This window comes from Acinonyx jubatus, chromosome A3, assembly GCF_027475565.1.
Source record: "Acinonyx jubatus isolate Ajub_Pintada_27869175 chromosome A3, VMU_Ajub_asm_v1.0, whole genome shotgun sequence".
Classification (NCBI taxonomy): domain Eukaryota; kingdom Metazoa; phylum Chordata; class Mammalia; order Carnivora; family Felidae; genus Acinonyx; species Acinonyx jubatus.
Window position 1 is genome coordinate 19,336,661 of NC_069388.1, and position 72,089 is coordinate 19,408,749.

A 72,089-nucleotide genomic window follows, 5' to 3' on the forward strand; every position below is an offset into this window, starting at 1 on the left:
TTGCCTTATTCTAGAAACAGCACACTGCTATTGTAGGTAGACACCGTCAGGCCCTATTTACACCTCAGTGGGTTGAAGACACGAAGAAGGCAAGTGTTGGAACCCAGGCTGTGAAGACAGAGCTTGGGGTTGGCTTTCCCAATTCTTAACCCAGGGCTCTCCATTCCCAGCCCTATCCTCTGTGAACTGATCATTGCTCCTAACGACAGCGACCTGGCTGGGACAGGAGGAAGAAAATCTCCCGGCCTAGAGGATACCATTTCCTGGCTCTTTCGATAGAAATGTCTAGTGGTGGGGTCTGGTTTTATTATTTTAAAAAGGCCCTTGAGCATGGTGCCAGTTTAAACTCATCAGGCCCATCAGAGAGAACATGTCAAATAGTTACCTAAGCTTCAGACACCAAGAGACCTGGGATCAGATCCCAAACCTGTCACAAAGGCATCGACGGGGAAACCTCCGCAAAATGGGGAGGATGCTACCTCGACCGAAATGTTGCAAAGAGTAGATAGGTAATTTTTGTTCAGTCTCTAGTCCGGCTCCTGGCCCGCGGTAACTAACATCAGCTTTCTGTTTCTGACGCCACGGTTCAAATGAACAGCCAGCCTGGTCCCAGCATTCAAGTACCCGGCGGGTGAAGGATCCCCCTTGCCCTCAGGTTCGGAGAGTGGGAGCATCAGGGCAGCTGTGTGTCTCAACCCCCGTGGGTAACACGGTGTGTGATGTATGCTGGGCTGAGCCTGCCGAGCGTGTGAGCTGGGAGCGCGACCAGGGAGGCCAGCTACAATTTTAGCTCCAGAGTGGAATTTCCTGGTTTTGGGGGGTCTGGAGTCCAAACCTTCTCTGGTGCTGGTGCTGCCTTTTTTGCTGCCAGAACCGGGTGGCAGACACAGCTTCTTTCCACCCGACCGCCCAGGGTGAGGCAGGCGCCCTCCTCCCGGGCCCTGTAGCACTTGGTGCCGGCCAGGGCCTCCTGGGCAAGTTCCAGCAGCTTCTTCCTGTGCGAGCGCACGTGGGCTCGCACAATCGCATCGCTCAGTCAGGCCCGGGTGGAGAGCTGTTTGTCTCTGCCCGGGGAGGAGGAGGCAGGGTTCACAGCTTCCCTAATAAAAGGTTAATTATCCTGCCCTTGGGTCCTGAGATCCAGTTAAAGAAATTGCGGCTTCCGTGCACCTCGATTTGTACGCGAACGGAAAAGGCCTCATGGCTCCGCGATGACTTATGGTCCCGAGGTCGCAAGAAATAGAATCCACATCAGGCTAATGGAAGCAAATACATTTTTTTTTTTTTTTGAAGTGTGGAGTGGATGGTTCAGAGAGGTAAAGAAATAGCTGAACTGCGAGGCTCTGAGAAGGGTAGAAAGCAGGAGAGCTTGAGGAATCTCAGCAGCAGGCACTCAGGGAAAGTCTCAAAAAAGTGCTTCTGGAAATACTCAGTAACAGTGATTTATAACTTTTTATGCATGGTTCCAGATTCAAATTCCCTCACAGAGGGAGTCCAATGGGTTAGAGTAAAGAAGCAACAGCCCCCCACCCCCCGACTTTGTGTGTCCTGAAATATGATTTGACTGGTTGTTGTTTTCCCGATGATCAAACTCTTGGGATCAACTCACAGTAGTCAAACTCATAAACCATAGATGTATAAACCAGATAGCATTGACTCAGTTTACACAGTCATCTCTACCTTCCAGGTGAACAGACAATTTCCGTTTATTATCAAGAATCTCTTCCTCTAGGTCTTTCCTGGTGTCGGCATTCATTCAAAGTGGAGTCAGGCAACAAAAAGTTGTTCAGTGAACTTGGGGGCTAGGTGATCTTAAGGAGTAATTGCATCGAGTCTGGGGGACAATTCTGACCGTGTTCCTTTTTTGTTCCATTTTTTCCTAAGCTCTATTCACAATCCTTCTCCTTGCTACCCCATCCCCTTGGCAGATATGATACAGATGGGTGTCTGCATGTCTAGTTTAAAGGGCTTACCAAGGCTGTCCCGATGGGATTCAGTTTACCAATTTCACCCTGAAAGAGTGGTTCTGCTACCGCCTCTAACTGGACTTTCTTTATTGTTTCTTGCTTTTCAGATTTATTATTATTATTATTGAGAGAGAGAGAATGAACAGGGGACGGGCAGAGGGACAGGGAGAGAGAAAATCTAAAGCAGACTCCCTGCCTACCACAGAGCCCAATTTGAGGCTCAATCTCACGACCATGAGAACATGACCTGAGCAAAAATGAAGAGTCAGACCTCTAACTGACTGAGCCACCCAGGACCTCTGGAAAATGCCTTCTCTGAAAACAGTTATTCTTCCCACAGCTAATGTGGATCGAGACATCTGTGTCCTTGCTGGAAGTCTTCAAGGCGGGTTGTAAAAATTTTTGTAGCCAATAGTTTACTGACAGAGAGTGGCGAATAATAGGACATAGCCCCAAAACAGAAAATGCACTATTGTTATGATATTTCACTGAATTATCTCAATAAATCACACTCCTTACCCCATCCTGTGTCAAAATAAAAATAAAAGCGAAGTGAGAAGGTCCCTTATGAGACCACGATCCTTAAATGCATGTGAAATACAACAGTTAAGAACGGGCATTCCTCAAAAGCCATAGCAGATACCCCGCTGGGCTAGTAGGAGTATTTTGAAATCGTACTTGGTTGTGTGAGCCAGTTGGGTCCTCCCCAAGCACAGCCGGCAGGGTTTTGCTTATTCAGATCAGACTGAGATGGTTTCACGAATTTGCAAGTCTACTAAGGACACATTGATAATACGCAGAAGAGACATGTGTGCAGGTTGTTAAGTTAAACAGGAAACATAAGGCCTTAGGCTGGTTCTGTGTGATGCCGGGAGAGTAGATATTCCCAAATATAGACAGATTGTGTGACACTTTAAATCATGTTGAATTAAATAATACCCCCTCTGTAAATCGGAGTTCAGACTTCCAGCCGTCCCAAGCATCTGGAGGAGCACACAGGTAAATAATTTAGGAAACAGGCACATCGATGATACAGACGGAAACACATCAGTGACAAGGCAGGGTGTCCGCACAGAGAAGACACTGAGGAGGATGGGGCCCATTAGAGAGGACTGTAGGGGGACACCTGGGTCCCAGGAACTAAACTCATCTCCTTGGGGAGTTCCCAAAAGCTTACCTGGGGAAGACTGGGGTGGCTGCTTCAGGTTCTGGACACCCTTTCCTCTACCCTGTTGGTCTTTTTGTTTTGTTTTAATGTTTATTTATTTTTGAGAGAGAGAGAGAGAGAGAGAGAGAGAGACAGAGCATAGTGGGGGAGGGGCAGAGAGAGAGAGAGGCATAGAATCCAAGGCAGGCTCCAGGCTCTGAGCTGTCAGCACAGACACGGGGCTTGAACCCACGAACCGTGAGATCATGACCTGAGCCGAAGTCGGCCGCTTCACCGACGGAGCCACCCAGGCACCCTCTGCCCTGTTGGTCTTAACGCTGTTCTGTTTTGTTGTCTGAGGCCTGAGGCAATGGTTCGCAGGCATGAAGCCACCAGTTCAAGGAGGCCTTTGTTGCTGTGTGATGTAGGAGGGTTGAGAATAAAGCTAAATCTTACATCTTGGAGGACTCCAACGTGCTGTGGGACGTCTTACTCGAAAGGGACACAAACCAGCCCGTGTGAGTCATCTCGGGATGGATAGTGGCAAGTTGAATCCTTAATCCTGTGGGAAAACACACCAACCTAATGCTGCACATCTGAGGCCCCGTGCATGTCTAACTGTTCCAGAGGAAGAAATCAGGGATGGGAAAGTCAAGTTTTCTCAAGCACAAGGGAAAATCGTTAGTTATGGAATTACCCGCAAAGACAAACCTTCGGGCGAAAGGACAATGACATGGTTCGTTGATGAGAGCTCCATAACTTTTCCTGGAGAGAATCTGCTATTAATTTGTTAGAAATGTTATTCTTGACAAAAAGGTGGCAGTGAGAATAATATTGCAGCAGCATCCTTGGACGTGTGTGTAGATGGTGGGCAATGAAGCAGCTCCCTGGTCCCCGCACACAGAGGAAGCCCAGGGGGGCACTGGCCTATGCCTGAAGGAAGCACCAGAACTAAAGAGAATACTCAAAGCAACTGTGGGGGGTCGAGTCAAGGGTATACCAGAGACAATAACGGGCGAACTTGAACAGGGTAAAGGCAAAATTAGGAGAAAATGCAAACTCACAGCTGAAACGTTGGAGGGAGATGAATTCGAAGGGAACAAATACCTAGAGGAGAGTCGATCCAAAACACATCCTGGCCGGGACGCCCGGGTGGCTCAGCTGGTTAAGCGTCTGACTCTTGGTTTTGGTTTCAGTCACGATCGATCTCACGGTTTGTGAGCTCGAGCCCCACGTCAGGTGCGGCACAGACAGGGCGGAGCCTGCTTGGGATTCTCTCTCCCCCTCTCTCTTTGCCCGTCCCCTGCTTGCTCTCTCTTTCTCTCAAAAGCAAATAAATAAACTTAAAAAGAAGTAAATCCTGGGGAGCAAACAGTAAGGTCAGCTTTTGTGGCAAGTGTAGGGTCTGGGCCTGCTTGCAATTTTCACCCTGTTGTTTAGAGACGTGGAACCACAGAGGGATGGGACCCTTAGTGTGCGAGTGACGGCTGCAGAAGCCCGGGATGTTGGGTGCACCTTCATGCAGCAGAATCTTCAGTTCTGGTGTGAGTGAGTGTTGAGTTACCCCAGACAGGCTAAGGTTCTGAATTCTCCGTGTGTGGGTGATAGAGGTTACCATCCTACCTCTCTTCCCTAACTGCAGGTGGCCAGCGGGCTGCTGTTGGGCAAATTTAAGTTACAATCTTATCGAACACAGGTTTGGGGTTATGGAGAAGACGCTGCCTTTGCCGATAAATAAGTCTAGTTTTGCAATTAGTAATATGAGAGATTGGACTTGACCCATTCTGGCTGCCATGTGTTTCCTTACGGGTGAAGGAACATGCATTATTCCTGGGGTGTCCAAAGACAGATTTTTCTGTAGTGTTCTGTTGCATTGTTGGACTATGAAGAAATGGTCTTCTCGCAGCCACAGATTTTAGACCAGAGATTTCTCCATTATCACTTGGCTCAAACTCTGGAACTGGTGAAAGATACTCCTCCTTACCCCACTGTTTCGTGATGTACAAATGAGACAGATGAATGGTAACTATGGACCAGAAGGGGGCACGTTCAACAACTTGAAGGACGCTATGCAAAGCAGGCGTTCCTCCAAAGGGCAGACTTCACAAAGGGCAGAAGAGAAGCTTCTCTGGCCTAAACAACGCATGGTCGATAAGACATAACCACGCTCCTGTGACTTCAGCTTTCTGAGATACAGAGGATAATGGGAAAGACATCACAAGAGCACGGGCCTTCTAAGAAAGCAAGGCAGAGAGGGTAAAAGGTTCGATCTCTCAGGGAAAATCTAACAGGCCCATCATTGCTATTTGGAAGATGTAAAGAGATAGACCAGTACTGTCTGGCACCGATGTGAGAATAAGGAAACGAGAAGGTTGTTAATGTTTTGCTACATGGCTTGGGTCCATTGGATCTGGAGATTCAGGCCTTAAGGAATGATTTCAGAAAAAGAGAGAGAAAGAAAGAAAGAAAGAAAGAGAAATAAAAGAGAGAAAGAAAGAAAAAGAAAGAAAGAGAAAGAGAGAGAAAAGAAAGAAAGAAAAGAAAGAGGAAGAAAAGAAAGAGAAAGAAAGAAAGAAAGAAAAAGAAAGAAGAGAGAAAGAAAGAAAAAGAAAGAAAAGAGAAAAAGGAAGGAAAGAAAGAAAAGACAGAGAAAGAAAGAAAAAGAGAGAAAAGAAAGGAAAGAAAGAGAAAGAAAGAAAGAAAGAAAAGAAAGAAAGATAAGAAAGAGAAAGGGAAAGAAGGAAAGAGAAAAGAAAGAAAAGAAAGACAGAGAAAGAGAAAGAAAAGAAGAAGGAAGGAAAGGGAAGGAAGAAGGAAGGAAGGGATGAAGGAAAGAAGGAAGGAAGGAAGAGGAAAGGGAAGGAAAAAAGGAGAGAAAAAAGATGTTTACACGTACTGAGGACCTGCCACGGTCTGGTCACGATGTCTCCCATGAGGTGAATGTTCTCTTTTTATAAAAGGATGGATCTCTTCATTTGAAGAAAACTAAATATGTTGGGTAAGACTGCAAATAGGGTGACTGGTCTTGGTATAATGACACGCAGATCTCCCACAGCTCTGGGGGCCGCCGGTCAGAGATCAGGGTGACGGGCTGGTTGGGTCCTGGTGAGGCCCCCTCGGGGTTGCAGACTTCTCGATGGGTCCTCAAGGGGTCGGGGAGCTCTGCGGGATCTCCCATCAGGACGCTGATCCCCTTCCCGAGGGATCCACCCTCAGGTCCTAAGCGCCTCCCAAAAGGCGCCTAATACGCTCTGCTCGGACGTTAGGATTTTGACACATGAATTCGGGGGAGACGCAAACATTTGGACCATAGCGTCTGCCTACCAGTTTTATACTTCTGGGACAGATTCTGGATGGAAGATGTGAAAGCTTACTTTTTCCATAAAAAATGCCTTGCTTTTTTTTTTTTTTTTTGAGTGGAAAGGCTCATCTGCTATTCCAGGGCAGAGGACTCGATGCCCGGAGGACGGTGATCTGACGTATCGTGTTGGGCAAACACCTCTACTCCACGGGGAGATTTCCACATTCCATCCCAATGCCGTGTGTGTTCACCACACGCTGAGAATCACCCTTAAGAAGTTCATCCGCTCCCTTCCTTCCTGTTTTCCCAACTTGCTCAGCATCAGTGCCAGGAAGGGACAGAGGGAGGCACTTGGGGTCAGAGGCACTTGGGGACGCCGCAGCCTGGTTCTGGTTGATCCCTGGCACCAAGGAGTGCCCGCCCCGGCTGTTTATTTCCGAGCCGTTTCTGCGGGTTAATGAAGACGTAAGCTCCCGGCCTCAGCCACACTATGTAAAAGAATCACTTATTGCCTGTTCCATCTCACTGACTTTTATGGTGATACTTAAACCAAAATGGTGAACTATTACACTTCATAGCCTGCAAATAAAAGCAGCATGTTAAAAAGTAGGGGCCGTAACCCCTGATCGGGCTGAAATGGCTTGTCATCTTGAGACGACTTTGTTCAGCTCCCCAGGGCCGGGGCCCGGGGCGCTGTGTCGGAGGCAGACAATGAATCCCGGGGCCACGGGCTGGGGGGCGCGCGCCTCCTTCAGCAAAGGGCATGGTGCGGAGCTCACAGCGGGGTGCAATCAACGATGGATGCCAGAGGGGGTGGGCACGGGGACCAGAGAAGCAAGTCACGTCACACTTTGGCAAGACGGGGTTCTGCCCCAGGCCTTGCTGGAGGCCCCCCGCCCAGCCCGGCTTTCCTTAGACTCAAAGGTGGCCCTCGGAAGACGTCTGTGTCCATTGGGAGAAGCCACGGGACGGCTCAGAGCCTCCTTCACGCAGGCCCGGTGTGTGCATTAGGGATAATGCTGCCCCCGTGCTGGTGCCTGAAAATAACGCACTCTTCCATGGCTTGATTAACTTGAACATAGCGGGGTTCTTCTTTTTTTTTTTTTAATTTTTTTTTTTAAGTTTATTTATTTTTGAGACAGAGAGAGACAGAGCATGAACAGGGGAGGGGCAGAGAGAGAGAGGGACACACAGAATCCCAAACAGCCTCCAGGCTCTGAGCTGTCAGCACAGAGCCCGACGCGGGGCTCAAACCCACAGACCATGGGATCATGACCTGAGTCGAAGCCGGATGCTTAACCGACAGCCACCCAGGCGCCCCTACATGTAAAGGTTTCTAATGTATCTTTTTTTGTGGAAATGCTCTCTCTCCTTCTATGTGTGTGTGAATCTGTGCGTGCGTGTGTGTATAATATTTTATATATAGTATATATACTATATATATAATGTCTCTCTATATATTTCTATAACTTGGTTTTCAAAAGCATACATAAGCACTTACGTCATTTTTTATGATAGTTACATAGTATTCCATAGAAAAGACATCCATAATTCTTTGTGATCTATTTTAATAAGCTAGAATGAAGCCAATGTATACAATGTACAATAAAATGTAATTTCACATGTTTATCTTTACAGATTTTCCAACTACATGGCAGTTAGGAGCGTAGTTACTGCTGTCAGCTAGATTGGATTGCTCACATGCATTTGCTACTTACGTTCTGTGTCACCCAGGGTAAGTCACAACGTTGTCTAAGCTTTATTCCTATCTGGGAGGAATCCAAATATACAGAGTACCTACCGAGAAGGTTTGTGGAGAGGATCAAATTAGATCACTTGTGAAAAAAAGCTCAGCATATCAGAAATGTTCCATAAACATTAGCTGTTAGTATTATAATCCCCAAACAGAAAAAAAAAAAAATTCCTTTGTCAGGCCATGTGTGTTAAAGAAAATAGAAGGACTCATTCATCATAATCGGAGACTGTGCTCGAGCTTTAAGAAGTGCTTGGTGGGGCTGTCCAGTTTCCCCAGCACCATTTATTGAAGAGACAGTGTTTTGACCTTTGTATATTCTTGCCTCGTATGTCAGCTATACTTTGATTAGAAAAAATATGTAAATAGGGGTCACTGGGTGGCTCAGTCGGGTAAGCGTCCAACTCTTGATTTTGCCTCAGGTCATGATCTCACGGTTCATGAGTTTGAGCCCTGCGTCGGGCTCTGTGCTGACAGCGTGGAGCCGGCTTGGGATTCTCTCTCTCCTTCTCTCTGCCCCTCCCCCCAACTCTCTTCTCTCTCTCTCATATGTGTGTGTGTGTGCTCTTTCTTTCTCTCTCTCTCAAAAATAAATAAATATTAAAAAAAGAAAAAAGACATAAAATTCCCAGAAAGAAAAAAGAAAATTCTGAAGACAGAATGATGAACAATGAGCATTTAAAGATGCAGAACTGTCAGATGAAAGCTAAGAAACAATTTATGTCGCTCACATGGTCTTTATTTAAGCACTGACTGATAGGCTAGCATTAGTACAGGTGTCGCCAGGTGCCTTGGGTCGGTTAATTGGTACAGAAGGTCCTTCTCTCCCCACTTGCAAGGTTCCTTGCATGGAGAGGTTGAGTCTGTTTCTCACTCTCTTGTATCTGGCTAGGGTGGCCCTAGCGACCTTTGTGACCAATAGAATGCAGTGGAAGCAATTTCCTGGACTCAGTGACCGTGTTATGAGAAACCTTAGAGCTTCCACTCACGGGTCCTTCGGAATGCTCACGCTGGGGGAAGCCAGCCATCACGCGAGACGTATTCCCAAGTATTCTGGGCCCCCATGCTGTAGGGAAGCCAAACTAGTCATGTAGGGAGGCTGTGGAGAGAGAGAGATTCTTGACCAGTCCCCCTCCCCTCAGCCACCCCACTGGTCCCAGACCGAGAATCACACATTCGAACAGAAAAGTGTTCGCATCTCTCCAGCCCCAGCCGCCTTTAATGGCACCTGCGCCAGCATTCCTAGGTAAGAACTGCTCAGCTGAGTTCAAACACCAAACCCTGCAAGGTAACAACAAAGTTCAGACCAGGACGTGCAAGATAGCAACAACATGGTAACCAAGTTTAAAGGCCAGACCCGGGCAAGATAATAATGAAGTTCAGAAGTGGTTTGTTACAGATCATCAGAAAGGAAGCATAGCTCAGCATGAAAAGAAGGCCACTCCAGGGCTCCCCTTTCCTATCCTCCGGCTCAGTGTTTCAATCTCAGTTCATTCATTCACTATGCAACGGGTTTTGATCCAAACTACAGAGTATCTGTCTCCCCTAATGCCAACTAGTAGCTTTACAAAATAATCGAACGTGTTGTTCCCGTACGTCAATGCAAACAATTTCAAATTCCACTACAGAAGAATTTTGTTTAGAAAAATTACATACAGGTTAAATATCTGTTATGTATGTCAGAGGCTGTAGCTGTGAGAGTTCTTATAATTCACGCATTTGTATTATTTTAGCCACTAAATCTTCTACCGAAGGAGATGCTTTCAAACGTCCATTTTCTTTTTTTTTTTATTTTTTTTTTTAACGTTTATTTTTGAGACAGAGAGAGACAGAGCATGAACGGGGGAGGGTCAGAGAGAGGGAGACACAGAATCTGAAACAGGCTCCAGGCTCTGAGCTGTCAGCACAGAGCCCAACGCGGGGCTCGAACTCACGGACCGCGAGATCATGACCTGAGCCGAAGTCGGCCGCTTAACCGACTGAGCCACCCAGGCGCCCCTCAAACGTCCATTTTCAAAACAGTCTCCCCCTAGTCTCTTCCACTCACCTAACGGACACTTTGTCCCCCATTTTAAAAACGTAGCCTTAACCTTGAAGTGACAGATTATAAGTATCAGTACTGCGAGCATGGTTGTTATTATTATTTAATAATCTGGTAGGTGAACTTACACTGAGAGGTTTTGCCCTGGTAAGGGGGAAAAAAAAAGTTCGGTAAACTTGGAGCACCTGTCATTTAAGACAGATAAATAATAACCTTGAATCTAGCGGCTCCTGTAAATCCTTTGCTGTATTCTAAAAATCACTTTTAATTGGCACACTCTCTCTCATTACAAAGGTAAGTATTATTTTGCATTTTAAAGATCTTTTTAGAGGCACCTGGGTAGCTCAGCAGGTTAAGCGTCTGACTTCAGCTCAGGTTATAATCTCACAGTTTGTGAGTTCATGATAGGTTTTCTGCTGTCAGAGCCTGCTTCATATCCTCTGTCCCGCCCCACCCCCCTCTGCCTTTCCCCCTCTCCCTCTCTCCCTTTCTCAAAAATGAATGAAAACATTAAAAAAACTTAAAGATCTTTTAAATTAGGCGTGCCAATGACAAACTATAAACAGTTTTGCGCACCCGTGACTTCAAGTTTTGTTTATTGGCTTTGCTAGTGTCATAACAATCCACTGTATGAATTTCATGTCTGTACCTATCTCTGTAAGTTTACTTGGGATTTTTAAAAAATAAATTCCAATCAATCAGTCACTCTACTAGTAACTTATAGTTATTCCAGAAAACATTGGTTTCACAGCGAAGTCATCTGTTGCTGAAATATTTTTTCTCCATTACATGTATTCTTGAGTGTTTTTCTAAAAAGTTCATTCTGTGTTTCATGTGGCAAATTCCATAAGGAAAAAATGTTAGAAGCATCTGTACTTTTACCCAACTGGATAGCAAAGCTCACACACCAAGTAATTTCTTTTAACACTTGACTTTTCAAATCTTCAGCGAGGTTTTCTCTGTATCTTCTAGCAGAATCTGCTGACAAAGGAATACATTTTTATTTGTCGCCATATTGTTTTCTGCATATTATTTCAGCTGTTTTTCTTGTGCTAGGGGAAGATGGGATATTTTCCCCAATGACTTTTTTGGGGGTGGGGGCTTTGCTAATAAGCAGTAAAACTCAACATAGGCTTCTAAACATTTCACAAGAAGTTTAGTGAAATTTTGTCAAGTACTTCTTTGGGTGTTGAATGATTTTAAACATGGCTGAAAATATATAGTCTTGTTTCCGTGTTCTGGATGCTTAGTTTCCAAATGCCTTGAAAATTGTGCCTAATGGTGCCAGCTTTATTGGCTATCTTGTAGGTGACAGATTAAAAGGGAAAGAACCCAAGGGTTACGGAGGCCGGGGTGGGGGAGGGGGTGCAATTACGATAATCTAAGCAGAGCTGATAAAATTAAAATTGAGTGAGAGTTTCCAGGATAAAATCTCCGACAGTTCTAGATATTTTTATGTAGAATATATGTGATTACAATAATAATTTCTATCATCCGGAAAAAGGCATTCCGAGATTATAAGAAACAGGTAAACGGAATTCAAATCTTCACTCACTCGAGGATTATGAAGAAGAAAACAGAGGCAAAAGACATTAATTTCGTAATGAGGTCACTGCAGAGCACTGACCGAGTGGGGCAAGGAGCAAAACATCCCGGGAAAGGTTTTAAAACTCTGTTCGCCTTTATCTAACCTTTTCAGTGGTTCCTGCATCCACGGCACTTTTCTTTCTGAACCCCTCAAAAAAGCAGACTTGTAATGTCGATGGCCCTTTACCCACAAGCGTCCTCCTGATCCTTTTTCCTTGGTCTACTTGTCATCTCTTCCCTGGATCTCCCTTGTCGCTTCAGTGTATATACCCTGCCGTCCTTCAGAGAATGTTCTTGGCCTCTGATCTTCAAAGAAGGACCCAGGAAGCATAGGGCAGGGGGTTGGGGAGCAGTGAAGGAAGAAGACAGCGTGAGAATTCTCCCTTGGAGCAGGGCAAGGGAAGAGGCTGGGTCCTGTGTCGTATTATTTTCATTTTCCTTTGCATTGTCCTAATAACACACATCCTTGGAGGTCGTAACCTTGATCCTTCTTAGAGAAGAAGCCTGTGATTTAAGCAGCTGTGGGAGAATGAGGGGCAAGCATAAAGAGGAGCGGGGTGGGGGTGGGGGTGGGGAACAGGATATAGGGGCAGAGCAAGTGAGATCACCTAAGAGTTTTATCAGGTAGGTCTTTGGGGGCTGAAAATAATGTTTGCCAAGCGACTATAACCAAAACTCTTCTCTCGTTCTCTCTCTCTGTCCAAACTTCCTCCCTCCCTCTGTCTCTCTGCCTCTCTCTCTTTCTTCCTCAAGGAAGAAGAGAATCATAATAGCCAGGGGAGCAGGGAGGGTCCAGAGAGCTCCAAAGCAATCCGTGGCTTCCCGTCCCACTGGTTCACAGCCAGAAGGAATAGTTCATTTCTTAACGATCCCGGCCCCCTTCCCGCACACCTCTCCCCCAGCCCACACAGGAAGGGACACCGAGCGTTTTCATTATTAGGTAGATTTAGAGTCTTGCCCAGCTCGCTTCTTATTTCTAACCCCCATTCCCTGCCTTCCTTCCCCTCTCTCCGTTTCTTTTCAGGTTAATTTATCTGATTATATGCAACACACTGCAGCCATGTTAACACACCAACTGAGTTTGCACTTGGAGGCTTGGAGGAAAGATTACCATTAAAACGTGACTTCCATCCACTCAGCTGAAATTACTATTGATTGCCAAAGAAAAATATTTGTGCTGTGGAGCTGGGAGCTATGATGTTGAACCATATTAACATAATGTTAGCATAGCTACGGGTGTTTAGTAGCACGCAATCAGATTTGAAATGAACGTTGATTATAGATGGAGATTAATGTTCACATATTCATAGGAACACAATGAGAAGAGCAATTTCCTTTCTACTACAGATCAATGGTTTCCCCATTCAATTATACAGCTGTAATAATTGCATTATGCTGAAATATTTCTTAATGGCTAATTTCTTTCCTTTTGTGTGTGTGTGTATGAGATCTTTTGTCAGTGATAGCTTCTGCAGCCTGAGGACAGCATAAGATGTTTTAATCACTGGTGTCGTTTTGCAAGCTTTGACCAAGCCAGTAATTTCCCCCCCGTCCCCCATCTTTGCTATCCTCTCTTATTATCACCCAGAATCACTTCCTGGATGATTGAAATATAGGGAGTTGCCTCAAGTCTTGTTTTGTTTTGTTTTGTTTTGTTCTTTCTTTCTTGTTTAGAGAGTGAAGACAAAACCCGGAAACCTATGGGGTCATGCTCGCTCCTTTCTGCACATTTGCTGGGGAGAAATTGACGAAGACACAAAAACATCGTGCATAGGATGCCTCCCACCCAAAGACTCTTGTTGTCTCTATATATAAATATAATTTTGGAGCCATTCAGTGATTAAAAAGCAAATGATAAAACTAGTGTCTTCTTCAATACTCACAGCGAATCTTTGAGGACTGATGCAGCATGGATATTTCTATTGTAAAGATAAAGCATCCATAAGACGGTGAGCCTGCCTTTTCTAACGATAATGATATCTTCCTGCTTACCCTGATATAGCTCAGAGGAAGCCTAGCTGGCACTTTCTTCCCTAAATGAGCGCTGTCTTATGGTAGACTCACGATGTCCCTGTCTTATGCCCTTCTCTGTTGTCCTGAGGGAGAAGGCTGGGCTTTCTCTGATCTGTTTTCTTGCATCCGTGAGCATGAAGCCTTGTTCAACCTTAGTTGAACTGAGTGTGATATAGTGGAAAGAAGTTCAGATATAAAGATCTGCCTATCAATGGTGGTCCGAAGGGCATTGTCCACTTTTGTGCCCTTTGGCAAGTCATTGACAATTCATGGCCTCAGTCTTTCCCCACTGGAGAGTAGAAAACGTAACACCTCACTCACAAGGTCCCCAATCTAAGGCAGTAAGTTTAAAGACTTAACTAAGGCTTTGGAGAAAGACCCACCTGGCGTAAATTCTCTTCCTATTACCAACCCCCCAGGTGATCTCACGCAAATGCCTTCCCATCCCCGAGCCTCTGTTTTCTCATCTGTAAAATGGGTATGATAATAGGTTCTGCCTCAAAGCATTATAAATACTAAGGGAGATCTAGCAAGGCACGCACTTACGTAATTTTATTTTCTCTCATTCTTATTTTTATTGAAAATGTCTAGAATGAGGTGGCAAACAGCTTCTCTTCTGCCTTTTATGCTTGAGGAAAAAAATAGATGTGGGAGCAATAAATATAATCAATATGGTTTTCTTTCCTGTATGCCATACTGTATTTTGCTGGCCTGCTCTGTACAAAGAAGCAATACGCAGATACAGATTTCATCATCAGGGATGTTTCCAAGTCTTGGCCATCGATTCTCTTTTCTAAAGCCTTTTGGAAAATTTTTAAGTTTATTTACTTATTTTGAGAGAGAGAGAGTGAGTGGGGGAGGGGCGGAAAGAGAGGGAGAGAGAGAATCCCCAGGCAGGCTCTCTGCTTTCAGCACAGAACCCAACGTGGGGCTCGAACTCATGAGCCGTGAGACCATGACCTGTGCCAAAATCCAGAGTCAGATGCTTGACTGACTGAGCCACCCAGGTGGCCCTCTAAAGCCTCTTTTAAGCACATTCCCCAGGGAAAGAGATGGTTTTTGCTCCCTGTGCCCTCCCAATGGGGTACAATCTGCACGGAAAAAAAATACTTCTGATACGCAGCAATGAACAGGATATTAGAATAGTATCTAGTCTGCATATTTTTCAAACACTTATTGTCAGGGAAAGCATATAAACCTAGGAAAACTGGTCCAGAGCAGGCAAACTGGGCCGGAGATAGTCTGGGGTTTGATGTGCTCTTCTAGGTAGTGGCAGGTGGTCCCCAGGAAAGTTGTTTCTTTTCCGTGGCCCCACCAAAGGCCAACACCACAATTTCAGTTTCTCATTCCATCACTCAAAAAAGAATTTATTGAGTGCCTACTGTATGCTAAGCAGTGTGCTCAGTGTTGCAGATGGAATCCTGAGCAAATAGGTACATTATCTATTCCTATGGTTCTTATGATCTAGAGAAGGACTACTGAGCAATCATAGAAGTAAAAATGAAATTGCAACTCCCATGAGAAGAAGTTTGTATAAGAGAAGGGAGAGATTCAGAAGCTAGGGAGACGCTAAAGGAGTGTCTTAGCTACATAAGCTAAGACTGGAAAGAAGACCAGGAGTTAACTTAGCGGGGCGACAGTGTGGGGGAGGGAGGAAGAGGTCTTTCCAGTTAGAAGGAAGGATGCACATCCTTTGTTATAGTCTATCTCTTTATCTCCTTCCTTTTTTCTTTATAACACTGTTTGCCGCCTTATACATTTTGTGTCTGTTCGCTATTTTTTTCTCTTTCTTGGCCCACCTCCACAAGAATTTAAAGTCCTTGAAGGGAGGGACTTTGTCCATGTTGACCATCTCTCTGACGCCAGTGTATGAATAAATGTGCAGAGGGCCTGGGTATTGAGGGAACACGGCCCACAGCGCACAAAGCAGGGCTCTCCCAAGCCTTACGTCCTTTCCCAGGGGGCCTTTGCTTTGAGGTGGTTGGATACTGGGTCCCTGTTCTCAACATTCAGTGTGGTCTTGTGGGCTCATGTACTTAGCAGAAGTGCCTTCTCTGGCATGGGACACAGATGTGCTACAGTGGGACACAAATGTGTCCATGGTTGCAGCGTGGTCATGCGGTTTACTCTCCGGGATGGATTCTATCTCCAAGAGTCTGTTTAAACCATAGAGGTCCCTTCCTCTTCACAGGGACTGATGTCCAAGTAGGTCTGTGATGGGTTTTTGCCAACACAAAGAGAGAACTGATGTGAGGTTCTAGAAGGACTTCCTAACCCTTAGGAAGAATGCATCGGAGTAGAAGGTCTTCCTTATCCTCTGAATGGTTTCATGTGTAGATGTATATTCTCGAACTGCCTGGCCTTGAGAGGCCATCTTGAGGGCAGAGTCCATAAGGGGAAGATGGCATAGCGGAAAAGTGGAAAGCACTCGAGTCTTTGGTGAAGTGACTCAACCTTTGAATCTACCAAATGTAGGGTAGGTCCACCTCTGGCTTATTTATTCGTCCCACGAGGTCTTCTCTTGCAACTGAAAGTGTCCTTGAAACTCACCACATCGGTTACTGACATTGGATACCATTTGGCCTCCGCCCTCCAATCCTTCCTTCCTTCCTTCCCTCCTCCCTTCCTTCTTTCCCGTTTGGATACAGATGTGATGTAGCACTACATTTCTACCATTGCTGTTGCTCGCTCCCTGAAGTGCACACGCTCCTACACCGTCTTTGTAGGAGATAAACAGACACACGCACACGCACACGCACACAGACACTAATCCTGGCTAGGCTTAGGCTGAGACTGCACTTAGTGTGCATTCACACCTCAGAGAATCTCTGTTCTAGGAGCTTAAAACCTTCAGACCGCCTTCCAGGTTACTCAGGTCAGCTGAGAGTCATCTTTTCAGCCCCACCGAAGGTGAGCAGCATGGCTTTGGGCAACTGATGGAGCCTTTCCTAGCCTCAGTTTTCTCATCGGGAAAATGGGGATAACAACCCCTCGCTCAAAGGGTTGATGTGCCATGTTAATTTATAGGAAGAATTTAGTGCAGAGCCATACACAGAATAAATGCTCAATAAATGATGCTCTTCCGGGGAAACTCAGGCAGCAGTGTTCTCATTTTGCCTCCTGCCTCAGCCCTTTGAATTGGTTCAAATGAATCCCTAGAGGTCATAACTCATGCTTTTATTCTCCTCTGTCAGAATCAAAATGAGATTTATGTATGTGTGAATTAACAACCCAGTTGTTCCCCCTCAATATCATCTAGTAGCAAAATCTTTGTGAAAGGGGCCCATTGTAAATAAGAATAAGAGAATTGTACATTTCTATACCAACTTGTGGACTGAACCAAACCATGAGATTCCTCCTGTGTGTGTGTGTGTGTATATATGTGATATGTGACATATCATATATTACATATATTACCTCGTGTGCGTTTCTTTCGGTTTCTGTTAGAGATTCTGTTAACAAGAATTGCATAGATTTTCTTCTTTATGAAACACCCATCAAACAACAGCTGGTATTCTGCAAAGGGGCATGGCCAGAAATTGCTAAGGGGAAGGAGTGAGAAGAGAAAAGAGGAGATGCAGCAAATGAACAGGGTAAATCTTCCAGATTAGCAAAATACGCACAATGACAAGTACCCCGTTAAAAATCTAAAAATCGGAAATAAATCTATGCAGTGTCCCAGATTGGCTTGCCGGCGGTTGACTTCTTTCAAGAGGAGGATGTAAACTAAATACAAACCAGCCTCGGCCTTGACTCTACCTGCTTTTATATCTCAGGCCGGGGATGGCGATTTCCGGGAACAAGGTTCCACAGGATGTAAAGAGTGGTATGGCAGAATGTACCCATTTCAATTGATTTAAAACTTGACTGGGGAATGGGGTAGACTGGAGTTATCTTTTAGACCCTGCCATGCCCTCCCTCTTATCCTTGACAAGTGACTCAAACTTTCTGAGCCTCAGTTTCCACATCTGCAAAACCCAGGGTGCTCATGGCGCCTATGTTGTTCCTTCTGTTTGTGAAAAGTGGGCGAGGAGGACTGCCCAGCTCAATGTCTAGCATACGGACAAGACCCGATAACAGCGCTCTGCACGATCATCTGATGGGGCACTTGTATTACTTCTGCTTTATAAAAGAGAAAACTGAGGCAAGGAAGTCAAGCCAGCCCGTCCAAGGTTATACATGATGTGAGGTGAAGCCTGGACTTGGAACCAGGCAGTCTGGCTCAAAGTTCATCTTCGTAACCACTAGGCTCTGCATTCAAGTATTAAAAGTAAGGGGTGGGCTTTTTTCCTTTCTTTTTCTTTTCCTTCTTACCTGTAAGTGTAAAGATGAAATAAGTATCATGTAAGCCAGCTAGAAATTGCGGGACTGCTTTGGTCTGGCATTTGAGGCCGTTAGTTCAACAGATTGTGCTTCATTCACCCAACAGTTGCAATCTCCGTATTTCCCAGTCAAGTCCCTGCCTGATGGTACAGCTACTTCCCAATCCACGTGGAGCCCTGCCTCTGCTGAGCTGCCCTCAACTCCCTTTGGCCTCTCAGTGGCTCTGCACGGCTCACCTTATGCCCACTGGAGACAGAACCCATGATGGAGACAGATGAAGCCACACCGGAGGTCTTCCAAAGGGGCAATCCCAGAGGTAAGATCATCAAGGTCAAACCAGAGGGCATGGGGTCAGTCCAAATACCAAATGGGAAGGATACAGCTGCACGTTGGAGTAAGGGCTAGGAAAGACCAGAGGCACAGGCCATTCAGACAGAGAAGAGAGGAAAAGCTGGCAGCTTGGCCCGTAGGGGGAAGGGGCCCTGGGCCCTGGGAAGGGGCAGGTGGAGGCACGGAGTGGACCCACCCGTTCATGCCACACACACACTGGGTTTGTTCCTATCCTGTGCAACATCACACCAAGACTGGATTGTTGATGATACTAATGTGTTGGCCGATAGAAACATACTTTTTAAAGTTTATTTTGAGGGAGAGAGAGACAGAGCGCAGGAGCCGGGGAGGGACAGAGGGAGGGAGAGAAGGAGGATTCCTAGCAGGCTTCTCACTGGCAGGGCTCCATGGAGCCCAACGGAGGGCTTGATCCCATGAGTCATGAGATTAGACCTGAGCCCAAACTGACTGAGCCACTCAGGCGCCCCAAGAAACATCTGATCCATCTCAGGGTGTTAGGATTTCTGGCTCTGGTGCCACAAGGGGTGAGGAGAAGTAGGCCCAAGATGGGTGAGGGCATTTGGAGGGGGATAAAGGTGTGAAGTCTGGAGTTCAGTGGTGTAAGGGATGTATATGTCAAGCAGCACAGAATGGTCATAACCCAAAAGGTATAGTTCCGTCTACAAAGGATCCATAAAGCATCACTAGAGATATTAAGTTGAGGACACAGCCCGAATGTTTTACTGGACTACAGATGCAAGATTGATTCTAAATTTGTACTTGATCAAACAACCCTAATGCCAGAAGTGATCTTAATTTCAGCTATCACCCCGCCAAAGCTACTCATTTAATGAGGAGGAAACTGAGTTTCAATATTATAGCTCCTGTGTTATTTAATTTTTTTAAACATTTATTTATTTGTGAGAGAGAGAGAGAGAGACAGAGAGAGACAGAGCGTGAGTGGAGAAGGGGCAGAGAGAGAGGGAGACACAGAATCTGAAGCAGGCTCCGGGTTCTGAGCTGTCAGCCTCACGGGCTCAAAGTCACGAACCACGAGATCATGACCCGAGCCAAAGTCAGATGCTCAACCGACTGAGCCACCCAGGCACCCCTCTCCTGTGTTATTTTAAGGCAATCGGTGGCAAACTTTTCTAAAAAAGCTAGATCATAAATATTTCAGGCTCTGTGGACCATATTGTCTCTGTTGCAACCGCTTAGCTCTGTTGTACTGCAAAAGCGGGCATTGCCAATATATAATGAGCGTGGCTGTGTCCCAATAAAACTTTATTTATAAAAACAAGCGGTGGGCTGGCTTTGGCCTGGAGAACATAGTTTACCGATCCCTTTCCTAAACCGTAGCAACCTTTTAAAAATCGGTTTATAACATAATTTTAATAAAACATCATATTATAACTTCTATGCTTTAACATATTGCAGATTACGCATTACATAATCTATTTTAATAACACAATATAGTAAGAAAGATTACACCTAACTATAGAAGATGCAGGCAGGCAATAGTTGAAACACTCATTTCTGTTCCACATCTGATAGGAAGTATCAGCTATTTAAGAGTTAAAACATTAATCCCCGGTTATTTAGAAAGGTAATTTTCTATACATTTGCACAGAGGTAGGGAATTTGACCCAAGGCTTGATTTTCTGAATGCGGAAGCACACGGCATGACCATCAACTTGAAGGAAGCTGGGAGCAGTCAGCTAGACAACCCGAGGTCAGAGGTCATATCTGGAAAGGCACAGGTAAAATTTAAGACTTTATTACAATTGAAGGGCAAATTACCTTTCTAATGATGTGCCTTCTTCCTACAGGCAGAGAGGAATTCATGAAGATTTCTCTCAAGATCCAAGAAGCTTTTTTAAAAAAGAGAGTCTTTGGGGGCTCGTTTTGGTTAAATACTACATTAAGAAATAGGTGCCTTCTTTTGGCTTTGTATTTCCTTTTGTTTCCACCTCCAGCTATCTGTACTTTGATCTGGTCCACATGTCAGTCCCAAGACTGACATCACAATGACAAAAGCTTGACTGTGAGTGAAGAACACAGCCGAACGGATATATGGCAGCAAGCATTCCGTATCCAGGGGCGCTCGGAATGTTCGAGAATGTTCATCACTTCTTCCTATCCTTTAGCTATCAGTATCACACAGGAAGGAATCTGGTTTTCCTCCTTTTCAGAGACAGCCTCACAGCCACACTGAGATAATGGGTTTCACGTGGAGTTTTCTGGGCTGTGGACAAGGGGAAGGCTTGGGTTTAGGGTGAAGAGCCTATCTTGGATTTTGGAGTGGAAATGTTTGGCTCTGTGCCCTCATGCTACAACGAGCTGGTTAGGGGACCCTCGGATCTGAAAACAGAGCCCCTTGGCGTGATTAACATTAAGTGAGATAATAAACGGGAAGCACTGAATCTGGTTCCTCAAACCTAAGGGTCCTGAAGAAATTACAGCTAAAGACAATTTTATCGTAGTTTTCAATGCTATTATTTTGTTAAAAGGTTTGTTCCCGTCTGTTTCCTGATCCCCGTATGTCAAGGTAGGAAAACTCCTTCAGATTCGTCACCCACAGTTCCACCCCGAGAGGACTCCCGTGGAGTGCTCTCCCCTGTGTTTCCGTCTCTGAGTCCGTGAGTCTCATCTGCCTCATTTCTTTTCAGAGTATGCCCCAGACACCCAAATCTCACAACAGATGGATCTACTTCTCTTAATCCCAGAGTCCTTTCCTTCTGGCTGTGAGAGATTGCGTCTCGGCTAATTTTCCCGGAGTCTTTCTGAAGAGCCGCGAGGATGCCCTGGAATAAGGGTGCGAGAGTCCTAACTCTGTGCTCTGGGGGAAACTTCTCTGCTTCAGATCACGTCGGGTCCGAGGGACCCCCGTTTGGATTTTGGAGGTGTTGTTATTACCATCGGGTGACGGAAATAGAAATACCAGCTTGCAGATACAAAGCGTCCACTTGCAGCCTGGGCGGCTTAATCCTGACAACTCCTGGTCCCATAGGTATTGTCACTGCCCCACCTTACATACAGGATACAGGAGGAACAATAGTTCGTTGGTACAGAAATTTCCCTGGCCCTTCTATTCAGCGGCTAGTACACCAGAAAGTCCCAAGTTCCCTAGTACAGCTTGTCCTGTGAAACCTGCTCCTTATGCTCAGCTATGCATCCAGCATTTTAAACTCCAAAGCTTTAACTATGAAAATCAACACACGCCAAGCCCTTTGTCTATATGCCAAGCCGTGTGCATTGCATGTACAAAGTGTTGTGCGTGATTTGAGTGATTTCCAAGGGTGTCTTTGTCTATGAGATTTAAACCATGGGTTAAAACCCAACTTCAATTACAAGGCAAATCCACTGTATTAAACAGCTGTTCTGCACCAGGCCCCAAGCAGTGAACTGTGGACGACACAAATCTATCACTCCCCAAAGTGCCCTCAAGTACTCATAATATGGCAGGACTGAAAAACCATTGCATTTCATGGATTCTTTAGATTTTAAGAGGCAGAATTGTTCCGTAAAGGGGAGCTGCTTCCAAGGCCAGGTTTCCCAGCACTAGCTCTTTTGACATTTGGGGGGGTTGCATAGTTCTTTGCTAGTGGGGTTGGGGGGCACAACCCGGGCGTCGCGGGGCGCTGGCGGCATCCGTGGCCTCTACTCACTAGAAGCGGGGAGCACTCTCCCCACTCCGGTTGCACTAACCCAAACTGTCTCCGGGCACCGCCACAAGGCTCCTGGGAGCACTCCCTGGTGACAGACACTGCTCTCCAGGCTACAAATAGGGATGACTAAACCAGGCATCTGAGCCCATGGCTGGGCCTCATGGCCTCCAGGGCAGTGAATGGCCATGGCCTTGGGAAGGGCAGGATCCCTGGTGGGACTAGGCCTCCAGGACTTTCTCTGAAATCCGCTCACTGCAGAGTCTGCCTTATTTATTCTCTCCCCCCTCCCTGTTGGCCTCCTTGCTCCCTTTTCGTCACTTCCAGAACTCATGGCTTTGAATTACACATTCTTTCACCTTTGCTTTGGCTCCTGGGCTCCTGACTCCCTGCTGTTTATCCGTTTTCTGATTCAATTTCATAATAGGAAGAATCCTCCGGGCCTGTGGGCGTATCTCTCCCCATCAGAGCCAGAGCCCGCTGCCCTTTGGGCAGGTGCACTCTGCTGCGTCTGTGGGGGACAGGATGGGGCGGAGTCACGTGACATAGCTCCCTGGAGAGGGTACGTGGGATGGCTGGCATGCTTAGCACAGGCTGAGGGTCTGGCACCATCGTGGTCATGACTAAAGCACACGTCAGTGAGGAAGGCACATGGTGGCAGGCTGTATGGTCTCCTCCCATCATGCCCTTTCATTGTCCTAACAGTCACGGAGGGCAGACATAGCCAGGCTGTGCCGCATGAGCAAAAAACGAGCTGGAGGGGTCGAGTGAGGTGCCTAAATCCACAGGAAGAGGCGGGCTGGAATCCACGCCTGTGCTCTCTCTGCCTCAGGGCTCGGTCCTGTGGGCTTTCCACTGGCTTCAATAATGTAACCCCCTGGACGAAATCTAAATGTAGAAACTAGCCTGGAACAGTATCAGGAACGGGAAGAGAGACAAGCTAAGAGCCATTATTAAAGCATAACTAAAGGAGAACAGTATGGAATAGGAAGCAAATTTCTTTTTTCTTTCAATGTTTATTTATTTTTGAGAAGGAGAGAGAGAGAGAGAGGAGAGTGGGGGAGGGACAGAGAGAGAAGGAAACACAGAAGGAAGCAGGCTCTAGGCTCTGAGCTGTCAGCACAGAGCCCGATGTGGGGCTCGAACCCACGGCCCGGGCCAGGAGATCACGACCTGAGCTGAAGTTGGACACTCAGCCAATTGAGCCTCCCAGACATCCCAGAAGCAATCTTGCCACTGTGATCTCGGTGCCCTTTCACACCTTACTCCCTCTCCCCAATCATCTTTATACAGAAATCATTACTTGTCTCTCTCTGGTCGAGCATTTGTCTCCCTCTGTTACTTTTAGTAGAAACACTCCCCACTCTGGTGTCAGACAAAAAAATAAACAAGTGTGTTTTCTACAACCTTACAGCTAACACACGCAAAACACGTGACTCGTAGTAGGTGATCAATGAATGGCATCCCTTCCTCTCTCCCTACACTGTGCAGTTCTTAAAGACTGAGCGTATCTGTCTCTTAATCCGCAGAGCCTGGCGCAGAGTAGGGAACGACGATCGCTCACACGAGATGAACACTTAGCGGATGCCAGGCACTGGTCTCGGAGCCTAATGTTTGCTGACTTCCCGAGCCCTTAGTGACAGCTTCATACCGGGTACCATTTTGGCTTCAACTTACCGATAGGCCAACTGAGGGGCAGAGAGATTAAGCAACTTGCTCAGGGGGTGGCAGAGTCAGGACTTGAACGCGGGCTGAACGGCTCCAAAGCTGGTCTTATCTGTCTGTGTGCCGGCTGTGCTGCCTCACCAGCAGCAGAAAGTCTCCTGGGTTTGCAAAGAGCATACGCCCTTGCCATCTTTTGAAATATTTATTCTCAAGGACCCCTATCTCTGTCTCCCCTGCCTCCTCTGATGGATGGACCCCGCCGCTGTCCCTCCCGTCCGGCTGAATCACAGCCCCCATCATGCTTTCCCAGCAGTGCCGGCTGCTGCTTCCTTGCTTGGAAGGGCTGCTGGGGCATGGCCCATTGAGTTGTGCAAACAGCTCTCCCACGGCTTTGGGAACAGCAGCATCAGTCATAACTCTTGCTTCTCCAGCGGGCGCTTGCCTTCGAGACGCCACAATTCAGCCCTGCGGGGGTGACGGCCACAGGTTCGTGGGAGCACGGAGTGGCTTCTCCACACTGGGTAGGGAGGGATGCCTCTCCCCACGGGCCAGGGAGCCACACAGCCCAGAGGAAAGGACTGGCAGGTAGGCGGAGGCTGTGCTTGGAAAAAGAGCTCCTTGAAGGCTAAAGCGGGCATACAGCCAGAGGAACCCTTTGACGTTAGGATCTCGGGCACTTGCATTTTCTTCTCCGAGCTCCCTCCTGGCCCTGTTGAATCAGGATGGGCCCGGGCCCCTTTTTACAGAGTGCTGCACTCGGCATGAACCCACCTCCTGGCTCCCCACGCCCTTAAGCGGTGGGCCGGCTTCCTATTCTGGCCTCTCCCTGGCCACTCCTAAGCCCGGCTCCTGCCCTCCCAGACTGCCCTCCCTTGTCCCAGTGAGAAACCTTCCGTCTCCCCTCTGGATTTTGGAAATGACATTTCCCTGGCACAAACGCTTTCTGCCCCCGAATCCCTCTGCTACGGTGGGTGACTCCTGACAACCAGTGTCTCAGAGCTGGGAGGTCAGTCCTTCCAGGAAGCCTTGCTCTGTCTATGTCTTCGGTAGCGCTTGGATCTCCCCAAGGGAGGCGGCCCGTGTGCTTGAATCACCCACTGGTGGAACTGCAACCCCCGCGAGACGGGAAGCCACCCGAGGACAAGGACTCTTTGCTGTGTTCACCCTCGCAGCCTCCGTCTGGCCAGGTGTCCGGCCCACGGAAAATGCACAGTCCCTGTTCCTGAAGTAAATGGCAAAAGGATGGTCCTTAGAGTTACAAATAGGAACTTTCACTGGACCTTCTGAGATCGCAGTCGCACGGCATCCTGGGTAATCTCTCTGAAATGTAAACAGAGTCATGTGACACTTATCCGGACCTCGCGATGGTCTTTGTGAGCTCCTCAGCATGGGACTCCTCGAGTCCCTGTGTGATTGGGTCCTGTTGACCTCTCGGTCCCCCATGTCTCCCACTGTCCCCTCACTGTGCTTTAGCCATGCTGGTCTTCTTTCCACGTCCCAAGCACCAACCTCATTCCTGCCTCTGACCTTCTCCGTCTACTTGTTTCGCTATCCCCTCTCTGCACGGCTGACTCCTCCAGTGGGAATGTTACCTTCTCGATTGGCTCTGCACCCCCATGCCCTCCAAGCACTTTCTATCACATGGCCCTGTTTTCTTGTCTTTCCAGAATTTATTATTGTTTTGTTTTTCATTTTTTGTTTTTTGCGCTTGTTGTTTGTTTGTTTGTTTAGTTTATTGTTTGAGAGCGAGCGAGCTGGGGAGGGGCAGAAAGAAGGGGAGAGAGAGAATCCCAAGCAGGCTCTGCACTGTCTGCACAGAGCCCAAGGCAGGCCTCAAACTCACCAACTCTGAGATCATGCATGACCTGAGCCAAAATCAAGAGTCAGAGGCTTAACCGACTGGGCTACCCAGGTGCCCCTCTAGAATTTATTTTCACAGAAATAATCTTGTTCACGTATTCTCTCTCTCTCTCTCTCTCCAACTTTCGTATCTTTTACCACTGGAATATCAGCTCCCTGAAGAAAGGGCCTTCTTACGTCTCATTTTCTATGTAGATCTGGGGCCTAAAACAATGTCTGGCACATAGCATGTGCTCAATAAATATGTACCAAGTGGGTGGACCTCCATGATCCATGTCTATGTTGGTTGTTCTTATTATGAGGTTTGGATGGACTTGTTCTCGCTGTGTTACCAGTCTTTATGGTTCAAGGTGCTTGTTTGAAGCAAGTTGCATCGGGAAAAGCCCTTAGCGAAATATTTACCACAGCTTTGGTGGATGGTCTGTCTTCCACATCGCCTACGGTCATAGAGAAAAGTGACTTCTGACCTTGGAAAGAACACTAATCGAGTCAGGATCGAACCTTCATTCCAGGATCTCAACTGCACAGGGATATTCCAAATCCTTCTAAATTCCTGTCACAGTGCCTGGCACACGGAAGGGACTCCATTAATTCTGGCTGTGATGCGACTGCTGTTTTCATTGCCATCATCACATGCGCTGGTTGGTAACGTCTTCCACAGTCTGTTCCTCCAGGTAAGGGTGGCGGAATTACCCCACTAAGCAACACGGTAATGGGAGACATGCTCAGTAAAGATGAAGAGAAGACTAGAAGGTCGGAAACGAAGGCCAAAATGTGCAATTTGGGGACTCAGTTGAAGCAACATCCAGATGTCAGGGTCTACCCAGAGAGGGGTGAGAAGTCATGCATAAGCTTTTCCCCCATCTTAATTTTTTTCTAAAAAATTTTAAAATATTTTCAAATGTTTTTATTCATTTTTGAGAGAGGGAGAGCCAGAGAAACGGAGCACGAGCAGGAAGGGGCAGAGAGAGAGGGACACACGGAATCCGAAGCTGGCTCCAGGCTCTGAGCTTTCAGCATAGAGCCCGACGCGGGGCCTGAACTCGTGAACCGCGAGATCATCACCTGAGCCGAAGTCAGAGACTCAGCCGACTGAGCCACCCAGGTGGCCCTTTGCTCCTATTTTTAAACACGTTATTTTTTTCAGAATTGGTGTAATATGGTTCTGTGTAATATCAGTTATTCCTGATATTTACGTTGCACCCACTACTCAAGAAGCCTCAACGGTCCACATCTTAAAAGTCTCATGGCCGTAGAAACACCCGTCATGTTTAAAAGCCATGCGTAGCTCAGGTGAAGTGTGGAGCTCCTGAGCGGGTATCAGGCTGCATCCTGGAAAGCTTCTTGGAGCAGACACAGTGCCAGCAACTCTTGGCTGGATCCCTGTGCAAATGCATAGCTTCTGCCTCCTCAGAGACCCTCCCTTGTACTAATGTCACACTAACAAACATTTAGTGAGTCTCTGCTGTTCACCGGCACCGTGCCAGGCACTGTCTCTGCTGTTAGTCCATTTACATTTTGGCCCCCATCCTGTGGCACAGCTGTTGTTAATCTTATTATATTGCAGATAAATTCAATTTAAATATATTATGTATTGGAGTTCATGCTATGCACCAGGCATCATGTGAAACCTGCACCCATGTTGGAACTAAAGTACAATAATTCAGCATGAATCTATGGGGACCTGTGATAAGTCAGACAGTCTTCTCGGTATGGTGGGGGGGAGGTAGGGGCAGATAAATTACTGGTCTTTAAGAAGTCTTGGTTCAAAGGGAATTGCAGCCTTGTGAAGGAGGGGACAGGCCAGGGATAACACGTAAATAAGATGGCAATTACCTGACCACACTGACATTTCTCTTTAAGGTATGTTCGTTAACCACATTTGGATTTACGTTAGTTTAAACAAGAATCTACCCAAATCGGGGCGCCAGGGTGGCTCAGTCAGTTAAGCTTCTGACTTCGGCTCAGGTCATGATCTCGTGGTTGGTGAGTTTGAGCCCCACGTCGGGCTCTGTGCTGACAGCTCAGAGCCTGGAGCCTGTTTCAGATTCTGTGTCTCTCTCTCTCTCTACCCCTCCCCTGCTCACATTCTGTCTCTCTTTCTTTCTCAAAAATAAAGATTTGAAAAAAGAAAAAAAGAATCTATCCAAATCGTTTTCTTTTTTAGTGCTAACCTCGCTGTGGTTTCTGAAATTCCTCTGGAGGATCTCTCATCTTTAGGGCACCTTGCACAGTCCCTAGCCCATCATCCACACTTAATAAATATCAGTTTTCCCCTTTGTATCCTGGATTAAGATCGTGATGCTGATCTACCCATGCTCTGTGGAACTCTCTGGGCCTCTCAGGACCATGTGGTAGCTTGGGTTGACCCGTGGCAAGTAGAGGGGAGCACAGGCGTGGGGCGGGGCCAAAATCTAACTGAGAGCCTCTGAAATCAGAGAATCATGTAACTTTACTTTAGTAGTTTTCCCCTCTATTGAATGTGAAGTCTTCCAGCCTGATATTTTCCAAAAACAGCAAACTTGCCCCAATTTCAAGGAAGTGCTTATATAGTCCCTTCCCTCACTAATGACTTTCTCAGATGGGCAAAGCCATATTCTGTGGGCATGAAAGGTAAGGAAAACGGAACAACGAATGGGACCTTTACCTTGTTCCTTGTACTTTCGAATGTTATGATTTCCATCTTGGCAGCCATTGGGGAAATCCTATCCTTGGATGAGAGACCATGCACATGAACTTGGAGGAGGGAAATCTTTAAACTGAAGTTAGGGTAAGTAAAATCTTAGCAATATGTTTCTTTGCTTTTCTTACCGGGAAAGGAGTGTGTAGGGACCAACTCCATCTTGGAAGATGGAGGCAATGTTACTCAGCCTCTGATTTCCACTCCTTCCTTGGGAGACAAAATAAAAACCAGCTCAAGTAACCTTGTAAACAATGACAATCCTGAAGACCTCTGCATTTTGTATTCGGAGAAGAAAAAAATATATACATATAGAAGTTTATTTATCTTTGACAGAGAGAGACAGAGAGAGCTTGCATATGTGTGGGGCAGGGACAGAGAGAGAGGGAGACACAGAATCCCAAGCAGGCTCTGCATTGTCAACACAGAGCCTGATGGGGGGGCTCGAACTTATAAACCGTGAGATCATGACCTGAGCTGAAATCAAGAGCTGGTTGCTCAAACCCACTGAGCCACCCAGGTGTCCCTGGGAAAAAATATTTTTAATGTGAAAAATGAAATTCACCAAGAACTACATACAATGTTTACAAATAATTCTCCAATGATCTATTAGGTAAAAATTGTTTCCATTCAGTGCCAATGACTTAAATTCTAGCTGAATTTCCTCACACAGTAAAAGCCATTTATGACCCTGCTCCCCCACCGCCACCCCCCTACCCCCCCCCCCCCCCCGCCTTAGGTCACCCAGGGGTTGTCAACCTTTCAGCATCAGCGACACTTGCGGTCAGATAATTCTTTGTTGTGAGGAGTCATCCTGGGCATCATAAGATATTAACAGCATCCCTGGACTCTAACCCCTAGATGCCAGAGGAAACCCCCCTCACCCTATTTGTGACAACCAAAAATATCTCCAGACATTGCCAAATGTCCTGTGGGGGGTTAAAATCACCCAGATCAAGAACCACTGAACATTTGATTTATATCATTCAAAATGTTCAAGTCACAACATTTTTTCCATTCCCTTGAGACACATAAAATAAAACCATTATTTCATTTACTGTAAAACCTGTAACATGTTAACACACTGCCCACTATTAAAATCTAAGTTTTTGTAGTGTTTACAAATATATATCCTAAATAAATTCATTATTTACTATTGGGAGAGGAGATTTTAAAGAAGCAGTTGCTAATTGAAGGAACAGTTAGGCATTGTTAAAAAGAAAACCACAGCCCCAAAATGGAGTCGGTTATGTTAAGTCTCTACATCAGCAAACCAAGACTTAATACCTAACCTAACCACAGTATCAACCCCCCACCCCGAAATATGACCTTTAACCAGCTAACCTGGAGTTTTCTGGTCAACACTAGGCGGTAATCCACTGATAGACTTTTATCCATTCCACTTGGGAGGGCAGCCTTCCCTAAAACAATGCATTCTTTGGTAATAAATGCCTTTTTTCCATTCTTTTTTCCATTCTCTCTGGCCTTAAAAAAACTTTCCTTTCCTGCAGCTTGATGGGGCTCCTTTCTATTTGCTAGAAGGGCTGCTGGCCGGTTCATGAATTGTTGAATGAAGCCATATGAATTTTTAAACAATTTTTAAACGTTTTTATTCATTGTTGAGAGACAGAGACAGAGCATGAATGGGGGAGGGGCAGAGAGAGAGGGAGACACAGAATCTGAAGCAGGCTCCAGGCTCCGAGCCATCAGCACAGAACCAGACGCGGGGCTCGAACCCACGAATTGTGAGATCATGACCTGAGCCGAAGTCGGACGCTTAACCGACAGAGCCACCCAGTCGCCCCCGATTTCTTCCCACGAATTTTATTTTGTAACAGCGTCAACAACGAACAACTGCTCTAGACTGATCATTGTTTTGTGTTACGTACCCACGGTAATTGGAAGCCGGTTTATCGAGATTTGAAAAGAGAGCCTACCTCGTGCCAGAGATGATGCTGTGGATCTGGTCCTGCCTCAGGCCTCTCTCTGTCCCTCGTGTTCATGGATGACCTAATTAACAGCAGCTGATGTTAGGCACGGCGAATTCTGTGCCAGGCACTGTGCTGAGAGCCTTCCTAGCATCGTCTCAGGGCACACGACCCTATGAGGTAACTGCTATCAGCCCTACTTTACGAGGATGGATCCACGTCTCAGAAGGTGACGTGACTTTCCTAAGGTCGTGTAGGCAGTGAGAGGGTGAGCAGAGATTCAAATCCACGTCTGGCTCTTACCCGCTCTTAATGAGGGCATTTCACAGCCACCTTTGCAATACGCAGTAGCTGCCTTTCCACGCTGGTCTCTTAACTCCGTTCTGCTGTATCTGTTTATCACATGTGCTGAAAATTCCACCAGTGTGCTCTTACCTAATGGCAATACATCGAGCCCTGAGAAAAATGCTCTTTTTGAGCGTCAGGAGTATTTTCTCTTGGCTCCGTCCAGGAGGGCAGCTGTTAGCCGGTCGTACAACGGAGCCTTTGCTGTCAGACCAAACAATGACATCTATTAATCACATGAAAAGCAGGACCAAAAAACCAGTTCTCTTTCCTGTGAGTTGAGTCTGACGGGTTTCATGGTGTGTATGCCAGGGCTACCGGGGCTTAAGCCTCAGCTTAACAGGGCTGAGCTGCTGGGGTTTGGACCATTGGAGGCAGGGTGGGTTAGTGGCTGGGGATTTTGCATCCTTAATCACTGAAACTGAAGCAGAGAGCCAGGGGCCACGGGAAGAAAGAGGCTCTGGGCGGAAGAGTGAACTGGTCTTAGGTGGATGGAGTCCCGGGAGGGAGAGCTGCCTGCAGACTGTGCACCTCGCACGGGCCCCGGGCTCAGGGTCTAGCAGTCTGAGGAACCATGCTGTGGGGTCTGGCCTGGCCGTTCTCAGAGGGAGCTCTGCATGCTAACCTCCCAGCTTCCTAACCAGGGTTGTGTTGGTCCATCATCCAATGACCTCTGAGGACGGGCAGGGCGCGTGGTGGGAGCGTGATGAAAGGGGACTGGGTGGAGGAGGTGAGAACCTGCTTCCCTCCTCGCCTGCAAAGCATCCCTCTTCCTCCACGCCAGGGAACAAGAATGAGAAGAGAATAAAGAAACTTCTGGATCTGCAGCTTCTGTCACATTGGGACCGTGCAGGTAGAGAAATATCCCACCCATTCAGATGCGGCAGTTGTTAAGGAGGTTGACGGAGTTCAGGAGCCTCCCCTGCAGCCTTTGAGGCAGGACCAGGAGCTCCCAGTTTCCCCATCGTCTTATTAAATGGAGTCGTAATCACAAGGCCTCCTTCTGAGCTCCTTTCTCCCTCGCCCTCTCTAACAACCTGAATTTGGCACGCTTCCCTTCCCCTTTAACCCTCACAAGCTAAAAATAATATCCTCTTGGAACGAGCCAAACAGTGTCAGTTGGAGGAGTTTAATTAGCAGGAGTGGGCAGGAGACAGCTCGGGCTTTCCCGGTTTGCTGCCTTCTCTCCGGGGAGCTGGAGCCAAGCACAATTGGAAAATCCAGGTTCATGTGCACCAGACATGGGGTTTCTAACTTGCGGGGAGAGTCTCCCCGGCAACCCGGTTGCTTTCATCTCTGCGATAGCAGGCAGGGGCCCTGGGGATTTGAGGGCAGATGCGTTAAGAGCATGGGACTAGATGCCAGACTAGATTTTTGGGATTTGCTTCCTGCCTCCCATTTACTGACTCTGTGACTTTGGATGGGCTGCCCGACCTCTCTGTGCCTTGGCTTCCACATCTGTGAAATGGGGGTAATCACAGCCCTCACTTTATAGGTCTGTCATGGGAATAGGTGAGTCGAGTAGGGAGCTTAGCATACTGCGCGGCACAGGGTGAGTGAAATGTGGAACATATGTTCCTGTTATTAGTTGCTTGCTCTTTTTGACTTTAGTGAGAAAAAGTCTAGATTTCCCCTCCCCCCACCCCAGCTGACAAAATGTTGGCTTCTTCATCTTTTTATTTACTTTTAAAAATTTTATTTAAAATATTTTGAAGTTTGTGTGTGTGTGTGTGTGTGTGTGTGTGTGTGTGTTTTGGGGGGTGCACACACAGGGGAGGGGCAGAGAGAATGAGAGACAGAATCCCAAGCAGGCTGTGCGCCATCCATCAGCACAGAGACCAATGCGGGGCTCGAACTCATGAACTGTGAGATCGTGACTTGAGAGATCAGGAGTCAGATGCTTAGCTGACTGAGCCACCCAGGTGCCCCCTTCCCCTTTTTATTGAGGCCCCCTAGGTTAAAACAGCCACTCGAGAACAGTTTCAATCAAATACTGTTGAAATCAAAGAGTGTTGACAACAGAAATGTATCTAATTTGCATATATGTCTGTTTATTTTTTACTGGAATTCGGTATATCCAAACATCATGAATTATTGGACCTGGAAGGCTCTCTGACATCCAGTGTCCTCGAGATTGCCTTTGACACAGCAGCAGTGCTAGCAGGAGAGGTTGGATAATCACGAGATAAGGTGAGGATAACACTGAGACCTTGCGGAGTACTTTATAGTTTGTACATGGTTGCTTTTGTTAAGCGATGTCCCCGTTCTACTCTTGGGTGCCTCCTCATGAGATAGATTAGGACCTCCTTGGCCGTGGGAAGAGACTCAATGGTCTGTGGTAACTGGCAGAGGCGGGGTCACAGATGGAGTCACGGGAACAGCCTGCGTGTATGGCTGGGCTCCAACGCATGACAGGGGATAATCCAAACCATTGTGGCCTTTGCAGCGTAATGAATACCAATCGGGAGTAGGTTCGGTGCTCCGAGGGCTCAACCGAATCATGGGTGGCATATATGAGCAGAGTCTGGGTTCAGAGCCGCATGGCACTGGTATCCAGGCCAGCAAAAACTATCTTGATCAAAGTGAGAATAAAGGCGGCGGCTGGGTGTGGAACGAAACCCAGCCTCGGTCCTCTCGGAGACTGCTTGTGGGAAGCGGGTTAGCAGGCAAAGTCCCAGCCAGAGACAAGGAGCTCCCAGCAAGGGTCCAGTCTCGGCAGGTCGGGGATGCTGAGACAATTCACGGAGGCAGGAGGGTCCTGCAGTACGGGGTAATCTGCACTCACAGGCACAGGGGCATCTGGGGCCCCCCTGGAGACATGTCAGCCCATGTCCAAGCAGTGACCGCATCTCAGATTTCACCAGCAGGTAGCGAACTGACTCACTTGCTTTCATGGAACGCAATCTCATCCATATCACCGGATCTTCCCAAAGTAGGTGTAGTAACTGTTGGCTCCGTTGTACAAGCTTAGAGAGAAAAAATGATCCATGGCCACAGAACTAGTAAAGTAAGTGAGGGTGTGAAATTAACTCCAAACTCCTGTGTCTTTGTTTCCCCCGGAACATCACTCGACCCATGACAGGGGCTTCATTCATTCTTTTGGAAAACTCAATATTTAGCAAGTCTAGCCTTAAAAAACCTAGACCTCTCTTCATATAATTTATTTGTTAATTTTTTTTTTCTGGAGCTAAACATTGAATCTTTGTCCACTTACACGTGACAGATCGTCATATCTTTTTGTCTCCCTTTTCTTCCCCTTAACTTTTCTTCTTCCTCCATCCACCACAGACCGTGGTGGCTTAATACAACACCATTTCTTGTTGCTTGAGTCTAAGGATTAGCTGGACGGTCTTGTTCTGTGGGTGATATCGACTGGGCCTTGCTCTTGTGCCTGAGGTTAGCTGGCAGGTTGGCAAGGGGCTGGCTGCTCTACAACGACCTTACCTGGCATGGACAGGATGACTTAGGTCTTTGTCTGTGTCTCGTCCCCCGTTAAGCTAGCCTTGACTTGTCAACACGGCACCTGCAGAGGTCTAAAAGAGAAAGTCCGCAGGACCGTTGGAAGCACAGGCACAGAACCAGCATATCATTTCATCTGTCTCATTCTACCGAGCAAAGGAAATTGCAAAGCTAGTCTGGATTCAAGGGTTTTGGAACAAGACTTTGCCTCTTTAAGGGAGGAGTGGGAAAATCATATTGCAAGGGGCACAGATACAGGGATAAGAAAAATTGCAGCCACGAATTTTTTTCCCAAATGACCTACCAGCCCTTCCCTTTTCTCTCTTCTGTTCTCTTAATAACAATTCATCATTAAATGAACGATTAGTATATATTCTAAAAGTATTTGTTAAAATTATTTGTTATAATACATAATTATTAAAGATAATCATTAAAATAGTTAATTATTTTAATAAAATGAAAACACTGAGTTAGACACTAAGGAATCCATGCTAGAAAAGGAAATGCACGGTTCCTGCCCTCTTGTGGTTTACATTCTAGTGGGGATCAGAGAAAGATTAATTAAACAATGTGAATTTGAAGATGCTCATAGTGCTGCCAGGGAGAGGTGCAGAGGGCTAGGAGACGCTGGATAAGGGAAGCTGACCTAGTCTTGGGAGGTGGGGAGCTCAGGGGAGGATTTCTCTCATGGAATCATGATTGAGAAGACCAGGAGACAACTAGGCAAAGCTCGGGTGGGGACTTCTAGGCAAGGGAACAGCATGAGTGAACACCCATGGTCAAGTACTAGATAGGAAGGAAGGCCAGTGTGGCTAGAGAAAGAGAGAGTATGATCCTCAGTGCCGCTGAAGAGGTAGCTGTGGACAGACCTTGTAGGCCATCGTGAGAAGTTTGCTCATTATGCTAAAAACAACGGGAAATCATTGAATGGTTTTGCGTTGTGTAGGGTGGGTGGATGGGAAGGGATGACATCACTCTACAAAGCGATGGATAGAGATCAAATCTGAGATTGAACAGCTGCTGGAGAAGGAGGATATATTTGCCAGTTGCTGAAATCTTTTGGAGATGTGGACAATAGACTTGAGGTTTCATATGACAGGAATGTGAATCAGCAGCTAACAAATAGTGCCCCGGACATCTTTCCCAGGCCCAAATCATCATTTTGCACCAAAAATCCTTGCTGCATTTGTTTTGCTAATATTTTATTTTAAAATCTGGAGTCTGTGGTTAAGAGCGGAGGATCTGAAGCTAGACTGTTTGGGCTCACTCTGGGGACTGTGCACATTCTGTCTGTAGGACCTTGGAGGCTGGTCCACCATTTCTCTGCTGAGGTTTCCTCACCTGTGACATGGAGGTGACCATATTCCTGATGTCACAGGTTTGTTAAGAGGAGAATTTATACGTGCAAGTCACTTTTAAAAGGCTGAGAAATAACTTTAAGTTCTGATTGTCATTGATAGTTTTATTATTTTATTATAATATAATATTAATAATATAATATTATTAAACACGTGCTATTTGTGTTAGGACTCTCGTCCATTTTTGATTTTGCAGTTATCCATCTTGTAAAAGGATTTTAGTAGGCGTTCCCTCAGTTCTGGGGGAAAAAAACCTGTTTTTCTGTGACTGCAGCGGTTATATAACATATGGACTAGCTATTCTCTTTTTGAATTTACTTTTCTCTCTTTTGTAAAAATTTTAATTCCAGTATAGTTAACGTACAGTGTTATATTGGTTTCAGGTGTACAATATAGTGATTCAACAGCTGTGTACGTTACTCAGTGCTCATCATGGCGTGTGTACTCTTAATCCCCTTCTCCTGTTCTACCCATTCCTCCCCCCGCCACCCCCACCCCTCTGGTAACCAAGCATTTATTCTCTCTAGTTAAGAGTCTGGGTTTTGGTTTTTGTCTTTGCTTGTTTGTTTGTTTGGATACTCTATTCTCTAAAGGACAGACATCTCTAGAACCAACTGACATTCACATTTCTATTTATTTATTTATTATTTTTTTCCCAATGTATATTTATTTATTTTCAGAGAGAGAGAGTGAGCTTAAGAGGGGCAGAGAGAGAGAGAGAGAGAGAGAAAGAGAGAGAGAAGGAGAGAGAATCCCAAGCAGGCTCTGTTTTGTCAATAAAGAGTCCAATGCTGGGCTGGAACTCACGAACCATGAAATTATGATCTAAGCTGAAATCAAGAATCCCACACTTAATGGAGCAGGCGCCCCTTAACTGTGTTTAAAATGAGGTCCATTTTGTATAACTTTTCAAGATTATTGGAATAAAATTGCTCATAATGTTCTTTTGAAATGCCTGCCCTGTATGCATTTATGTCTCTTTTCGTTTGTAACGTGTTCCTTTGTGCCTCAATATTTTTTGTACTTCATTAGTCTTGACAGATCTGTGCTTATTTTACTGATCATTCAGAAAACTAGCCTTTTGTTCCATTGATCTTATTCTGTTTTCGATTTCATTATCTCCTCCTCTGATCTTTATTAATTCCCACTTGCTATTTTCTTTAGTTTTAATATCCTCCTTTCTAATTTATTGCACTGAACATTTAGTTCATTAATTTCCCACCTTCCTTTCCTTTTACTCTTTGTGTTTGAGGCTCCTCATTTCCCTCTAACACCTGCTCCAGCTACTTCTCACAGATTTCTTTCACGCTCCTTCATTTTCATTCAATCCAACTATTTCACCATTTCCATTTTCATCTCTCCTTTGACTCTTTTAGTTAGATCCTTTGAAAAATGTACAGACATATGTGGATTGTTTTAGTTGTTACCTGATCACTGATTTGCATTTTATTTATGTAGTTATCAGACAGAGTGAATTTATGATATCAATGATGTTGGTGTTTATTGTAAGATTTTTGTTGGTAAATGTCTTCTGTGTTTTTGAAGATGATTTCTCTTCTCCATCTTCCACCTTCTCAATTCTCTCTTCAGCTGCATCTAACCTTCTCCTTAATCCATTTATTCATTTGTTAAACCTCTAATGAGCTACTTATGATTATTTCTAGCAATTCTAGTTGGCTACCTTTTGAATTCATCTCTTTTTTAATAGAGTTCTGTTATTTTAAAACTATGTGCAGTACTTTTATTCATTTTCAATATCTAAATATTTCCACTAAAAATAAATATTTCCACATTATTCTATTATTTCTAGTTCTTGGGTTGTTAAGTTTTGTTTGTTTGTTTGCCTGATAATTGAGATTTTTGGATCTCATATTTTCCTTATTGTTGTGCCCTTTTAGGCATTGAGTTCATCTTCAGAATGGATTAATTATTCTGCAGGACTTCTGTATGTCTTGCCTTATGAGACTGTTGCCAACATATAATTTTAAGATTGTTTATGATGAGGGTGGCCAATAGAAACCACAGGGGTTTTAATGACTAGGAGCTGGTTTTCAGGCTAATTTCTGGGTTTGCTGTTCCTGCACCTTTCATCCACTTTGAAATTGGACCACATATTTATTCCTGTCATGAGCTTGGAGCTTTTCTTTATTTGCCAACAACTTTTCTTTCTCTTGAATGAAAGCCCGAGACATAAGACTAATTTTGTTCTGGGCCGATGGACAGAGCTTTCATAATCCGTGAGTACAAGGTGGGATTTGAATTCCAGCTGCCCCACTTTGTATTGCCTTTGGATGGGCATTAGATCCTCAGCATCCAGATCCTAGGATGTATGCCTCTTCTAATACCTGACTGTTGTCACTGAATTGCCCTTTGGGTTATTGTTTGGCATTGATTTCCTTTTTCTTTTCTTGCGCACAGAGATCTCTCTTGTCTTAAATTTTGAGTTAATTTTTATCATATTATCCAGAATTTCTATGGACTTAAAGTATGAAATGGGACAAAGTGCATCAGTTTAGTTGTCATGTTGCAAAAAGTCAGCTTCAGATATTTCCACAGTAATATTTAATGCAGGAAAACAAAAGAACATTATCACCAGAGTTCTAAAATAACTAAAGCATGACCAATACATTGGACCCAGCTTGCACTGACTTTCCAAGAGTGGATTTTCAAAATTTTAGGAATATTACCAGCCAGTTGTTAAACAGACATTATTTTAAATTAAATTATGCAATGCTGTAATTAAGTATTTTTTTAAAAAATGGAAGTATTACTCAAGACTCACTAATTCCTAAGTATTTCAGTAGATTTTACTATTATCTGTGATCATGAGGCTATTTATGTCTATTGTTTCTATAAAGTGCAGATATTATATAATGTAATATGATCATATGCTTCTGAGCATCTTTCCCCAAATCCACATTCAGTGACATCATGTTGCTAGCTCAATGTGGAATTATTCACCCCAGGAGAATCAGTAAATGTTAAAATCAGGTCTTTCTGTTCCTCTGCAGTTAAACATTTACTGAGAAATTACTAGGCCCAAAAATATCACAGCGATTAATGTATAAAAGCAACATACATACATTCTCAAATAAGAAATAATTCAGGGAATAGGGCACCCATCAGTATCTTTTAGAAAACAAAGTCAATGATAAAATCAAGGCAATGATGGGAATACGAATTAAATTGAAAACAAAATGAATTGAAATATGAATTGGAAACAAAAAATAGAGAATCAGAAATGAAATAAAGGTTGATGAGTATAAAATAAATTCAAGCTTAGAACTAAAGCAAAACAATTTTAATAAGTAGCTTATGGCACATAATTTACTGTTATAAACACCGGCATGGTTTAAAGAATGATAAATAAAACAAATAGGAGGTTGGGGAAATGAGATGGCACAAGTTATTTTCTCATTGTTGAATTTACTCATCTTATAAAGCAAAAGGAATTTGATGTCATTCAATGAGACATCATTTAAAAATAACCACCCCAGGAGCGACTGGGTGGCTCAGTCAGTTAAGCCTCCAACTTCAGCTCAGGTCGTGATCTCGCGGCTCGTGGGTTCGAGCCCCACGTCGGGCTCTGTGCTGACAGCTCGGAGCCCGGAGCCTGCTTCGGAGTCTGTGTCTCCCTCTCTCTCTGCCCCTCCCCTGCTCACGTTCTGTCTCTCTGTCTCTCAAAAATAAATAAACATTTAAAAAATAATAAAAATAACTGCCTCACCAAAAAACTTAAAATGGCAACATATTAAAAGTTCTCCACCTAAGATTGAGATAACGATAATGATGAGTGCTTTCCTACTTTTATTTCACATCAGTAATGTAGCTCCTCACAAACGGTGAGCTCGTGACCGGAGCTGAAATCAAGAGTCAGCCTCTTAACCAACTGAGCCCCGCAGGCCCCCTCAAGAATTCATATTGTTAAACACAATTTATATGCAGGGTTACATGGTTCATTTGACTCCTCTAGGTTACTTCCGTATGTCATTTATTTCACACCAATGATTCTAGTTCTCAAGGTTCTCCTTTACCTTTACCTGTGTGATTACTGCAAAACACTGAAAATGTTATGCTTCCTCCATTTTTTCTTCTTTTTTGAAAATAGTGGTACTTTGTCTACATGGCCAGTGTTTATAGCCATTGTATGTTATCCCTTCTTTGACGAACCCTTCTAAAATTTTAGTTGTAAATGTAACGTCATTGCTCGCCATCAATCCTTATGTCAATACCTTTATGATAATTTCATATGTCTGAGGTTTACTTTTAAGTAGATTTCTTGGAAACAGTGCTTGGGAACACCATCACCCGAATTCTTAAATGCAATAGTAGCTTGTCTCTAGCTTTTACATGTAGTCTGTATGGATACATACAAAATCCTTAGCTTAAGTTTTTCCCTTGAGTATCTTAAACACGTGTTAGTCCATGCCTTTCTTTCTGGCATAAAGCACTGTGAAAAAGCCTAACGTTATTTTTGATATAAGACTTTTGCATTTTTGCCTAGATGTCAAAAAGGTTGTTTATTTTTCTTTTAAGTCCAGAAATTTTTCTGGAAAATGTTTCTGTGCTCAATTTTCTGAGTCAATATTCTTAGGTATGTGCTGTGCCTTGGTAATATGTAGTTTTAATTTATAGTGTATATTTTATTGTAAAACATCTGGTATATTTTAATTTATAGGGAAGTTTTTCTCAATTATTGTCCTTATTTTTCTTCCGTTCCTTTGTTTCATTTTTTCCTTCTCAGGGACTGCTATTATACAATTGTTGAGTCTTCTTTGTCTGTATTCAGTATTTTTTACTTTTTCTTAGATCATTTTATGTCTTCTTAATTATTTTTCATGAAAAAAAAATCTGTTTTCTCACTTCGTATCCCTCTCAACCTTTATCTGTTATATTTATTTGCAATTGTATGCCTTCTGTTTTAGGCTTCAATTTGGTAATGATTTGTCTTTTATTTATAATTCTTTCCTGAGTTCCTTCCCATTTCATTTCTGACTTTTTTTTTTTCTAATTGTGATATAGTGTTGGTCTTTCATTTTACATATCATACTCAATGTATTTTAGCTCAGGGGCACCTGGGTGGCTCTCTTGGCTAAATGTCTGACTCTTGATTTTGACTCAGGTCATGGTCTCACGGTTTCATGAGTTCGAGCCCCTACTCAGGCTCTGCGCTGACAGTGCAGAGCCTCTTGGGAGTCTCTCTCTCTCTCTCTCTCTCTCTCTCTACCTCTCTCTCTCTATCCCTTCCCTTCTCATGCTGACTCTGTCTCACTCAAAATAAATAAACTGAAATCATTTTTTAAAGTATCTCTGAACTCATTGAGGAATACTGTGTCTTTGCTGTGGCCATGACCTTTTCGTGTCTTCTGTGTGCATTTGTTGTCTTTAGGGAGTTAGTTTCTTATGTTCTTTTAATCCTTGCCCAGTTTTAGGTGAACCCAGTTTTCTTGAACTTCCAGAGGCAGACGTGGCTCATGATAGTTTTTCTAATTTCAAAGCTCCATTTCTCCATTGTTACGAGGTATGTCAGCTTGATCGCTACTATATATCCCTTGGCTCTGTTCATCTTCGCTACTTTTATCTGAAACTTGCATTTTCTTTACCTTAATTGTCTCTGTTCTGTGCAGTGAGGAGTGCAGGCCAGAAATTCTTCACCACTGTGGGCATTTGTCTTCAAGGGGAGATTGGCTAGTTTTGAGAGTTGCCAATGTCCAGAATTCTTCAGACCCTGCCTGCAGACATTGCCTTTCTGCTTCTTATGCTCACGCACTTCTGGAGTCAGCAAACCCAGCGAAGCTCACTGTACTTTACGGTGAATCCCCGGGGGCCATCTTTGGATCCTCCTAGTCTCGGTTTTGTCAAATGCTCTCTATTTCTTTTCTCTTTTCCTTCCCACACTTCCCACAGCTCAACGGTAGTAGCTACCTGTGTTGTGCTGTCTATTTTTATTTTGTGTTTCATGGGGACACCTGGCCACTTGATTCGGTTATGTATCAGGGGCTTATGTTTTTGTTATGTAGCTTCACTGTCTTTACATGGGATTCAGGTAGTTTTAAAATATTACGAGGGAACACAGGTGGCTCAGTCAGTTAAGCGTCTGACTTCAGCCCAGGTCATGATATCAGCTTGTGAGTTTGAGCCCCACGTTGGGCTCACTGCTGTCAGCATGGGGCCTGCGTCAGACCCTCTGTCTGTCTCCCTCTTTCTCTCTCTGCCCTTCCCTGGCTTGCACTCTCTCTTAATAATAATGATAATAATATTAAATAATAATAAACATTAAAATACATAATAAAACATTAACAATATATATATTATGCCTCTGTCACCACCAATTTTCCAGACTCCACTAGGGCATTAGTTAACAATTAATAATTAAATGTTAGTTAATATATAACTAATTAATTATTTTTATTTACTTATATATCTATATCAATAAATATAAAATATTTATAAATTTTATTTATATTTATATCACTTTAATATAGAATTTATAGATTATCTATTTTATATACATTATAACTTTATGTGTGATATATATAATTATATTCATATGTGATGTGATATAATTATATATATGTGATATATATAATTCTATATGTATATACTTTATATACATATCTTTATGTGTGATATATATAATTTATATGTATAAATTATACATCTATAAATATATATGTAATATATAATATGTATTACATATCATACATTATTTATGTATATTTAATATATAATTTATATATAAATTATAAATAGAGATTATATATTACATGTATAAATTATAAATATATACTATATATTATATAATATATAATATAAATATATAATATATAATTCATATATTATAAATACATAATTTATTTAATATATAATAAATATATATGGCTTATATAACATATTTTTATATAAGTATATAATTTATATGTAATTAATATATAAGTTAATAACTAAGCATTAATTAATATATAAGTAATCCTGACAAAAATAATATTTAAATAATAATATTATAAGACATGAATAAGATTTGAAAAGACATGTTAAAATGTCTTCACCTTTCTTAGAAAACTTAGAGGGTCATTTTCAACATTATTTAAGAAATCTAGGGGCGCCTGGGTGGCGCAGTCGGTTAAGCGTCCGACTTCAGCCAGGTCACGATCTCGCGGTCCGGGAGTTCGAGCCCCGTGTCAGGCTCTGGGCTGATGGCTCGGAGCCTGGAGCCTGTTTCCGATTCTGTGTCTCCCTCTCTCTCTGCCCCTCCCCCGTTCATGCTCTGTCTCTCTCTGTCCCAAAAATAAATAAAAAACGTTGAAAAAAAATTAAAAAAAAAAAAGAAATCTATCTTAAAATAGGAACAAGCATCATAATTAATAGTGAAATATCAAAATTCCTTCCATACAATAAGGAGAATTGTAGCTATTTCTGGTGTTGATATAATTAGTAGTAATATTAGCAGATGTCTTAATCCTACCTTTCACGAACACAGGAGTCAGTTCTAACATTACAAGATTAATTACCAGTTAACTCCCAGAACCCACCTAATAGTGGGCAAGTGTAATCGGTCTATTTCTCATCCTAGTCTGGTTTGTCTCAGGCTAAACAAGTCAGAGAAGTCAGGTGGAGGTGTGCCATTATAATTACAGCCATTAGAGGCTGAAAGATGGCAGAACTTATGCTCTGAGTGTTATTCCGCAAATTCAATAAAAAATATTAACTTGTGCCTGATTTGGAGCGCGTTTTGATGTCTGTTTTTTCCCTGGTTTCCACAGTTTCATAAAATAGAGACATTTGTTAAAAGTAGTTGTTTATTTTTATTTCAGGAAATAAAAATAAATAAAAAGACCATGAGGCTTTAAAGCACATTTGCAAAGCTATGTTTTAGGTACTAAAATAATTCCAAATACATCTTAAGGAAAGTTCATTAAGAGCTTAAAATACAAAACTTTTAATAATTCCAACAAGTGACGAAAAAAAAAATGGCAGTTCCATATGAGAATCGATGAAGGGAAAACATTTCTTAATTAATATGGGCAAAACTATTTTGGCTGGTTTTGCTCGCTTCCTCTGGCCGTGGCAGGAGCCTGGGAATACTGCCTGCTGACATGTCCCTCCAAGTGTGCACTCTGATCTGGTTGGTGTCAGAATGTTGGCTTAGAGGTGAGCGAGAGATTTGCCATTTACTGAAGCGGACACCGAGTACTTATTCACACAGTTTTTTCCACCCCTGTTTCCTCTTGCCAAAATGCTGTATCAGAAATAGTTGGAAGAATGGAAAGTGTTCAACCTGGGGAACAGAAAACACAAGACAAGAGTAAGAGGGCATGAGCTCTGTTATTCAGTTAATTGAAAGGTTGTTACGGGGAGAGAAAGTTGTTTGGCATTATACCAGAGGGAAACACTACAGTCCGTCAACATTGTATCGGAGTGAATTTCAGCTCCCAGCTTGAGGAAGCCAGCCTCACAGGCACTGTATACATCCCCCTCCCTGCCACCCAGATTTATTCCCAGAATCCGGGGCTTATTCCAGGAAAGAACTCTCCCACAAATTCGTATGCTGCTTCCCCTGAAGTCCCCCTTCAAGCAATAGAGGTTTTGTTGGCATTAAAGGGATAAATCTGTGTTTCGGTTTAAAATATGGATGGTGTTACACCCAAGGTACTATCAAGTGCGAAGAAGTCACTTTCACATTGGGATGCTTACTTGGAGAGGTAATAACATTGCACCTGGCCTGCCTGGGAATTAATGAAAGACAAATGATCAAAACACAGAGTTTCTTCTTTAGAACAGATGGAGGCACCTTGGTGCTAAGACTCAACCAGACTAATTATACACGACCGCAAATAACTTGCCTTCAAAGGTACCCTCACAGACTGGACGTAGCCAATGAGGAGGCTTAAGGGGGATGCGAGGCCAGGGCAGATAGTGTTTCAATTGGTTCCATCCAGACATCTGAAGACATTCAATCCTGGCTTAGTCATCTGATCAGTTTGGCTCTAACCTGTTTTCAGAATTAAAAAAAAAAAAGTGCATACATTTGGAAAGACTTGGATGGATCTCTTTCTTGGGTCAAATGTTCTGGCTCTACACCACCAGGCAAGCTGAAGGGCAGATTCCTTTCACTGGCAGGGCTTCCACTCAGCTGTCACGTCTCTATGTGGTTGGGGTGGTGGCCAAGGGAAGTGGAGAGCTGGAAGGTTCTGGTGGAATGGGGTCTCAGAAATTAGGTCAATGCAGCCCAAAGTGACATTGTTATTCAAAGGTAATGAGGAGTCACAGAGTCATTGCCAAGACTCTTCTTTTGCGATATGGTGGGGATACCTCTCTAGAAAACCTGAGAATTGTAGGCTGGCTGGCTTTAGCCCCAGTAGAATGTCTCATTCATGATTGAGGCCCCTTTTCCTCTTCATTAGTCTTTTACGGATCTGCTCCTTTGCCACAAGGCAATAAACTTGGAAACATGGCCTCCACCTGTGACCACTCACCTGTATGCTCCAAATGAATAAACACCGTACCATTTTGTCCACTGCTGCATACCCAGTTTTTAGCAATGCTCTTAGCACACGTTTGTTAAGCCAATATTTGTTAAGGCAAGAAATAAAAACATGAGTGAAAAAGAAAGAGAGACAGAGAAAGAGAGACAGCCTTTCTACTTGCTTTATGATCTCTAGGGCTGAGATTTATCATCTGAGAGTTTCTTCATATTATTCCCATTGTGAGAGAGAATAATCAGAAGGAAGGTATGAGGGGTCAGAGCTGAGATTAGTTAGCACAGACTGATCACTATCAGTGGAACGAGGAAGTTCTTATTGTCAAAGCAGAGTAGAGAGAGATTAAAAGGTCAAGTTCAATAGCCAAGGTTTTCAGCTGAATCAAAGAGCTCAGATTGGCTTCCAGGGTTCAAGGACTAGAAGACTGTGAAGGGTCAGAAGTATTAAGCCAGATGGGCATATGGAGAAGAGAACCAGCTATAGGCTGGAACCACAAAGTCCTGAGTTCAAAACTGACTCCAACATTTATCATCTGCATACAGTTTTTGAGCAAGTTACTTTTGATGTCCGTCCTCACTATATAAAACAGCGATAAGAATCCTGACACCATGAGGTCTTTGACTTTTTTCCTTTCTTCCTTTTCTTTGCTTTTCTTTCTCCTTTGCTTCCACCTTTTCCTGCCTCTTCCTGTCCAGAAACCACTGCTCACCTTCCTGTTTAATATTATCCCACTTATCAGACCTCTTTGTATCTAAAAACTCTATTATAAGCATGGCTTTTCAGAGTTCCCAAGAATACTGAAAGTTGCCTTCTGCCTCTGCTGCACTACAGCATGCAGGAAAACAACTAGAATAGCTAAACAGAAGCTTTTTTTTTTTTTTTAAGTCAAAGGCTTGAACTAAGTGCTAACATCCCAGAGAGGAAATAAACTCAGAGAAGGGTGCCAGCTACCTGAATAGGTAGCTGGGAGGCTGAAAGGCAGACCGGGCCTTCATATAACCTCATGGTACCGTAGGGACACAAGTCCGGAGTCCAGGGCCCGCCAAGGATGGGAGCTCTAAGAACACCTCACCGTGGTCTGGTTTGGCATGTGGAGGGGCCACACACTCCAGGAGTAAGGGTAAACCAGGAAACTGTAAGATTCAGTCCTCGTACAGATTAAAGTCTACCTTTTAAATCCTCTTAGTGCCGTGAACTAGATCAAGGTAACTGTAGCCGCAGCCCTTATGTCTCATTGTCCAGACCTGGGCCACATGCCAGACCAACCTCAGGCAAAGGGGAATAGGATTTCCATGTTTGATGTTGAACCTATGATTCTTTTAGCGAGAAAGAGAAGTGAATAGTTAATGATAAGCAACCAATGGATTGTGTCGTCATCATCCTTATCATCATCACCGTCTTTGTCATCATCAGCTATCGTTCACGGATCTTTACTACGTGCCAGTCATTTCTATAAGCCCTCAACATGCACGGCCATTAAATTTCCATTGCCACACCACAAGTATGAATGATAGGTCTCTATTTAGTGGAAGAGGCTAACGTACCACACGCAAGATTTGAACCCAACTCCCTGCCCTGACTTATTAAACACTCACTATGCACTGTTAATTATCCTGGACACTGGAGACATATAATCTCTTCCCTCTAGGAGCTCCAAGTTCAATCGTCCAGAGAGAATCAAGAGCAGAGGAGCCAGTTTACTCTTTGATGGGTCTTACCTCATGCTGATGGCTCTGCCTTGAAAAAGTGTGCATGCTTTGGTACCTATTAGAAAGCATCTCTTGGCTGCATGGAAATATTTCCTGATGACTCCCATTGTCCTGACTCCACCATGGTCAATTTGCAATATTGACCCCCAATATATATAAGCCCCCAATTCTAAATACTCCCAGGTGTGGTTGCCCAAGGGTGGGGAGAGCTTTCCCATGAAAAGGTTGCTAATCTTTGCACTCCGAGTTGCTTAATCTTTGTGCTTTGTGAAATTACTGACAACAGTGTAAGGATAGCTTCGGAAATACAAACATAATTTTTCTTTCTCACAGGTATTGCGCTGGACCCATTGTGGGCTCACATCATTTCTTTTTTTTTTTGTAATTTTAGCACTCACAAAATTTGTTTGGAGGACTCACTTTGTTCTTAACTCATTGCACCTTCTATAAAGGTAACTTTATTTAACACAATCCTGGGAAATATGTGTTATGTGCTCCATTGTGCAATGTAAAAAAAAAAAAAAACCACCTTAGAATACATTTTATAGAGCCTAAGCTGACCCCATTATAAGTAGATTAACAAATTTTCTAGATCAGGGAAACAAAAGGGAGGCGGGCGCTTGAACTTTTAGCATCTACACTGACGTAGACTAGTGAAACTAAGGTCATGCACGCCTAGCAACCGAAACCCAGTCCCCCCAAGAAGCCCTGAGGTCAAGCTTTCCCTATCTCGCTTGGGGAATCCAACAAAGAGCTCATGGGATTTGACCATGATGTACTTGAGATCTTTTTTAATGCCATGCTGGAGATTGGGAGACTAGTTCAAACCATTTCTCTGGCGTGGTTATTCACTCTGATCCATCTTTTCAGTGTCAGCTGCCCTCCACTGCAGACCCCACTGAGCTGGGTTTGGCCTCAGACAGCTGGGACAGACACGCCAGCAAGTGGCTGTTTACTCAGCACCTGCATTCTCCACCTCATGGTTGACTTAACGGTGGCTACTCGTTTCGTTAATAGCCGCTCACACTTCCCAGTGATCCTTGTTGCCCTTGGCAAAAGCCAACAGCTCTATTCTCTGACCCCGAGGCAAATTGTCATAGTTGACAATATTTGAGCTGCATAACAGCAACTCGTGGAAAACAGCTAATTACCCAGGCTAAGCTGTTCTATTCAGAACAGGAATAAAAATATTGGCATACTGCTAACCTGTTGCTTCTGGAAGAACGCTATCAAGGCAACCCAGATAGGGATAAATATAGAAGGCGAGCAGGGAAAGACTGGAAATACAGCTTCTCTTTTCACACATAAGCTCTTTTCATCTCGGAAGAAATATTTTCGTAAGAGAAAGAAACCACAAGGTGCAATGGCCCCGCTTCATTTGCTTGGGTGGGTGAGCGCCTTACTGGCACCTCCTCCACGTCCCGGCTCCCAGGGAGGCAGGGGCACATCCAGCCTGGGGTTCACTTTGTCCTCATCCTGTTGAGCCTGCTGGAGGAAGGGCCAGCCCCTGGGAGGGCAGCACAGCTAAGCCTCACGCCCTTAGTCACACGGCCAGCATCACACATTTGCAAGCCTTCAAAATACCACTTAATAGGACCTTCGTGTCCCTTCGAGCCAGCCTAAGGGAAAGTGCCACAGAAACGCTCGGCTGGCAGGGCTGAGTTTATACAGATGGAAGAGTTAGCAGAAACCACAGAAGAAATACCAGCAACCGACCCATTTCACGCTTCTGAAAAAAGAGAAAGGAATGGCAGGGGCGGGCCAAAGCAAACAGGCTTCGGGAAACTTGAAGCCGCGGGCTGGAATTTTCAGCTGTTCTTATCCTTTCGCACTCACTTTGGGGAGCTCGCTCCGCTCGGAAAAGCAGAAATCTTCAACAGTTAACGCCGCTGGGGTGTCGCCTCCTACGGAAAAAGGGCAGCTCGTCCCCAATCACAAAACAAGCATTGTTCCCAACACCACCACCACCAGAAGTTTTCTTGGAGTATTGGGCTTTTGGGGGAAGGGGTGGACAGGAGAGGTGCCATTTTTTTTCTAGAAAAGTCCATGCTATCGGGATCCTCTCAGCTTGTCTTTCGGTGGCACACATTTTTATCTCAGTATGTATTTTCTCTCTCTTCTCTCTCCTCCCCCCCCCCCCCCCGCCTTTTTTCTGTCCTTTTCTTCCAGGAAAGAAAGTGATTTTCCTTTCTCTTCCCTGGAGTATGCTGAAACATAAAACTTGCCCGCAATCTGCTACCTCCCACAAATACCCTTCAGTTGCAGCTAAAGCACTTGGGTGCTGATCAAAACGTATTCTAAGGTAAACACGGACATGGTTGCCACTTTGGGGACGTGTGATGTTTCTAGTTCCAACCCCAGAAGGACTGAGGATGATGTTTGGAGACAAGAGTTGAAGAGGGGGTTTAGCATGAGTGGCCGCGAAATGGTCAGCTGCCATCCCCATGTGGTCGCCTAGAATTTATGGGTAGCGGTTGGAAGAAACTTTCTGTGGTCTGGCATCAGGGAAGCCAGCGGAATGGCTTCAGCTAGGATCCTCCGTTAGAGGAAGAAAGAAAACTATGTGCCCCTGCGACAGACCATACTGTAATCATCTTTGCTCTGGAAGGGTTGGAAAATGGCTGTCAGAAAACCTTTTGACGAATCAACCCGGTCACCCACTAGTTTACCAGAATGTGTGGATACCGTCTGTGAGGAAAAACTCAGCAACTGTGTTTAAAAACAGTTCCATCTGTTCATATGCATTTAAAATGCTTAGATGGGGGAAAAAAAAAGTAAGTGCAAAAACAAGAATCGGGCCCTGTAGGAAGCTGATGGTCTCAATTCAAGTTGAGTAACAAACATAGGTCAGGAAACAAACAACGATGTCAATTAGGTACCGTTCTAGAAGAGACAGGACAGCGACATGGGGCAAGTCAACAGATTCGCCACAAGGACCTTGTCCTGACAGGGTGAGACCTCCGGGGACTGGCGAACTGAAGTGAGCTCATGGCTCTCAGTTTAGGAGAAATGGGGTGGTGCTAAAGAAAAACTCGTTCGTTCGGGTCAGCACTGGCATCTGGGTAGCTTTGAATCCGAGGAAAGGAAAGTCCTCCCTGGAGTTGGCAGAGTAGAAAGAGAACAAAAGTCATCTAGGTGGATGGAACCAGGGTGAAGAAGGAGGTCAAAGCAGTAAACTTGAATGGACCCTTGGCTTTCAAGGCTTTGGCAACGCTTTGAGAGAGCAGACGAACAGAATAAGAATGCACGCCGTGATTTTAATAGGTCAGAGCTGAGAGCAGAGGGGGTGCACCAAGGCGGGATACATGTAAACCATGGCATTTCCAAAAAGTTAAGTGTCTGTTTGGTCATCTCTGGTGAAAAGTGTCTGCAGAAGTAGGTGTCTGTTATCCCCTTGTCACCAGATAAGGAACTCCAGTGCCAGACAAGGCAGGTGATTCTTGGATGGAGGCACCCTCTTCTGCCTACTAAGGGAAACCTAGTGTAGAAAATTTCTATCTGCAGCGAGATGTTGTAGGAGGCATGCTGTTTTGTAATTGACCAACATGGGGAAAACCGAGCAAGATGTGTAAGAATATGCTCAGCTTTTCTTCAACATGTGATCTTGATCAGGTCAGCTAACCCTGATAAATCCCAGTCTCTCTGTCTGAAAGCTGATGGTGCTGGAGAGCTATGTCCAAGTTACCCAGGAGCACGGCTTTCTGTGGCACCCCCACCGATACAGCAGCCGTTCCGTGGCGAAGTCCCAGTTGAACTGGACTGTCAGCTCTTCTCAAGCTCTTTATCATGCTGCCCTTCCTCTTCTTCTATCTTTTACTGTTTATTTATTTGTGAAAGACAGAGAGAAACAGAGCACAAGCAGGGGAGGGGCAGAGAGACGGAGACACAGAATCCGAAGCAGGCTCCAGGCTCCGAGCTGTCCACACAGAGCCCGATGTGGGGCTCGAACCCACGAGCTGTGAGATTATGACCTGAGCCGAAGTCGGACGCTCAACCGACTAGGCCACCCAGGCGCCCCATTGCGCTGCCCTTCTTTGATAGTATTACCAGATTTAAAGCAAAAAGAAGTGAACCTTTTTTATAAATGAAATCACATAAGAAACGTGAGTCAACTAGGTGTTTATCCAGAGGATACAAAAAGGCTGATTCGAAGGAGCACACACACCCCAGTGTTTATAGCAACACTATCGAGGAAGTATGGAGAGAGCGCAAATGTCCATCACCTGATGAGTGGATGAAGAACATGTGGTATATATACATAATGGAATATTACTCAGCGATCGAAAAGAATGAAATCTTGCCATTTGCAACAACGTGGATGGCACTGGAGTGTATTATGCTAAGAGAAGTAAGTCAGAAAAAGAAATATAGTATGATTTCACTCATATGTGGAATTTAAGAAACAAAACAGATGAACAGAGGGGAAGGGAAGCAAAAATAAGATAAAAACAGAGATGGAGACAAGCCATAAGAGACTCTTAAACACAGAGAACGAACTGAGGGTTGCTGGTGGGGTGTTGGGTGAAGGGGAGCTAAATGGGCCTGAAAGAGGGTGCTTGTTGGGGTGAGCACGGAGTGTTACATGTTAGTGATGAATCGCTAAATTCTATTCCTGGAATCATTATTGCACTATATGTTAACTACCTTGGATTTAAATAAAAAATAAAAATTAAAAAAAAATCTGAGTTAATCTTGGATCTTATACTCATGGGGTAGCTCTTCCTCGATCTTTCCTACCTCACAGGTGAGGGGACTTAGACAGTGGGTGGGTCACTGTCCCATTTCCCACCAGTTGTGACGATCTCACCTGCCGTCACCATTCTAGAATGCGTACTATAAAGAAAATGCAGAATCTGGGACAGTATAATAATAACACAATATAAAGATAGTTAAAAACGTGAAGCTTTTCTTTATCTCTCCCTTTTCTCACTAGAACGTCAGCTCCGTGAGAACAGTATCACTTTGTCTATCTTGCTCACGTCTGCCCCTCGGGTTCCCAGAGAAATGTCTGCACATAGTAGGTGCTGTATCAGTAGCTATGGAATGAATGGGTAGATATCTGATTCTGATTTTCTGAAACCCCTCCACTGATCCTTGTTTTTCCAGCTTCCAAGGTAAGATTCAAACCTGAATCTTCCTCACCCGGTGTTTCATTTGCTCTCTTTTCATACCCCTACTTCGAGTTGGTATGGCTCAAGCCAATGGCTATTCTTTGTCAGATCAAGTCTGGGCTCCCTTAAAAGTCACATGGTCTGGTTAGTATGAATTACATCCAAGTACGTGAATTGCATGCAGCCCTGTCTCCAAAAAGGGACTCAGATCTGTTGGCAATGTCCAACAGAAGGAAACCCCTTTTGCCCTGGATAATTCCTGGTCACCCTTTAGACATCACCTCCGTCCCGAGCTGTGCCATGCCTTTCCTCCTCTCTGCCCCCCATCACCCTCTCATTGGCTGTTATCTGTACTCATAGCTGAAGCCATTCTGGAAGATCGATCGCCTCCTATGCAATATTCCATTTTGGGGGGGCGGGGCACCTACTCTTCACCATCACTGTGTTAGGTCCTATATATACAACAAAAGGATCAAAGAGTCTCTGAATTCAAGGAGTATAGATTCTAGGGCAGTAGGGCTCCAGCTTTTATGACCATGGTCCACAGAGAACATACAGAGACGATCCATCATGCGTAAACAAAAGTTTTATGAGCAAACGCTTACCTGAGTGACATCTTCCATTCTTTCCTAGAGTGCATTAATCTATTCTATTTCATTCAAAAATCCAGTTAAGGCCCACTAAATTGACTCCACTATCCAGTTACGAGTTGCAGTTAGCACCACTAATTTCACGCAGGCAATCTGAAAAAGACTGGGAGAGTTTCCTAAAGTTACTGTAACAGAATTAAGAAGCGTGTAGAAGGAAATGGAAGCCAAGAGTGGGTTGCTGCCAGGAAGATGCCCTCTAGCGCTGCACTTCTCAGCCTCTTAACGTGCACGTGAGGCACCCAGGGACTTGTTTCAAACGTAGACTCTGATTGATGAGGCTGGGGTGAGGCCTGAGGTTCCGTGTTTCTAACGTGTTCCTGGGTGCAGCTGGTCCTGCTGGCCCATGGACCACACTTCAGAAAACAAAGGTCTTGGAGGTGATGTCTGAAGGGTGACCAGAAACCATCCAGGACAAAAGGGGTTTCCTGGTGGAGGAAAGGACTCTCGCCATGATGCCTATGTAAGCAACACCAGGGGAGTCATAAGGAACTGCAGGCATCCACGTTGTCTAAAAATCACCCATGTACATGTTGTACTAATTATAGGGGTATTGAACCCTTAGCGGTGCGGGGGGGAATGAGGGCAAGGATGGGCCACGTTTTTCGCGTAAGGGCAAATCCAGGAAAAAGAAAGCAAAACTTACAGATCACATGTTTGAAAGAAACTGTGTTTCTGTTGTGGTGGCACACAATATTGTCAGCCACAATTTAGAATTCTTGTGCTTCTTTTTTCCTTTGGGTGTCGGGTAGAGATGTGTAGAACCATGGCCTCGCCAGCAGGTACTGCACTGTCTAGCCATAGTGCTGAGGCTTAGGACACTTTTTTTTTTAACATCTATTTATTTCTGAGAGAGAGAGAGCAGGGTAGGGGCAGAGAGAGGGGGACAAAGGATCCCAGGCAGGCTCTGTGCCGCCAGCAGCAAGGCAGAGGTGGGGCTCAAACCCGTGAACCGTGAGATCATCACCTGAGCCGAAGTCTGACGCTCAATGGACTGAGCCACCCAGGTGCCCCAGGATGCTTTTATGTGAGTTGAAATCTGAGAGTGTTTGGAGGGAGCTGTGGTTTGAGAAATTGAGGTTGGAGGGGCACACTTATAGTGTCACAACCACAAACTAGCCTCCCATGAGGTGATTCATGGGTGCTGGGGAACAGATTTTGAAAAGACGGGAGGTTCCGAACGAGCCACAAAAGATGAGGTGGGGAGACAAGTGGAGGCAAAATCTGCAGAGAAGGGGATTTCCTTCTTTACCCCACCTATAGGGGAAGGGAGGACGGGGCCCCTCACGCTTTTTTTTTTTTCCAGTCAGTGTTTCTTTTTCTCTACCCCTCCCTCCAGCCTCCCCACTACCCTGGAAAAAACCCTTTTATAAGTTTGGTGAGCACAGCCTTAAACACCACATCCCAGTGACAGCCTCCATTTGTGACTCCGCTCCGTGGTGAGGATAGAATCCTAATTCCCTGCTTGGCTTCAAGGATGTGGGAACTGATCGGAATTTCATGGCTCCAGGTGGATTTCTCAGCACACTGACTCAAACACATGGAACCCACTGACCGAGTCTTCCTATATTCTTCACTAGTCAATGCCCTTTACTAACTCCCTTCGCTGGAGGTACAGTTACGACTTAAATGCCGATTATAGGATCGTGCCTCAAACTCATTTGGTTCCTGACATCCAAGAACTTACAGCTATAGTTTCACACATACATGGTGAGTCGTGGGCTGAACCATGAAACGGTTCAAATATGGCATGTATTTCAGTTTGCTCCTCACTGGGTTGGGGATTTCACTGCCCAAACACCCTGTTCTTACTTTGCTCATAAGGAAGAATTACAGAAATTGAGCTTGTGTGGAGACAATGGGTCCTCACAAAGACCATGAGAGCCTGTTGCCCATCCCAAGCCAGATTCTGTGGCCCAACCAGCATCTGTCTGTGCTGACGCTGCCTCAGCACTTGACCATCTTCTGCTGGACTCCCCGGGAACTATCTTCTTCTGGGAGACCATCGATGGGCGTGCCCATCCATTGTTTCAGCTTCCTGTGGTGCAGTAAAGAGAGCCCCAAAACATGGAGTTTGGGGAATATTCCTTTCTCAAAATATGGTCTGTAGTGTACTGCACCAGACTTACCTCTAACGGGGGTCCCAGTCCCTCATATAAATGAACCAAAGATGGCGTCCGTTTATTGGCCATCACTTTCAGACTCACTGGCTCAAAAACCTGCCAGTACCAAATCCAAAGTTTTGGACACCAAGTTGTTTGTAAAACAGCACAAACAAACAGATTTTTAGCCATTTGGAGTCTGCCTGCTTTGCATTCCCCTGAAAACCTCACCTGACAGCCATTATTCCTTGATAAGACATAGGACCTTGCAGTTATCAGGCCCCAAGTCACTGCTGTACTTTGGAAAGTTCTGACCCAGGGTCTCTCTGTCTTGCTGCTGAGACAGACACCACCTAGACACCCAAACCTCCCTCTCAGGTCCTTCTTCCCCCACCAGTTCCTTTGCCCTCCTTGACTTCTAGATAATGGCGCTTTGAAGCCTCTGGATCATCTCTTGCTATGAGGGATTTCCCATCACATACAAATACAACCCTCTGCAAGTGTTGCCCAATAAAGCATGTGTGTGTTTCTGACTCTCATGGTTGTAACTTTTCCTTTAATCAGCTCCAAACCCTTCAGGTCCCTATATACTCCTGCCCCAGAACTATATGGGAGGTGATGACTGGAAATGTAGTTTTCATAAGCTTCCCCAGGTGATGATAATGGTGATAATGATGGTGATGATGATGCTGTGTGTGTGTGTGTGTGTGTGTGTGTGTGTGTTCTCACACCTACATAGGCATTAAAATTTAAGAGCCACAGGTCAGAGAATTTGACTTGGCTCCTGCCTCTTGTACTTGATATCTGCCTTTGAGATACTCCCTTTCATTCTCCAAGCATCACTTTTTTTCCCTTGCAAGGTTAGAGGCTGATGTTGCCATTAGAGAGGACTGTGCGGATCAAATGCAATAGAGCGTGTGGAAGTGATTGGAGAAATTGTGGACATATGGTAAGTGCTTCGCACATAGGTGTGGGATCTGTCGCTTTCTTCTTGTTCCTTCCTGATGCTCTTTGGACCTGGTCTGTCATTCCAAAGTATTCTCTTTTGAAACCTGCCCTTTGGAATCACGTGGGCATTGTCAGTCTACCGATTCCTGTACAGATTTCATCTGACATACTGCTGTGCCTACCGGACTTTAAGTCTTTTAATTTCCTGTCCCTCTGCTATTAGATCTCTCTGTAACTGCATTATCTAATGCCATAAAGTGTCTGGGAACCAGGGTTAAATGACAAATGCTACACAAGGTACATTTGTACTATATTGTTACAGTCCTTATCGCTAAATTCAGATGGGATCCAAATGCTATTTCTGTATACGACTTTGTTCAGTTCCACTCCACTGTCTATTGGATATTCTGGTTTTGGTAAATACATTCTTCTCCCTTTTTGCTTAGAATCCTCTACTGAAATATAATTATTTTTAGCAACTCTGCTGAGTTGTTTGCAGTTTTGCATGCAAGCCTTCGCTCTCTGGGGACATAGTCAATACACAGCCCAAGGTCCCCGTGAATGGTGAGAGAGATGTGTGAAATCAGGGTGTGATTTCCCAGTGATGGTTGCTCAAGGAGATCATTTACCAAAGGTGCCTTGTGCACTGTGGAAATCTTTAACCCCTAATTCATGGATCTTTCTTTCTCTGACATTAAATGCTCTTGCCCAAAGAAGATGTCTCAGGTGGAGGGAGAGGTGTCCTCTATTTCATCTCTGCTGTTCATGAGTTCTTAAGGAAGCCACAGTATGTGCCAAATGCATGTGGAGTAGCAAGAATAATTATTTTTTTCTGCTAAGGTTGCTGCCAGGGACTGATGTAATGAAAAGACAAACAAAGTCATATGTGAATTTGACTTTCATTGCATGTGGCTGGAGTGGGGAAGATGATAATACAACTCTGGTTTTCGTATGTTAACATTGGGAGTGAGCGACTGAGAGGAGACTCAAATGAGTCTCCGTTTGTGTGGTTTCAGGGGGATGGGTAAGCAAAACAGTGGTTTGAATAACTATATAGTTGTTCAGTGAGGATAGATGGGCATATACAAATATGGGCACGTTATTTAGAGAAACCCATTGGGTGGACACTCTAGGAAGTGACTAGGAAAGAAGGATGTTGAGAGAGATAACTCTTGAAACTTGACCAGCGAAGGAGAAACAGTCCACATCGACATTTTAAATGGAGACCGGATAGACTAGCATGCTTCTGGAAAAGCTGCCTAGTTCACATTTCCAGTGTCAAGTCTCAGGAATCTAGGGAGGAAAAAGCCAACCGCTTAAGTCAAAAAGGACAAACAAAGAGAAAGAACCTCATTTGGATTAGATTTAGAGCAAAAATTTTATTGAACACTATGCTAGACTTCACGTTTAGGGTAACTCATATGTGAAAAATAGTATTTGTCATTGTGCCAAGGACTTTGCATGGATGATTTCATTTGAGCTTCAGGAAAACCCTATTTAGCCAACGAATGGAAAAGCTAGTGTTAGAAATACTTTAGGATAAAAAAAGGAAGTTAGGGGGGCGCCTGGGTAGTTCAGTCGGTTAAGCGTACGACTTCAGCTCAGGTCATGATCTCACAGCTCGTGAGTTCAAGCCCTGTGTCAGGCTCTGTGCTGACAGCTGAGAACCTGGAGTTTGCTTGGGATTCTGTGTCTCCCTCGCTCTCTCTGCCCCTCCCCCACTTGCTCGGTCTCTGTCTCTCTCTCTCTCTCTCTCTCAAAAGTAAATAAAAACATTAGAAAAACATTGAGAAAAAGGAAGTTAGTTGTAAAGTGCATATTATGAAAAATTAAGTAAATCACAGAACCACAGTACCATGTACATACAACTAATGTAGCGTATCTACAGCATGGTGCTTTACCCATTAGCGACAGGTTCCCCTTATGTTTCCACTTTTGGGGAATCCAAAATCAGACAGCGTGGATTTGAATCCTGGCTCTACCACTTATTAGTTCTCTGAACCTGAACACTTTAATTTGCCTTTGTAAGCTTCAATTCACCTGTCTTAAAATGAAGATAATGGCAGTACCTGCTATATAGCATCTTTAGAAACTCAAAGAAAAAAAAAGTCAACCTAAAATTTTATACTCAGTGACAATAATCTTTTAAAAATGATGGCAAAATAGTCTTTTTCAGATGAACAAATGCAAAAACGATTCATCACCAGCAGATCTTTACTGCAAGAAAGGTTAAAGAAAGTCCTTCAGGCCAAAGAAAAATGATTCCAGATGGAAATACGGATCTACATAAAGAATAAAGGGTGTTGGAAAGGGTAAACACATGGGTAAATATGTAAGAGAGTTTTCTTATCACTTAAATCACATAAAAGACCACTGACTCTGCAAGTGAAAAATAATAGCAATATAATCTTATGTATATAATAAACATAATAGTAAAGTATGATAACAATATTCCAAAGAATGAGAGGGGAGAAATCTAAGTATACACTCTTCTGAGGCTCTTAAACTTTACGTGCAGTGGTAAGATACCATGTAAAGGTAGACTGTGACAAGTTAAATGTGTATACCATAAACCCTAAAGTAACCACTAAATAACAAAACAAAGATCCAAAGAAAGAGGGGAAATAGAATCATTAAAAAATATATTCAATTAATTCAAAGAAAGCAGAAAAAGAAGACAAAGGGAAGAAAATGTAACCATATCAATACTATAATTAAATGCCAATGGTTTAAATACTTCTATCAAAAGGCAGAGATTGTTGGATTAAATTAAAAAAGATCTCACTCTATCCTAACTACAATGAACCACACTTCAAATGGAAAGACACAAGTAAGTTATTAAAGAGAAAAGGGTAGAAAAAGATGTGACATGTCAACATTAACCAAAAGAAATCTGGAGTGGCTTAGTATCAGACAAAATAGATTTCAAAGTTAATATTAATAGGGCACAAGTTTTCATTTTATAATGGTAGAGTGCCTGACTCATCAAAAGGATATAACAATTGTAAATTTTTATGTACTGACTACATCTTCATAACACATGGAGCAAAAAGTAGCCAAGGACACCAGGGAGAAATACACAAGTCCACATTTTTAGTTGAGGATGTCAATATTTCTCTCTTAGAAATTGGTAGCACAATTACATAGGTGTAATCATCAAGACAGTGTAGTACTGACATAAAAACAGACACATAGATCAATGGAACAGAATAGAGAACCCAGACATGGACCCACAAACATATGGCCAACTAATCTTGGACAAAGCAGGAAAGAATATCCAATGGAAAAGGACAGTCTCTACAGCAAATGGTGTTGGGAAAACTGGACAGCAACATGCAGAAGAATGAAACTGGACCACTTTCTTACACCAGACACAAAAATAAGTTCAAAATGGTTGAAAGACCGAAATGTAAGACAGGAAACCATCAAACTCCTAGAGGAAAAACAGGCTGCAACCTCTTTGACCTTGGTTACTGCAACTTCTTACTAGACATGTCTCCAGAGGCGAGGGAAACAAAAGCAAAAATGAACTATTGGGGCCTCATCGTGATAAAACGCTTCTGCACAGTGAAGTAAATTATTGAAAAACTAAAAGGCAGCCTACAGAATGGGAGAAGATACTCGCAAATGACATATCAGATAAAGGGTTAGTATCCAAAATCTATAAAGAACTTATCAAACTCAACACCCCAAGACAAACAATTCAGTGAAGAAATGGGCAGAAGACATGAATAGAACTTTTCCAAAGAAGACATTGAGATGGCTAACAGACACATGAAAAGATGCTCAACATCCCTCATCATCAGGGAAATACAAATCAAAACCATGATGAGATATCACCTCACGCCTGTCAGAATGGCTAAAATTAACAACCAAGGAAACAACAGATGTTGGTGAGGATGCAAAGAAAGAGAAACACTTTTGCACTTTTTTAAAAATTAAAACATATATATATATATTATTTTAGAGAGAGAGAAAGCCAGGGAGAGAGGCAGAGGGAGAGAGAGAGAATCTCAAGCAGGTTTCACACTCAGTGCAGAGCCCAACGTGGGGCATGATCCCTTGACCCTGGGATCATGACCTGAGTTGAAATCAGGAGTCAGATGCTCAACCGACTGAGCCACCCAGGTGCCCCCACTTTTGCACTGTTGATGAGAATGTTAATTTGGTGCTGGCGGTCTGTAAAACAGTATCAATGTTCCTCAAAAGATCAAAAATAGAACTACCTTATGACCCAGCAATTGCATTACTAGGTATTTATCCAAAGGATACAAAAATGCTGACTTGAAGGGGCACGTGCACCCCAATGTTTATAGCAGTGCTATCAACAATAGCTGAATTATGGAAAGAGCCCAATGTCTGTCAACTGAGGAATGGATAAAGAAGATGCAGAATATATACACAATGGAATATTACTCGGCGAGCAAAAAGAATGAAATCTTGCTGTATGCAATCATGTGGATGGAACTAGAGTGTATTATGCTAAGTGAAATAAGTCACTCAGAAAGACAAATGTACGATTTCACTCATATGTAGAATTTAAGAAACAAAACAGATGAACACAAGGGAAGGGAAAGAAAAATAAGATAAAGACAGAGAGGGAAGCAAACCAAAAGGGACTCTTAAACACAGAGAACAAACTGAGAATTGCTGGAGTGATGGTGGGGGGTGATGGGCTAAATGGGTGATGGGCATTAAGGAAGGCACTTGTTGGGATGAGCACTGGGTGTTATATGTAAGTGATGAATCACTAAATTCTACTCCTGAAACCAATACTATACTATGTGTTAGCTAGCTTGAATTTAAATAAAAAAAGAAATTGGTAGCACAAAATAGATTTAAAAATCAGTAAGTATATAGGAGATTTGAGTAACACTGTCAAACAAATTGACCTAATCAACATGGATAGAACAGTACCCTTACCAGCAGTGTAAGACACATTATTTTTTAAGTCTATTCAGAGTATTTACTAGGATATACATATCCTGGGCCAAAGACACAAGTCTTAATGATTTAAAAATATTTAGGTCACACAAAGTAGACCAAAATGTAATTAAGTTAAAATATGATGATATAAAGATCTTTTTAGAATCCCCAAATATTTGTATACTAAACAAGGTACTTCTAAAAAATACCCATGGATGAATAACAAAATCAAAAAAGAAATTAGATTGTATTTCAAACAATGATAATGAAAACACAACATAACAAAATTTTTGGAATATCACTAACTAAGGCAGTATGAGAGGGGAATTTATAGGATTAAATGTCTTTATTAGAAAATAAGATCTCCAATTAATACCTCAATGTTCAACTTAAGAAAATGGAAAGAGAAGAGCAAATTGAACTTACAGTAAGTAGGAGAAAAGAAATAAAGTTTATAGCAGAAATAAACAAAATGGAACATAGGAAAACAATAGAAATCATTAAAACCAAACCTCAGTTTGGAGAGAGCCCAAGCATAAGAGACTCTTAAAAACTGAGAACAAAGTGAGGGTAGATGGGGGGTGGGAGGGAGAGGAGGGTGGGTGATGGGTATTGAGGAGGGCACCTTTTGGGATGAGCACTGGGTGTTGTATGGAAACCAATGTGACAATAAATTTGACATCAAAAATAAAAAATTTAAAAAAAAAAAGCCCAAACAAAAAACAAAAAAACCAACAACAAAAAAAACCCAAACCTCAGTTTTTAGACAAGAACAATAAAATTGATAAATCTCTAGCTAGAGTAATCAGAAAAAAAAGATCAATGATTCCTATTAATGATATTAAAAGAAACTTACAGAGGTGATATCGCTGAAGAGTCTACTGATATTAAAAGGATGATAAAAAATATAAACAACTCGGGGCACCTGGTGATTCAGTCCATTACGCGCCCGACTTCGGCTCAGGTCATTATCTCATAGTTTGTGGCTTCGAGCCCTGCGTCGGGCTCTGTGCTGAAAGCATTGGAGACTAGAGCCTGCTTCTGATTCTGTGTCTCCCTCTCTCTCTCTCTCTCTCTCTCTGCCCCTCCCCACTCACACTCTGTCTCTCTCTCTCTCAAAAAAAAAATATATATATATATATATAATATATATATATATATAATATATATATATATATATATATATATATAAACAATTCTAGATGAGTGAATTTGATGCCCAGATGAAATGCACAAATTATATGGAAGACACAGGTTAACAAAGCTCATTCTTGAAGAAATAGAAACCCCAAATATCCCTATATCTAGCAAATTTATTGAATTGGTAGCTAAAAGCCTTCTCACAAGGAAACTCCAGGCCATGATAGTTTTGCTAGTTGCGTGTTTTCAAATATTTGAGAAAGAAATAATACCAATTCTATGCAAACTCTTTTATAAAACTTACTTCTTTATTGATTAAAAAAAATTTTTTTTTAAAGGAGGGGATACTTCTGAGCTTATTCTGTGAGCCAGTGTTTACCCTGATACCAGAAAATTACATTATGGTAAATGAAAACTACAGACTGATTTCTCTCACGAACGCCGATACAAAAACTCCAAACAGAAACATTTGAAAGGAAAAAGCAAAATTGTTTTTATTTGCAACCAACGTGACTGTCTGGGTCAACAATCCAATGAATCTACAAAAGGCTGCTAGAACTAATTAGTGAGTGTAGCAAGGTTGTGGGACACTATTACCGTATGTCCAAACCAACTGTACCCCTATATACTAGAAACAAGCAATCAGAAGTGGAAATTGATAAAACCATGTGATTCACCATAGCATCAGATACATATATAAAGTACTTAGGGATCAATCGGACAAAAAGTGTGAAAGATCTATAAGATGAAAGCTAAAAAAAGCAAAGCAAAGCAAAACAAAAAAACCCTTTCTGAGTGATATGCTGTGCTCAGAGGTCAGAAGATCCAATTCTGGTAAGACGTTAATCCTCCCCATGGTGAGCTACAGATTTGAATGGAATCCCGGCAGATTATTTTGTAGAAACTGATCGACTGATTCTAAAATTCATATAGAAATGCCAAGGGGCCTAGAATATCCAAATTTACTTGGAAAAATAAGAACAAAGCTGGTGGACGAAAACGATATGATTTTAAAACTTATTATAAAGCTACAATAATTAAGACTGTGTGGCAGATAGGTGGGTAGGTCGATAAATACAGGCTAGAGTCCACATACATACGGCAAGTACTTTTGATGAAGATTCAAAGTTCTGTGGAGGAAAGCGATTTACATCCACTTGGTCTTGAGTGGGGCCTCATAAATTCAACATCAGCAGGCGATTCTGGTATCCAACCAGGTTTGGGGTCCTCTCTTCATGGCACTTATTCCTTTCCCTCCCTCAGTCTCTGCCTTTTGGTGTCTGGAGTTGTTTAAACCCCCCAACCTGAGTACATGGGGACTGGGATGAATCTCTCTCCTTCTGTCATCCATTTAAAGGAAGGACATAGGCAAGAACTTAATGATTCTGAGTCTTAAAGGGAAACACCGGCCCTCTAGGCTCAGGGATACTTGTCTATCAGGTATTCCTAAGGCATCCCAAGTCACCAGGATGGTGACTAGGGAATCCTCCCCTGCTGAGAGTTCCCATACACCTCTGCTCTATATTTTCTCTTTCTAAAAAAATGACTTCTACCATTCTCAATTCCTTATAGGTGCTCAGTCACCTTCATCCTGACACCAAATTACGATTATAATTCAACGGACTTCAACTTGGAAAGTTCAATTAGAAATACATAATTCTATTTGCTACTTCTTGCAGCAAATTGAAATCAACAAGGGTGTCTGGTGTCTCATCGTGTCCCACTGCTGCTTGGCAAGTCTTTACATTCTTTGAATTGGATATTTATCCCAGCAAACCTCAGTTATTCATGCTACCTCTTTTCCAGGGAGAAAATACAGCCCTCCTCCCCCCCGCCCCACCAACTCAGTGCCTCGAGTTTTTGGATTAGCAAAATGCTGTAGGTATTTTCCAAAATTTTAGTTTTGCATTTGGATGGAAGTATTCCTTGCACAAAAAATACAGCTGGACTAGATTGCTAACATATTATTTAGGGGGGGAGCTGGAATAGCATGATGTTTTCATGACGACTTCCTGTTCTGTCTCCAAGGCATGCTGGTCAAGACAAGTCCCCACTCAGGCTGATGGAAGCCACCAGCCTATCATATATTCTCTCGCCTCTGTGCAGGGTGTCCACATGCTGTCAATGATTTCCTGGGGGCATCGAAGTTCCTGTTTGGGGTTGGGAGAAAAGAAGAAACAAGAAGCTCTTCATCTCATCTGCTGCTGGTTGCTAGTTCACTTTCAGAATCATGAGCCACCAGGTGGGGTTATGTCTGAGAAAACCTGAAGTACCTAAACATGATCCAGAGAGCAAAATTCACTCTGATGGGCCAGAAGGAGTTTGGTGGTTGCTGAAGAAAAATACAAAAGGACCATATTTACTGCGGGGCTAATGGCAGGCCACTAGCCAGAGTATCTGCTCACCGTTCATCTGTTCATCACGGCATCCCGATCAACCCGTATTACCACATCTGTCCCCCCAAGCCGCAGAAGGTCACCCCCAGTCAGTGTTGAAAGGAAGGGAGAACTTGCACCTGAGAAAAGCCCAGATGCGGTGTTGGTAGAAACGTGGGTTCGCCATCAGAAGCTGATTAGGTACCAGAATCCCTGTCCATTATCACAATGGAGGGATCACTCGATTTGCCCATCTAGACGTATGCATTCTCCACACGCATTTATAGAGTCCTCACCCCATGCAGGGAGGTGTAATAGGTAAAGGGTTAGAGATATGGAAAGCTGAGTCCCTGCATTTGGTCACTAAAGAGGATTCCCTTCAGGAAAGGAGGTTAGAGGCTTACTTTGGTCTTTGTTGTTTTTGCAATGTCAAACAGACCCAGGCAAACTGCAGTGGAGGAAATTGTATTCTGTCAGCAAAAGTAAGTAGGTATAGAAAAATAGTGTGCCTTTGCCATTTTAGCAGCAACAGCAATATTAGTAACATCTAATATTTATCAAGCTCTGATCACAATCGGGGAACAGTGCTGTTTTACTGTCTTGGGTAACCCACAATACTGATTCTATGAGAAGGGAGGACCTTGTTATACCCATTTTCCAGATGAAGGAACCAAGGCTCGGAGAAGTCGAGTGAGGTGCCTGAGATTACAGAACTAATAAGGGTGAATGCGGATTCAGACTCCGGCCTGTCTTGGGGCAAAGTCCCAAATCGAATTTGCCACGAATCGTAACAACGACTTCCACAATCAGGGGATGGGGAAAAACTCAATTCCATTCTCTTAAAGACTGTGATGTTTGTGACAAAAACCGGGTAATGTCTGAACATTGGGAATGTCATATGGGCATAGCTTTGTCATTGGCTCCCAGAGGCTCCTGGGGGTTAATCATCTTCCCTTGGTGACACTTTGGGACACTGGGGCCGAAAGTCACTCTGTGAACATAACACTAATCATTGCGTATCTGAAAGCTCTCTGGAAAAAGTTAAACATTTCAACAAACCCCCTTTTCTTGAAGTGCATTCAGCATTTTCCCTCCTCAGAAGTGACTTGTAAGTTTGTGCTTTTAATCATTATCATTCTCCCCTAAAATTACAGGCAAAGCCCTCAGTGATATTTGAAACATCAATTACTGGCCTGCAGCCCTCTGCTACTGTTTCTCTGCCTGCTGCCAAGGCTGCAAATCCATTTCTGCATTTCTTTCAGATTTTCTGAACAAAATTATGGAAAATCGCTGTTGGCACATGGCATTTTTCCACAATGGTCAGAGTTATTGACTTGTGCCGTTATGTGCTGCTTGAAGACGGCATTCCAGCTTCAAATGCCAGCCTTAAAAGCATCAGAACATTTTCTCCGATCTGGGCTTCATAAACTTTCCACAGGAAGAGTCAACGAAATCTTCCCCGGCTTTGCCTAAACCTCCTACTGAGTGCGACTATGTGCTTCTAATGGGCCGGTCGCTTCTAATGGGTGCTTCTAATTGTAGGTCCTCGCTTCTTGGGGCTCCCGGGTAGGGATTTTCCGTCTTCCCGTCACAGCTGTTCATATTGTGTGACGCTGAGCAGGGGACTCCCTTTAGCCAGGGGCTGCCGTCACTGCCGCCAGGACCCTCCGAGGCCTCCATGAAAGAGAGAGACCCGTTGGCAACATTTTGAATGGGTCTTCTCTGTCACTCCCTATCAGGGCCCCAATCTGTGCAGGAACATTCCAAAGGCTCCTCAGATTCAAAATTCCCAACTTGACTCCTCCTTCTGTATTCCCCATTGAGGGCTCAGACACGTACAGGAAATCTAGAAATTATTCTCAGCTACTTTCTCCGTCTGATCCCATATGGCCCTTCTGTCACTAAAGTCTGTCATTTCTACTTCAAATGTCTCTCTCACATCAACTTCTTTACTATTACTGATCTTTCTCTGAGATTTTTCCAAGGGGCTCCTGGCCGGTATTTTACCAGTAGTCTTTTCCTTCGCCAGTGTATCTTCCCTACTGCTGTCCAAGGGGCTATTTTAAGACTATGTGTTCCTTAGTTTACAACAATTATTGAGCGCCTACCCTGTACGAGACATTGTAGCAGATGCTAGGGACATAGACACAGTGAGGATATGACCCCAAACTCTAAATGCTATCGACCACTGTTATTCTACTGCTTAGAAAGGGTTGATGGATCTCCCCTAGGAAATAGTCACAATGCTTTAATATGGCTGGTCCTTGGGAACCATGATTGGTCTGGTTCCAGTATATCTTCTGGTCACAACTCTCCCCATTTCTTTCAATGTACCCTACTTTCCAGTGGTACTAATGTCTCTATTCTCTAAAAGGGCAGGCAATTTTCAGAGCCCAAACCTTTCCCATACTGACCCACTGCTTCTCAACACCCATGTTTCACCCTTTAGCAAATGGCGACTAAGTTTTTAAGGCCTGACTCAGATCTCACCCTCCTCTGTTGGCATTCCATTCTTCCCCTTTGATAGCTTCCAGATCATCTGTGTTCTCAATTCACTATATCCATATCTCTGAAACTTTAGTAGCGGGTAGAGAAGGTGGGTAATACAGGATGGCCACGAGGAGCGTAAACTTTGGTAGCAGATGGGTCCAAGTTCTGTTATTGATTAGCTGTGAGGTCTTTGTCAAGTTGTATATTCAATTTAAGCCTCAGTTTCTCTATCTGTAAATTGGGGATGGGATTCTGTACCTTGAAGGGTTGTTAGCAGTATTTAATGGGTTCGTTTAAGAGTAAACGCTAAATAACTTACAGCAATTATTAATATTATTGCCATTCTCATTATTATTACTGTAGAACCGCTCACTACATCATGTTATTATAATTATTTTTGTGCCTCTTTCTCCTATCAGATTGCACACTCCGATAGTACAGGGACCATAGCTTTTTCACCTCTCTTTATCCAGTGCCTAGGATAAACCCTGACTTACATTAGGTGCTTCACATTTGTAAAAAACAACAAACGAATCTTTATCTGGAAATCCACAGAGACTTCAAATACAACATGTAAGGAAGCCAAAATCTCTAGCTTCCTTTAAGGCACTTGAAGTGTCTAGAAAAGGGCCTAGCCTGTGGCAATTGCTAAAAGAATAAGTAAATCATATTATAATTCAGGTTAATTCAGCCAAACACATTGAGGAGTCACTCTTTCAACTATGTGTAAGGATCGTAAGTGTGAATTTCTGCAGGCGTTGAGACATTTGATTAAGTTATCAAAGTCAGAGATTCCCTGAGTATCCATAAAAAAGGCCTCATATCAGGTTTTATGTCCAGGAAACTAGACAATAGGCCACTCGTATTACTTAAACTCATCTTTTGACACTTGCCAACAGGAGGAACGCAGAGAGGTTGTGGGTTCTACCTTGTACCAGAAAGGCCTATGTGTGTTTAGGTGTATTTTGAGCTCCGGAGTAAAATATAATTCCCACATTCCATAAAACACACCTCCAATCATCTGCTCTATATTCTCTTCATCGTATCTCAACAAAGGTTAACCCCAAATTCCACATTGCCAATCACAGGCTGGTGATAGGTCCAAGTGCCTTTTCCCTTTCTCTGATTGGTCTGCATACGCTGCACGATTATTTTGGGGACCCTGCATGTACTAATTATGCCTTCCTACGATACACTGCTCTAGACATGCATTGTCTTCCACTGATTGTGGCTCAGGACGGGCCCATCCTCGACACACCCCAATGGTTTAGAAAGAAACTCTTCGGTATTGTAAACGGGTAGAATAAAAGGTTTTTACATAATCAAAGAAAGGGAAAGATGGGTTCATTTGGTCCCTGATATACATACAGGGAAGATAAAGCTCCTAGTTTCTCCTGAAGTATGTGAAGTCCTTGTAAGAGTGTCCAACGGATAGAAGCTACCAGAGTGAGCCTGACTTTGGCCAAGCGAGAGCACTGACGGCACCAGTCTTGTCCTCCTCCAGGCCGCCACCTATGCTGCCTTCTATACCTGAGTCAAGAGCCCTGCCAACTTAGACTCCTGTCCCTACGGCCCAGTACATGCAAAATTTTGGTTGAGATTTTCAACGTCTCCAAACTTGAATTTCTGAATAGAGATAACACTTAAACATTGCGGTGCTAGGTGGGAGACTGAAATGAAATTTTGTCGTAAAGCTTATTTATTCTGAAAGAGAGAGAGAGAGAGCGAGTGTGAGCAGGGGAGGGGCAGAGAGAGAGGGATAGAGAAAATCTCAAGCACAGTCTGAGTGCTGTCAATGTGGAGCTCAATGCAGGGTTCAGTCCCATGAACCATGAGATCATGACCTGAGCCGAAATCAAGAGTTAGACACTTAACCGGCTGAGCCATCTAGGTGCCCCTGGGCACCTGGCTGAATAGTATACACACACACACACACACACACACACACCCCAAATTTCCACTACATGCCTCAGGCTAGTGATTCTGATTGCTCATCAGACTCACCCAGGAGGGCTTGTAGAAACACAGGTTGCTAGATCATCCCTCCAGAGTCTCTGATTTGGTAGGTCTGGGGTGGGGCCCGAGAATGTGCATGTTCCCCCAGTTCTCAGGCGATGCTGTTGCTCCTAGCTTGAGCATTACATTTGGATCAGCACCACACGAGGAGAAACAGAGTCAGAATGGAGGAAATACTCCTGGCTTCTCTCACTTCCATTCACTGTCTTGTTGCCGGTGAAGCAGTCATGACTTTGTGGTGAATGGTGCAGAGAGATAGAACTTATCGATACCTATGGCTTAGCTCTTCTGGGATTTTTCTTTCAAGCTGGCCCACGCTCATTTGGCATTCTGGGCCCAGAAGCACACAAGGGTCAGGGGCCAAGCCTGAATGCGTCACCTAGGCTCCCCTGAAACGAAATTTTGAAATAAAAATAGCCTAGCATGCTACAGTGTTACTCCTCTGTTATTATAAAAATAATTCTCGACTCTTCTATGGATCGGGCCATTTGTTAGGTATCAGTGACAGTGTGCAGACAGATACGGTTCTTTTTTTTTTTTTTAAAGTTCTTTATTATATTCCAGAACAGGGGTTGGCAAACTTTTCCTGCAAAGGATTGGATAGTAAATATGTCAGGATTTGCAGGCCATGCGGTCTTTGCTGCAGTGACTCACCTCTGCTGTTGGAGTGCAAAAGCAGCCACACATACAGGCAAATGAGTGCACGTGGCTGTGTTGCAATAAAACTTTGCTTACAAAACAAGTGGAGGGCTAGAATTGGTCTGTGGGCCATAGTTTGCCAACCCCTGTTCTAGTGCAATAAACCAAAGACAACTAAGCAAACATACTCCTAAGTGAAAGGAACCTAGTGTGTAGGCACTCGCGTAGAGCTAAGCGTGTTCACCCGGGTTGAGATCTGAAAGCCTTGCAAGGCTAGGAAGGAGAGAGAGAAAATAAATATGATAGGCCATGGAGGTGGAGTTATTGCCATGGACTGGAACATGCAGCCCCTTGGGGGCTTTGAAAACCTCTGATGACTGTTCATGCCTTTCCTTCCCCCTCTGCTTCCACGGGCAGGGTGGTGGCGGCTGACTAGGGGTGTGGACCTGCTCTCAGAAAGGAAACATCCAGAATCACTCTACCACGGCCTCATAAAAGTCCTGAGAACAGCTGAGTGGGGTTACTTCCTTCTCCTTCCCCTCATCATGATGGTAAGAGGAAACTCAAGTCTCAGAGAAAGGCAAGTTTGTTTTTAGTGCCTCCTTCTAGAGTCCCTGGGCTCCCCTCTTGGCTGTAACCTTAGGGCATCCACATCCTGGGACCTAGGGCCCCACGGGTGTGGCCCGGGACAAATTCTTCCTCTCTGGGTTCGTGTCCTTCTCTTTGAGCTTCAAGTTACATAGCCGTGAAAGGATAGTTATTCTACCTACCTGAATGTGTCATGATGAAATGCAGATACAAGGTTTTCTTCTGTATAAGACATGAAAGCATGAAATGTGAGGAAAGTAATGGCTGCCACAGCAGAGTAATGACGTAGAGGAGGAGGAGGAGGAGGAGGAGGAGGAGGAGGAAGAGGAGGAGGAGGAGGGGGATGGCAATGTGATGATAGAGGTGATGGAGTCCCATCGCTAAAGCATTTACTGAACATATACTCATTGAGCCCCTGTGTGTCAGGTACTATGTGTTAGGAACACAGTCGTGAGGGAAAAATAGGCACAGCCCTTGCCCTCAAAGCTCTTTGGGTCTAGTGGAAGGGGAATGACATTAAAAGAACATTCATCTATGGGCGCCTGGGTGGCTAGTCAGTTAAACACGCCACTTTGGCTCAGGTCACGATCTCACAGTTCCTGAGTTTGAGCCCGGCATTGGGCCGAGGGCTTTCTGCTGTCAGCGTAGAACCCACTTCAGATTCTGTGTCTCCCTCTCTCTCTGCCCCTTTCCGGCTCACACTCTCTTTCTCTCTCACAAAAATAAATAAACATTAAAAAAAACAACATTCATATGGATAATGACATATATATATAATTGTAGGATGAAACAATATTTTCTTCACAAGCACAATTAAACAAAGGTGTTTCTTCACACATACCTCTTGCTATCAGATGATGTGTGTGTGTGTGTGTGTGTGAGAGAGAGAGAGAGAGAGAGAGGGAATGAGAGAGAGAGTCAGAGTCATTAGGGTAGGAATAGGGAGGGGGCATCCAAGTTTAATATAGTTCAGTCTCAATAGCATTGGTTAGTTTGCATGGTTAACTCCATGAAACTGTAAATGAATCCATTGAGGAAAGCTAGTAGGATACATACCTTTGTTGAGAGACCAACTTTTCTTTTCTTTTTTTTTAAATTTAATGTTTGTTTTTTAGAGAGAAGGAGACAGAGTGTGAGCAGGGGAGGGGCAGAGAAAGAGGGAGACACAGAATCCAAAGCAAGCTCCGGGCTGTGAGCTGTCAGCACAGAGCCCGATGTGGGGCTCGAACCCACAGACCCACGAACCATGAGATCATGCCCCGAGCCGCAGCTAGAGGCTTAACCGACTGAGCCGCCCAGGCGCCTCGAGAGGCCAACTTCTCATTCAGATGTATCTTGCGCAAATTGCACAGACAGATGTTGATGCGGGGTAAAATGTGCATGTCACTGACACTGCCTTCCGATTAAAAGCATGAATTTGGGAGCCAGATTGCTTGGGCTCCTATCCCACCTGTTCCGCTGTGTTGGGAACTATGATGACCCTGCCAAGATGCCACATTCTAACTCTTGGGACCTATGGATACCTTAGGTGTCACAGCAAAGGGGAATTAAGTTCACAGATGAAATTAAGGTTGCTGGAAACAGCTGATCTTGAGATGTCCTGGGTTATCCAAGTGGGTCCAGCATAATCGTAAGTTTGTGCTAATTTGTTACAGCAGCCACACAAACTTGATGCTCCCACTTCCTAGCAGCCCTGGGAAAAGCCATTTCCCTTCTCTGTGCCTCCACTTTCACCTGGGTTCAATGCAGATCGTTCAAATACCTGCTTGGCAAAGGTGAGATTAAATGGGGTAATAATAGATGTAAGACACTTAGCACAGAGCCTGGCCTGTGGTAGATACTCTGTAACTTTAGCTCTATCCCTTTCTCTTTGTGCCCCTGTCTCGAGGTGAGGAGAGGTGCTCCGTGTCTGGAAGGCAGGTGGCAGGTACCCAGCGATGATTCACTCACCTGAGCCAGAGGGCTGGGGTCACCTGAGCCACCTGGATCTGGATCAGTGTCATCCTCGTGGTCCTAGCAGCCCCAGGGAATCGGGCAGACATTAGATATGTCCCTAATTATCCACCTAGACCACACCAGCCTCACTCCTGCTGAAGTGAAAAGTGTGAGCCCAAGCAACCCGCTGTCTCATGCCTCAAAGGCGTGCTCCCTTTCTGAGAAGTAAAATAAGAAAAAACTCCGAAAAGAATACATGTGCAGCTTTCAGAGAAGGGATCTGTATGCTCTCCAGCATGCCACAGTTCATAATATTCAAATTATTAGCAAATAAGGGTCATTATAAATTATTAACTGTTTGCGAGTGGAACGATTTGCATATTTTAAAACCTTCCCTTCCTATTCAATCTTCAAAACACCTTTTCTCCTTGCAAATCATGAAGGATTATTGGGATGGCGGGCTTTGGTCTGGCTGCACGATGCTCTTGGGGAGGGAGGGAGCGGTTGTTGCCTGAGCTTGTGTTGGGAGCCTGGCCGGCTGCCCCGGAGTCCTCTCTTC

General features: G+C 44.1%; 1 long non-coding RNA gene across 1 annotated transcript; it reads left to right on the forward strand.

The window, feature by feature from the left end:
• The first annotated feature begins 9,154 nt into the window (after positions 1-9,154).
• On the forward strand, positions 9,155-21,525 carry LOC128311354 (uncharacterized). Its single transcript, XR_008289756.1, has 3 exons — positions 9,155-9,414; positions 18,239-18,448; positions 20,292-21,525. It is a non-coding gene; the product is annotated as an uncharacterized LOC128311354 (long non-coding RNA).
• Positions 21,526-72,089: the final 50,564 nt, after the last annotated feature.